General features: G+C 30.4%; 4 protein-coding genes across 15 annotated transcripts; 2 read left to right on the top strand and 2 right to left on the bottom strand.

The window, feature by feature from the left end:
* The first annotated feature begins 21976 nt into the window (after window positions 1-21976).
* Window positions 21977-25418, top strand: LOC137828556 (auxin response factor 18). Its single transcript, XM_068635176.2, has 2 exons — window positions 21977-23514; window positions 24272-25418. Exons 1-2 carry the CDS (start codon window positions 22441-22443, stop codon window positions 25022-25024), a joined length of 1827 nt encoding a protein of 608 aa, XP_068491277.1. The 5' UTR covers window positions 21977-22440; the 3' UTR covers window positions 25025-25418.
* Window positions 25419-36751: 11333 nt separating this feature from the next.
* On the top strand, window positions 36752-46182 carry LOC137829914 (phosphoglucosamine mutase family protein). 4 transcript variants are annotated; one of them, XR_016523599.1, is made up of 18 exons: window positions 36752-37106; window positions 37446-37685; window positions 37947-38019; window positions 39158-39341; window positions 39466-39518; window positions 41365-41453; window positions 42138-42374; window positions 42576-42640; window positions 43543-43603; window positions 43687-43804; window positions 43887-43968; window positions 44075-44147; window positions 44304-44365; window positions 44676-44771; window positions 44863-45283; window positions 45366-45462; window positions 45651-45728; window positions 45824-46182. XR_016523599.1 is itself a non-coding variant. In XM_068636937.1 (18 exons), exons 1-18 carry the CDS (start codon window positions 37100-37102, stop codon window positions 45932-45934), a joined length of 1881 nt encoding a protein of 626 aa, XP_068493038.1. In that variant the 5' UTR covers window positions 36768-37099; the 3' UTR covers window positions 45935-46182. The 4 variants fall into 4 exon arrangements, 2 of the variants coding, with proteins under 2 accessions (XP_068493038.1, XP_068493039.1); XM_068636937.1 differs by having other exon boundaries at window positions 36768-37106; window positions 45129-45283; XM_068636938.1 differs by lacking the exon at window positions 37446-37685 and having other exon boundaries at window positions 36768-37106; window positions 45129-45283.
* Window positions 46183-46438: 256 nt separating this feature from the next.
* LOC137829916 (GCN5-related N-acetyltransferase 4, chloroplastic) lies at window positions 46439-49294 on the bottom strand. 2 transcript variants are annotated; one of them, XM_068636939.1, is made up of 3 exons: window positions 48988-49294; window positions 47769-48165; window positions 46439-46976 (listed from the first exon to the last, which is right to left on the bottom strand). In XM_068636939.1, the coding sequence occupies exons 1-3, from the start codon at window positions 49133-49135 to the stop codon at window positions 46700-46702; spliced, it is 822 nt and encodes a 273-aa protein (XP_068493040.1). In that variant the 5' UTR covers window positions 49136-49294; the 3' UTR covers window positions 46439-46699. The 2 variants fall into 2 exon arrangements, with proteins under 2 accessions (XP_068493040.1, XP_068493042.1); XM_068636941.1 differs by having other exon boundaries at window positions 48709-49175.
* A 1405-nt stretch (window positions 49295-50699) lies between these two features.
* LOC137827720 (Zn-dependent exopeptidases superfamily protein) lies at window positions 50700-68154 on the bottom strand. 8 transcript variants are annotated; one of them, XR_016523117.1, is made up of 14 exons: window positions 68058-68123; window positions 67298-67669; window positions 66399-66637; window positions 63670-63826; window positions 62309-62386; window positions 60666-60740; window positions 60450-60569; window positions 59856-60020; window positions 59181-59680; window positions 58921-59077; window positions 57322-57431; window positions 56142-56254; window positions 52309-52666; window positions 50700-51293 (listed from the first exon to the last, which is right to left on the bottom strand). XR_016523117.1 is itself a non-coding variant. In XM_068634002.2 (14 exons), the coding sequence occupies exons 2-14, from the start codon at window positions 67631-67633 to the stop codon at window positions 50992-50994; spliced, it is 2733 nt and encodes a 910-aa protein (XP_068490103.2). In that variant the 5' UTR covers window positions 67634-67669; window positions 68058-68154; the 3' UTR covers window positions 50700-50991. The 8 variants fall into 8 exon arrangements, 6 of the variants coding, with proteins under 6 accessions (XP_068490103.2, XP_068490104.1, XP_090160716.1 ...); XM_068634002.2 differs by having other exon boundaries at window positions 59158-59680; window positions 68058-68154; XM_068634003.2 differs by lacking the exon at window positions 68058-68123 and adding an exon at window positions 66934-66999 and having other exon boundaries at window positions 59158-59680; window positions 67298-68043.
* Between the last annotated feature and the right edge of the window lie 3935 nt (window positions 68155-72089).

The raw sequence follows: 72089 nt of genomic DNA, 5'->3' as shown, positions 1-72089 counted from the left end.
AATGAGCTATTCTCTGGCACGCTGCTTCCGAAACTTCCGAAACGAACGCTGAAGCTGAATACTATGAAGCTGAATACTATGAAGTGTCTTTCACCCATGCAACTTTTTTTTTTTTTTAAGTTTGCGTGGGTATAACTCACGCTTTCTCACATTTTATTTGAATTTTGTAAATAGCGAAGGCTTATTTGACACTATTTAGTGTCGACCTAAGACCTTCACTTTTTTTTTGCAGCTAAATAAGCAATTTCTTGTAGTGATAATATTAAAATTTATAAAAAAATTATTTAAAAATTAATTTTATATAATAAATATAAATAATTAATTTAAATATATATCATAATTAGTTAAAAAAATTACTTATTTATATATAAAATCTATTTAAAAATATTCTTGATCAAATATTTCATTTTAAAAATATAAATTATCTAATTATAAAAAGTTATTAAAAACAAATTTTAATAAAAATAAAAAATATTTAAATATTGAAAATTATAAAATTGTATTTAAGTGCTCTCACTGACTTGATCGTCAGAGTGTAATTTACAGGTGAAGCGTCTTCCATTAGAGAACTTCAGAAGTTTAGAAGTCATAGTGACAACAAAGACAGGATAAGAAAGCATCCACCACCAGTTCCCGACCAAGTCAGCCGGATAGAACATATAATATTATTATTTTTATATTTATTTTTTATAGTTAATACTATTATATAAATTATCCTTTATTATAAATAATTATATTTTTATTATTATTTTATTAAAATTAATTATTATTATCAATATTATTAAATAATTTTATAACATCAAGGATAATATGGTTAATTAACATAATTTATGTAGGTCTAACCTGAAAGCTTTTATAAAAAAAAAACATAATACCTGAAAAAGACCTATATAATACTTAAAAATAAAAAATAATAGTAAACGGTGGATTTTTGGAATTTTGGTCGTCTCCAATCCCCTTTGGACATTGGCCACATGATTCGTTACCTCGTTTCGAGCAACTTTCAATTTTTACGCGTATCCATCCAACTTCTCTTTCAAAAGTTATGACTGTTTGAAGTTTTTCATGCTAACTTTTTGCAACTCCAAATCTATCACTATTCTCCTCAATGTCTTTACTCCTCCATCAAATATCCACTAAATGAAGTTCCCACAAACCCTAAACTATAAACTAATCAACACATACATTCAAATATTTATTAAAAATTTAAAACCCTAAACCCTAAAAATACTAACCTTCTGGAGCCAAGTCCGCGGTGGCAGCGTGTGGTGGAGGTGTTGGCAGTGTGCAGAAGATGTTTCTGGCGTGTAGAGGTGAAGGGTTGGTGCACGGAGGCGGAGGCAATTGTTTGCTTGTGCGCGCGGAGGAGAGAAGAAGACGCTTGGCGTGTTGGGGAGCTTCAATGGTTGGCGGCGCGGGGGTTTTCTACCGAGCAGTGTTGCGCGGTGGCTAGAAGAGCTAGAGGCTGGACAACGGTGGTGAGGTGTGGACGGCTAGACAAGGTGCCGCGAAGCGGCAAGGCTTGAGCTAGGAGACGACGCACAACTTTTAGTGTATTGGAGGAGATGACGAGAATGAGAGAAGAAGAGTGAATGAAGGAGGGGTCGACTCTTTGAGTGTATTGGAGAGTGTGAGGCGAGAATGGGAGAAGAAGAAAGAGTGGAGGAGGGCACAGAGCTTTGAGTGAATGAGAGGCACGAATGGGAGAAGATGAGTGAATGAGTGTGCGCGGGATGTGTTTATTTTTTGTTTTGTAATGACAGTTAAGTGTCATTTGTAACAACAGTTTATAAAAGAACCGTTGCAGTTTTCACGCAGGACCAATATTAATAATGGTTCATAAAGAAACCATTGTTATTTTTCAGTGAAATGTTGAGTTAATAACGGAAATGCTACAGCATTTTTTCCAACAACGGGTTTGACCAAATGTTATTATTCATAGTTGTTTTTAGGGTTTTTTTTGTACTAGTGACCAAAGATTCTCAAATTTTTTAAATATAATGTGTAGTCAAACCAACCTTTATATAGAGTTTTTTTTTTGTTCAAAACTCTAGTTGATAGCATATTAAAAAAAAACACAACAATACTTGCATTCTCTATCCACAACTTATTTGACAAATCATTTTGTCATCTCCATTATGCTTCTTTATTTTCTCTCACTTACACCATTTTTTGCAGAGTATGACACTATAAATTGGTGCTCAAGTTATCTTTTTCAAAAAATTCATCAAAAACTTCATTTGTATATTCTTTTCAATTGTCAAAACTTATTATTTGTAGCCTTTAATTATCCACAAATGCTTTATATTTCTAGAAATACCGGAAACTTCAATCTTGAACTTAAAAAGGTAAACTCAACAATATATGTTATAAACATCAAAAAAATTAATATAATATTTATTACCATTTAAAGACAATACTTTGTGAGATTTTCCATATGTATTAGTTGTAGCCTTTGAGTTGCTTTCTAAGTGGTTTGAGAAAATGATTTTTTGACTAGCTTACCAAATTAGCAAGTCATGCATTATGATAACTTTTCTTTAATTATGAGGACATCTTTAACTAAGGCATTTCTCTACATGTATAAGAGTCTTGTAAGATGAAAATGTCCAAGTCTTTTATGTCATAGATCAACATTGTTTTTGTGCATGAAAAAAACTATTTACTCCTCCTCATTAGATTTATAGTATAACTTTTAGATCTGATTTTCACTCTGAACATTTCTTTGTCTTTTGTCTCTTTGATCAATTATCATTTATCTTCACATGACTTTGAAGTCATTTTGCACAAGTTGTGCAACACTAACCAACTTTTGCTCAATGCATGTTATAGACACATATAAAACATCAGAGATATATTTCAAACATGTTAAGATTTCAATAACAATGGTCCATTTTCTTTTAGATGAGAAAAATCACCACCTCCAATTTTCACTTTAAAAATGATGTTTTTGTCAAATTCTCTCAAAGGATTCTCTTTGTTTGTCATAGTTATTAAGAAGTGAATTTTAAGCCTAACTCAACCCCATAAAACCGGCTCATAAGGTTGAGGTTTGCACCCACTTATGTACAATGAAATGACACTCGCTAAGATAGGATCAAAATGACTCTGATACCATATTAAGAAGTGGACTTTAAGCCTAACTCAACCCCATAAAACTAGCTCATAAAGTTGAGGTTTGCACCCACTTATGTACAATAAAATGTCATAATCTCTAGTCGATATGGAATCTCCAACAATAGTTGATCTGTTGTCTATCAAACATGAGCCATTAGAATTGTTGGTTGTAGCAAAATATATTATAACAAAAAATTGTTATTTTTTTATTCCTCCAAATTCTCATTTACCTCTTCGAATGTAGATTTGTAGATTTTTTTTTCTCTGTCTACCAAATCATTGCACTTTCAACAACTAAAAAATCCAAACAACTAAATATAAAAAAAAAATTAAAAATATCTATATTTTCGTTATTCTAGAGACAGTTCCACCAAAACTGATAAATAAAAAGTAATGGGGAAGTATTAACTAATATTTATTGAAAATACAAACAAAAAAGCGGAGTTATAATCAAATAAAAAGTGGACATCTCGTTAAATAAGACTTGAAACTTACAATTTTTCATGGTTTTCAATAAAATTTTATTGAAACTAATTCTTCAGATTTAAAGAGAACTATTCACAGGAACCTTTCAACAAATATAAAATAAACTTTCACCGCAAAGTTACTCATTAGTAATATTTTCCTTTGATTCTCCTTTTCTTTAGTTATATGAATTTACTATGCCAAAAGATTTTCACAACAAATTTAAACTTACAATACAAGTATACATTTGATTTAGCGTCAAGTTACCTATGATCTAGATTCAAAACTGAGTAAACCAAACATGCACCTAGCTAGTGAAAGAATGAAATGAATATTTTATGTCTGTAATTTTCAGAGTTTTTGGTGAAGCGTTTGATGTAATGTGAAGTACTGAGATTCTTTTGTGTCCACTAGAACACAACATAGGTGAGTCCTTGTAGTGAAGTGTCTTACTCTGACAAGACGGGTGAAGGGATGCTTGGCAAGAGAAAAGAAAGAATCCTCTCTACTCTCTACTCCTAGATTAGCTGCCACTCTTCCAAACACACACTTAATTTACTCCAAAAATTCAAATACAGATACAAAATAGATAGCCATATATGTTCCTAACATAGTGGTACTGCATGTGACAGCGCCAATGAGGAAGAAAGGAAGTGAAACATTTCCGGTTTTTTACTAGACCCCGACAACGAATTCATGGCACCACAGACAAATGTCGGTTGTTTCTCCAATGATGCCTTTCGTGAACTGGTTCGAACAACAACCAACCTCTCACAACACAACAATCTTTCAACACATGTCAGACATATGGACGTACCACTCTACTACTTTCTTCCTGCTTGCTTCCTTATTCTCTTCATCTTCATCTTCGCTTACTCAACTAGTAGTTCTCTGGTTTTTGCTTTTAACTTTACCAGCCATTAACTAACCTGCAAATTCATTTTTTAAACAACATTTCTATTTATTCAACTAATTCAACACTTAACTCTGTAATCAACAATTAAAACCCTATTAGAGATGATGTAATAGCTCAAAGTTCTTCCAGAAGAAAGTTAAAGTTTCTTGTTAAGACGACTGTTATGTTAGATGTGGTGTTTAAAGTGCGATATATGTACTTTAAGAGGGATGTTTGAACGCAAATCATGCTTCAAATTCTTATATAAGATATTATATATATAAAATAAGTGCTGTCTCCATCAGCTTTCGAACCTTTTGATGCGAGATTCTACCACTTCACTGCATACTGAGAATGATGAGAGGCTACATTCTCTGCTGGAACTCATTACTCCACCCTGAAAAATTATTAATTGTGTTTCCTTAAATTTGGTGTTTTCACTGTTCATCCACAGTAATGACTGAAGTGCATGCATGGATAGTAAGTGTTAAAAATATAGGTCAGATTTTTTTATGCTTTTTTTATTTCTATATCACAATATATATATATATATATATATATTAAAATTGAAAATGTCGTATTTGAAAATTTTAAATAAAGATAAATATAAATATTATAAAAAATCGTCAAATTAAAAATGACCAAAACGATTATTAAAGTAAATTAATTTATTAACTAACAAAAATTATAGCATGGAACATTGAAACGGAAAACGGACACAAATACAGAAATACGTACAATTTCTAAAATGTATAAAATGTAGGACATGGGAACACGGATTTATATATTATATAATAATGAATTATATAAATTGACAATAAAAATTTATGTGTCCTAAGTATGTTCCAGTTTTTTCAGTAGAAAAATGTTTTTTTATAGCTGGTTCAAAAGGATTTGTTCTTATTTTTATAATCATAATAAAAGTTTATACAATAAATTCGAGTTTTTAGAAAATTAATGTATTTCTCTTTTTTAAAATTGTGTTAGATTCATGCTAAAATTGTCAGAAATCCAACAAATATTTTTTGAATCGGACATTTCATCGATACATGTACTACGAGTGTTGTACAAATATCGGTGTCCGATACGTGTGTCCACATGAACACACTATTTGAAAGGAGTGTCCGACTCTTACACTTCCTCAGTGTTATCATTGTTTTAATTTTAATATTTATAGATATACCACTTAATAGACTAAATCACATTAACTTTTTATTCTTTTGTTAAATACATACAATATTTTAAAATAACGATACTGTTTTAAGAATTATTTCTTTGGAAAATAAAATGAAAAATCATACTTAAAATTAACAAAATTAAATAAAATTATCCGAAAATATAATAAGTAATTAAAAAATACAACTTAAAATAAAATTATATGAAACTGCTTTAAAATTAAATGTAAACTACTATAGTGATTAACTGGACTTCTTTTAATTTAGTCATGTAAACTTGCTGTTTGCATGTGATTACACATGTAGAAGCTGACTGGTATATAACTCATAAATTAAGTTTGGAACCTAACTTTAGGGGCTTATTACTTACATAATATTTCATAACAATTTTTTTCTGATAAAAAAATAAGAATTTGTTTAATATTTAAAATATTATTCATTTTAATTAATCTACACGTTTTTCTCTCTTTTTTATTGTAAAAAAATGCAGGTATACAATTTCCGTAAATTTAATGCACGACGACTATTTAGTGAAAAAAAAAAGTAACTAAACTTTTTAAAATTTATTATTTAATGACGTGATAAAGAAACAGTAAAAAAAGTTACTGTGTATTTTAGTCACAACTATTACGGAAGTCAATTTTTCCAATTAATTTAAAATACATAATTAAATAATCCACAAGTGTGTTTCATTCAAATTAGTTAAAAGGGAATAAATTTTTTGATGTGATAGTTTTGAAAAACCAACACATAATCATTTTTCAAATTTAATCAACTTCCTTTTTTTAATAAATGTATCATAATCACATAAAATTATCATTCCAATTAATTAGTGATGTTATATATCCAATCTATTAGTTATTCAATACTTTAGGAATGTCTTCACGAACACGTATAACTTTTTTATGTCTAATTTAGTTTCACATTTTATAAAAGTTGGGATTAAAAATAATTTATATACACATTTTTTTAAAATTATTTTTAAAAATAAAATCTTCAAATTCTAAAAGAGATAATATCTTAAATACTTTGATTGATATATTTTAAGTTCCAAACATATTAGAAAATTATTAAATAAAAATCAATTTTAAAAATAAAAAATAATTAATTAATATATTGACTAATTTAAATATTATTTTAAAAATTAAAAATATTATTAATATCTAAATTAATTTTTTTTATTGATAAATAATTTTTAAATTAATATCTAATTAGTTATCAATATTTTACTAAAAAAATCATTAAATAGAAATCAAATTTAGAAAAAAAAATAATTAGTTATTATATTAACTAAATTAGATATTAATTTAGAGATTAAAATTATTTTTCCTATCTAAAGTGGTTTCTATTATTAATAAAAATTTATAAAATGATTTTTAAATTGGTATCTAAATTAGTTACCTAAGTTTTCGCTACTAGTATTTTAGATTCTAAATTAATCTCTAAATGACTAATACAAATTAATTTAGAATATAGAATAGTAAGTAACTATAATCTTGATAGGGAATGAATAGAGATAATTTAAAAACTATATTATAAATTTTTATTAATAATAAAAACTAGTTTAGATACCAATAATTTTTTTAGTTTATAAAATGGTTTCTAATTTAGTCAAACAGTAATTAATTATTTTGATTTTTATAATTAATTTTTATTTAATAATTTTCTTGTAGTATTTTAGTTAAATTTAATTTTTATTTATGATTTATTTTAGTGGATATATCATTGTTAACACTACAAAATTGATTTGTTAAATAATTATGTGAAAGTGTGAACAGGATTATGTTGAATTATGGTGTTGAAGAAAAGAAACGTGGTTAAGAGTTATGGCTAAGATTTAATAAATGTAAGAGCTAAACAAGACTACAGAACAGATTGCCCACCAAGAACTGTTTGAAGGATATAAAAATTTACACAAAAACCTAAAAACAATATCATGTTCTTGGAGGACAAATATAGCATAGTGTGGCCCTTACCAATCTTTTAATGAAGACAATGAAAAGACTTAAAAAATTGTGCACCTCACCTATAAAAGTGACATTATTTAATGTGACTGATAACATTTTCAATCTTATTTTCATAATAAAAATAAAAATACATGTACTATTTTTTTTATCAACTCACTTTTCTTTAAAAAAAATTTGTATAGTTGCCAACTATAAAAAAGAAGAGAGAAAAGTGTGTAAAATTTTAAAATTTTAAATTTTTATTCACTTTTTGATATTGTAATTATATTATGTGGTAAAAATATATCAATTTTGATACTTTAAAATATATTAAAAAAATTAATATATCAAAATTTAGAATAAAAATACCAAAATATCAATAAAAAGTTTAAAATCAAAATTTTGTTACTTGTAAGTTTGTACTGTTGTCCAAAGAGTTGTTTGATTCGATCTATACTTAAAAAAATTATTAAATAAAAATTAATTTAAAAAAAATATTATTATATTAATTATATTAAATATTATTTTAAAAACTAAAATTTTTAATGATATTTATAAACTTGTCAGCTAATTAAATATTAATTTATAGATTTAATTAATAATAAAAATTATTTTAAATATTAATAAATTTTAGTTTTTTAAATATTGTCTAATTAGTCTAATATAGTGATTAATTTTTTTTTTAAATTATTTTTTATTTAATAATTTTCTTTTATTATTATTTTATAAATTTATTTATTTAACTTTTCTTTTATTTAACATATAATTCGATAGTATTAATTTATTTAGTAAGTTATTACATGACTTATAATAAAGAATTCAAGATTGTATATAATACATAATAAGTTAAAAATATCATAGTGACTCTTTTTTCATGAATTTTAAGTTCTTAAAATTTTATTATTATTGTAACTTATTCTTGTTTAATAATGATTATTTATAATGTTAATAGTGAGTTATTTTGTTTACAGGTCTTATATAATACCTATTTTTAATAAAACAGTATTATTTTATTTATTGTGTATCTCTTTATTTTTTTATTTTCTATTTGATATAACCAATTCATTTGGTCGGTTATCGATATCGATTAAAGTGGTTCATTCGGCTCCCACCAATACATTTATTAATTCTAATTTTTCATATAATATATAATAAAAAATTATAAAAAATTAATTTTAATATAAAAATAAATCTAATTTGATTATTTTTTATTTTTTAAGTGTGTTGGTGGACCACTCACGTGTTACAAGTTGAACCCGATTAGATCCAAAATTTTTATACATTATTAAGAGATTGTGTAATATAAAAGTAAATGTTGGTAAATGTTGGTGAATGTAGTTTTAGTGGTAATAGTAGTGGCAACATATATTTTATATTTTATATTTTATATTTTGAAATTTATAAATTTATCTTTTGAAAAACATATATTTATGTAATTTTTTAGTAAATATATATAATTATGTAAATATTAATATATTTTTACTTTTAGAATAGCAATAATGGAATCATCATTAAAATTAAGATTGGAGTAAATAAACTATTTAGACTCTTTTATTAGAGCAATTAGTAAGTATTACTTTGATTAACAACTTTTAAGATAATTTTGTTTTCATTTTAAGACTCACATAAACAAATTTTTGAATTCCTGGCTAGAGTATATTCAGAAACACTGAAAAATATGAGTGCAGCATAAAAAGTATTACGAGTGTTCAAAACATATTTCCTTATCCAAAGTCTAAAAACTGATGACATATATAAATGTTAAGATTCATTAAAAGTTGAAAAAAAAATCTTAAAATGTTTGTTTTCCATTATTTACTATAAAATAGACTAAAATATATTGTATAGTGATCTCTAAAAAAAGAAAGTATAATTTTTAAGAGGAGAATGAAAAGATGATATAAATATTAAATATCTTTTATGAAGAAAGTGAATTGTTATGAAGTGGGTGTATATTCATTTCATCACCACAAGTTTGATTGGTATTAATGATAGACAACTAAAGTTTGTTGTTCATGGAGTTGGTATGGTATCTATTTCATTACCACAAGTTTTATTGATATTTTTATTTTAGGTTCAGCCGTCAATTTCAGGTTGTTTTTCGCTGCAGTGGTTACAATTTAATATACACGTGAACATAAAAATCATAAAATAGATTTTATGGCCAATCAAATGCCATTAAATTAACGTGTGGTCTCATTATTTATTTCATTAATTTCTAAGACAGATATTATGACATGTTTCCAAAAGTGACTTAATTTACCAAATGGAGAGAAAAAAACTTCTATCCATAAATAGAGAACTTCGTGTAAGTACAACAACTTGCTCAATGATTTGTATTAAGATAGTTGATATATTAAAAAATGATTATTGTAGCTATCTTGTATTAAAGTAGTTCTATGCATTTACCTCATTTAGTTTATTTGAATTTTACAAAACCTTTCAAAACTTATTTTTTATTTAACTAACAATAGTTAATAATTTTAACACACCCATTGCAAAATGTATGCCACATAGGCATAAGGGTCAGAGTGGGAACAAGCATATATGTTAGTTTGTGAGCTTATAACTTGTGTTTTAGGGTAATTTTGAGTTCAACATTTGAATCGTGTCGAGTGATAGTTTGTTGAAAGAGAAATTGTTGAGTTGTAATATTTGTGATATAGTGAATTTCTCCATAGACATAGATTGAAGTAAGTTCATTAATATACTTCAGTCAAATTACATTAATCGTTGGCTTGTATGGTAAATCTATTGAGCTAATTCCTAGCAAACTAATGCGATGAGGTGTGGAGTTCAATCATCATGACATCTGCAAAGTACGACATTGCAAATCCATTAGTTTGAATGATTTTGGATTGTGGAGGTTGAAGATGCATGATCTTCTAGTTTAACAAGACCTCCTCGAAGCTTTGGAACGTGAATCCACACTTGATGCATCCGTGACAAAGAAGGATAAGAAAACATACTATAAGAAAATCATTAAATGGAAACTAATTTGAAAGACCAAAAATAATTAGTCACTATATTAATTAAATTATATACTATTTTAAAGACTAAAATAAATCATTGGTATCTAAATTAATTTCTATTATTAATAAATAGTTTTAAATTGATATCTAATTAACTACCAAGGTTACAAAAAAAAAACATTAAATAATAACCAATTTTAGAGACAAAAAATAATTAGTCACTACATTGATTAAATTAGATACTATTTTAGAGACTAAAAAATTACTGGTATTTAAAGTGAATTCTATTATTAATAAAAAATTATAAAATGGTTTCTAAATTGGTATCTAAATTAGTTACCAAAATTTTAGTTACTAATATTTTATATTATAAATTTGTCTCTAAAAGACCAATAGATACTAATTTAGAATGTAAAGTAGCAAGTAGCTAAAATCTTGGTATCTAATGGTTAGATACTGATTTAGAAACTATTCAATAAATTTTTATTAATAATAGAAACTACTTTAGATACCAATACTTTTTTTAGCTTATAAAATGGTCTCTGATTTAGTCAAATAGTAACTAATTATTTTGGTCTCTAAAATTAGTTTCTATTTAATAATTTTTTTTTGTATTTGGAGAAGGCTTACAATGTAATCATTTTTAGCCTCGGTGATAAGGTGTTGAGGCAAGTCTCAAAGCAAAAGAGCACAACAAAATTATGGATGAAGCTTGAGAACTTATACATGACTAAGTCCTTGGTGAATCGTTGTATCTGACACAAAAAGTTGTACTTATATAAGATAAGTAATGAAAATGAATTAGTGAACAACACAATGATATCAACAAACTAATCCTTAATCTAGAGAACATTAATGTGCATAATGATAATGAAGATTAGGCGTTGTTGTTTGTGTTTATTGCCTAAGACGCACAATCACTTCAAGAAAACCTTGTTATATGGAAGAGAAACTTTATCTCATGAGGAAGTTCAGGCTGCTTGGAGCTCTAAAGAGCTTAACGAGAAGTTTGATGTTCAAGCATCTAATGCTAGAGATGTCCTTGTAACAAGGGGTAGATTGTCTACAAATGATAACAGAGGAGGTATAAGGAGGTCAAAGTTGAGGACGAAGAATGGTGGAAATACATCTTCTATAAGAGGTTACCATTGCATGAAGGAATGATACACAAAAAGTTTTGTCTAGAGAGGTAGAATATCAATATTGACAAATTGTCTAGATCTGACAAATTGTCTAATTGTCTGTCTGTGTCTGGTGAAGCAACTATGGTGGAAGACGCTTATGAATCATCAATGGTCCTTATGGTGTCAACAAATGTTGATGATTGTGAGTGGATAATGGACTTTGGATATTCATTCTTCATCTATGATTTCAAAAGTTTACATAACTTGAAGGAGGTTTTATTCTTCTTGGTGACAATAATTCTTGTAAGATAACTAGAGTTAGAATCATCAGGTTTGTCTACATGATGGAATTGAGATAATGCTTGAGGAAGTTAGGTTTGTACATAACTTGAAGCGCAATCTAATATCCCTTGGTGAGCTGAAAAAGAAGGGGTATGTGTTTAAAGGTGAAAGAGGAGTGTTGAAGGTGTTGAGGGGGTCCATGGTACTTATGAAGGGTGTGAAGAAGAATGACTTGTATGCCTTGGAAGATATTGCATCGTCTAACTCGACATTTACTATTCAGCATATCATTTTATCCAAGAGTGAGATAAGACATAAAAGGTTAGGTCATGTAAGCAAAAAATGCTTATTGGAGTTGAAAAAGCAATGCTTGTTTGGTAGTGACAAAATTGAATTGTTGAGATTTTGTGAACATTGTGTCTAAGGAAAAGCTTATACAATTCATTTTAACACAGTACAATAAAGGACAAAGGAAACCATTGATTTGGTCCATGTTGACTTTTGAGGATCTTCTACAACTCCAGCACACTCTGGTGCTAAATACTTCTTGTCTGTAGTAAACAACTACTCAGGCAAGATATGGATCTATCTTTAAAAGTTGAAGGATGAAGCCTTTAAGAATGTCAAGAGATGGAAGCATCTAATGAAGGACCATAGTCAAGTGGTTCAAAATTGATAACGGTCTTGAATTCTATTTAGAGTTGCTCAACATCTTCTACAAGGAGAATGACATTGCAAGGAATAAGAAGGTAATAAAGACTCCTCAATATAATGGCCTAGCTAAGAGGTTCAATAAAACCATTATAGAAAGAGTGAGATGCATGTTGTTAAAAATAATATATAAAATAAAATCAAAATACAAATACAAATTCAAAATTAAATATATATTTTTTAATAAAATTAAATCATCCAGGTTTATATGTTAACAATATCTAAAATATTGTCATTCAATTATAAATTGTCTCATTAAAATATAAAAAAATTGTACTTTTGAAAAAGTATTACTTTAATAGAAAAATAAGGAAATAAATATAAAACATGTGATTAAATCAATTAATATTTTTTTTATATTTAAATATAATTTTAAGATAAGTATAATTATATTATGAAAAATACAACTATAAATATAAATAAAAAGAGTAAAAATATTATTTTATTAATAACACAAGGACATATTTAAAAAATTATATAAAAATATAAATTTCATTTAAGAAATTATAAGGAGGGATGAGATTAATTTTTAGAAAACTAAATTATTTCATTTTTATTTATAAAAAATTCATATTTGTTATATTTTTAAACTTTAATGTTTCATTAAATTTTAGTAAATATGTAGTTTTTTTTATATAAAAATGCTTTCTTGTTAGGCATCATTAAGCAACTTGACATCTCAGCTAGGCTGACACCTTAAGTAACAACAATCATTTGCCAATAATAGAAATTAATTTAGAAACAAAAAAAAGTTAGTCTAAAATGGTTTTTAATTTAGTCACTATAGCAACTAATTGTTTTTTTGTCTCTAAAATTGGTTTCTATTTCATGATTTTCTTGTAGTGTAATAACCAAAATAGCTCGAGAAACCTCAATCTTATTATGAAAACGGGCAAAATTCTTCATATGTCATATCATCCAAATAGAAAAAGTTATCACTACAAGCTTAATCAATTTAACCAAAGGACTACCATCACTCTTAATAAAAGAAAGAAGATCATCCTTATTAGAGAAATGAGAAGTAGGAAAAATCTCCCGAACCCAACTCCAAATACCCAAAGCATTAAAGCATTCAAAAAATAAATGCGGAATAGATTCCTCGTGTTTTTCACAAAGCGTACACATAGAACAAATATGCAAACCTTTATTCTGAATATGTTAATTCGTAGGAAGTCGTCCATGAAAAACTTTCCAAAGTATAAGAGATTTGGAAGGCGGAATAAATGAAGACCAAATTAATTTACCCCAACCACAGGAAATTCCTGGTTTCAAGAAGAAAGTCCTACCCGATTTAACAGTGAAACGACCAGACTCATCTAAAATCTAATTAGGAATATCATGTTTTGTCCTGACCATGATATGACTAGAAAGATGAAACATCTATTGTAAAGACAATGAAATATTCCAATCACAACCTGTCCAAAACTGAGAAACTGTATCCAGAATGTTAGAACCATCAGATATCCCTTCAATATGTGCTAAAGAAGTAGTAGAACACCATTTATCATTCCTTAAATTAATAAAAGAACTTGTACCAATAGTCCAAGAAGTATAATCAAGTATAGTAGAATAAAACTACTTAATTCCTGGCCAAAGAGATGAAGATCTATAAACCATTCTAAGCACGTATTTTGATTTAAGAACCCTGGTTTTCAAGAGCAAAAACCAAGGTCTATTGGTATAAGCAAAGTTCCAAGCAAGCTTAAGAAGATAAGCATTATTTTCATGGTGAAGGTTAATAATCTTCAAACCGTCCTTCTCAAAAGGATAACAAACCGTAGCCTAATTACCAGCAATTATGCCTTTTTTTTCAGAATATCTCCAGTTTAAATAAAATTTCTACATCATTGCTTAACTTGCTTAAGAAGAGAAACAAACCATTTATACAAATTAAAACTATAAGCTAGAAGTCCCGTAATCACCGTATTAACCAACTCAATCTGACTCATCATGCTAAGAGATTTACCTTTCCAAGAAGCTAGCTTCAGTTTGACTTTATCAGCCAAAGGTTGAAGAAACCGATCCTTTGGAGCACCAACAAAGATAAACACTCCTAAATAAGTGAAAGGCAAACAATCATGACTACAAGAAAGAATATGTTGAATTTTGGTGACAAATCTTGTAGAATTATTCACGGTGAAAAAACTACTCTTAGAATTATTAACATCTTGATCCGAAAAATCACCATATGTTTTAAGAAAAATACTCAAATTCTTAATAGACTTATTATCCTGCCAACAGAAGAAAAAAAATGTCATTCACATATAGAATATGAGAGGGAGTGAGAAAACCTGACAGGCTAGCCATATGTAGAATCTTCTTATCATTCACAAGTTTAAAGAGATATCTACTAAGAACTTCCTCTACAAGACAAAAAAATAGAGGAGACAAAGGATCACCTTGTCTGACACCTCTACTACAAGGAAAAAATCCCACCAAATTCCCATTTATTCTGATTGAAAGCATAGCTGAACGAAGAATAGTACTAATCCAACAGACAAATAAGGGTGAAAACCAAAAGCGTGACAAAACTAATAGTAAAAGCTTCCAACTCAAAGTGTCAAAGACGTTATGAATATCAACTTTGTAAGCCGCATTACCTCCCCGAACCTTTCTAGAAAGCATGTTAATAGCTTTAGAAGTATTAATACAATCCTGAATATGTCTGCCCTGGACAAACCCATACTAATTAGGATAAATTATTCTGACAGCCACAAGAGCCCACAAGAGCAAGCCGATCTACCAAAATCTTAGAAATAATCTTAAATTTAAAATTAGCAACCACAATTGACTGTAATCTTTAATGAATCCAGCATCCTGAATCTAAGGAATAAGAGATATTATATTACTGTTCATTATAGGAAGAACACAATTTTGTTTAAAAATCTGTTGGACAAACACAAAAGAGATGGGTATTTTTTTCAAAACTAAAGAAGTACGATTGTTATTTAATGAAAAAATTACAAAATGAATTTATTTTGAATTTAAAAAAGTTATACAAGATGAAGAGTGATAAAGGTTATTTATGTTTTGATTTTTATTCAACCTTTTTTTTTTAACTATTTTGATATTTCTTAGGAAAGAAGAGAGGAGTGACAGAAGCATGGCCTTGGGTGTGGAAGAAATTGTAGCATTAGATAGTATGAAGTGTCTTTTCTACTTTGTTTTGTGTTCAAAAGCAGGCCCACCTCAGTAACTCACCGTATATTTTGGCTTTTGCATGCAACTGTAGTTCCTGTCTTACAAACATTATTTGTACCTTAACAATACAAACATTAAAATTACTACTACACTCATTTAAATGCCTGCACTGCTTCATTTAAAGTTCTTTTCAAAAATCATAATCCACTATATTAATACTATTTTTTTCAGAATTCAATTTTAATTCTTCAATTAATTTTACACTCATTTACATTTACGTTTTCTGTCTGTACTTCCTCTCATTTTTACATCAATTTCATTTTATTACGGCTGTGACTTCTGAACATATAATATCCAACCATCAAACCTTTTCCTTATCTATATCGGATTTTTATTCTTCAACTGTTTGCAATACTTATAGTTTCTTATTTTATTCATTTACTAGCTATTAATAAATGTAAATTATTGGTTATGCATAGAGGTGGGGTTAGGAATGAGAGGATAACTTTAATTTTATTTATTTAATTGAAGAAGAAAACGAGAAAATTATTTTTAAAAATTAGTAAAAAAAATTAATAATCCAGTATGTAGTCTCACATTTATTAAAGATAATTTATATACATATTTCTTCTTTAACTACTCCATACACTAATTATAACAAAATTGTCTTAAAATTTTACAGTCCAAAACAAACAATATTTCAAATTGAAAATTATCGAAGATAATTTATATATATATTTTCCCTTAACTCCTCAAGACACCTTTCATAACAAAACTGTCATAAAACTTTATACTCCAAAGAAAACAATATCTCAAATTAGAAATCATCAAGGATAGTTTATATATATTTTTCTCCCTTAACTCCTCCAAACATGTTAAGAAGTGGGTTTTAAGCCTAACTCAACCTCATAAAACCGACTCAATGAGGTGAGGTTTGCACCCATTTATATACTATGAAAGGCTGGGGTTTGCATCCATTTATATACTATGAAAGGCTCTAATCTCTAGTCGATGTGGGATTTCCAACACACCCCCTCACGCCGAGGCTACCAACTCGTGCGTGGAGATATATGTTATGGGTGGTCCGATAACGGCCCAATGGCGGGTGGCCTGATAAACTCAACAAATGCTCTCTAGGATAGGCTCGAAAATGGCTCTGATACCATGTTAAGAAGTGGGTTTTAAGCCTAACTCAACCTCATAAAACCGGCTCAACGAGGTGAGGTTTGCACCCATTTATATACTATGAAAGGCTCTAATCTCTAGTCGATGTGGGATTTCCAACAAAACACCTTTCATAACAAAACTGTCATAAAACTTTATACTCCAAAGAAAACAATATCTCAAATTAGAAATCATCAAGGATAGTTTATATACATTTTTCTCCCTTAACTCCTCGAAACACCTTTTATAATAAAATTGTCATAGGACAATATTTCAAATTAAAAATCAAGAATAATTTATATACATATTTTTCTCTTAATTTTTCCACATATCCTTTAATAATAAAATTATGACAAAATTTTAAATTTTAAATAAATAATATCTTAAATGATCTTTCTCCTTTAAAGACTTAATTTTTTCTGAAAATATTTTCAAGTATAAAACCAACTCTAAAGGGAATAATACTTAGATGATTTTTTTTATGAAATAATTGATATTATCTGTTTCTTTATTCGATAAGGGGAAAATTTGACATTAAGCGGTGGCAGTGACAGTAGTTAATTTATTTGTTTGCCGCTCCTCATATTATGGGTCTGAGGAACCAAACCCCACTTTTATTATTGTTTAGGCCTTAGCCTTAGGGTAGGGCCGAAGAGTTAGACCCTCCCTTAATGCAACTCTATTTCTTTTCCTTATTTTCACCACTCACATAAAACTCATTTCAAATAATATCAACTAAAACAAAACTTAAACTATTAATTTACATATCTTCTGTTTTTTTTTTATCAATATTAAACTTTTTTTTCATTAGTCTTTCTACCTTATTTCTCCTTCACGGTACAAAGTTGTAAGCCATGTGAATTCTTAAAGACATGCTTCGCCCATTTTTGTTTACTATTTTACTATTCCGAAGAAAATTTGTCAAAATTTGAGTAGTTCATATACATAATTTTATGTTCAAGCATTGTCATGAAAATATGTAAGATAAAATGAAAATAAACATAAAACAAAAGGGCCATGACAAAAGGGAGATATTTTCAGGATTCAATAATTCAAAATCCTTTTAACCCATTAATTTTTTGGTTCGGTCATTTCATTAAGTAATAGTATATGAAGTATTTTTTAAAAGAAATTGAGTTAATAACGTACATTATCTTAATTTCAGATATATTGAGTTTCATTTTACTTAACATACTTTTCATAAACCTTATTTTTATTTATTTTTTAATCAACACCCAGTACAATCACTTGCCATGCTAATTTTAAAGGTTAGCACACAAATTCTTGGATGTTTCTTTTCTCTTATATTCGTTGAAATATATATATAATTTTTATTTTTATTTTTTTGATTGTGTTCTGTGAGCAGAGCTGGATTCCCTTTTGACCTCATTAATATTCATGATTTCACATTAAAAGCTTCCCTTTCTTATTATACGATCTGTTGCATGTGTTACATTTAAAGTTTGATGATTTGATAAGTATTGGCATTAAATAGAAGTGGTAGTATCAATATTCGCAACTTTAGGTCACGACTTTATTTGCATGTGCTTTATTTATTGCAGCATTTTATATTGCTAATTACTGCGGATTAGGAATTACAAATAAAAATATTGTAAATATCATATTAAATGTTAGTAATGTCTTTTATCACGGTTTTACTAAAAATATGTACTTCCAATGTTTCTAAATAATGTGTAGTGAATTATGTTAAGACTGGCTAAAAGGAAAACATTGTATTTTCAAAATATTAATATAAAAATTAAAGAAGATCGTAGTAAAAATAATCCAGCTCTAAATAATTTTAATTCGCGGCTTACACAGGTTAAAAGTTAAACCTAGCTAGTTGCTAAAGTATGCGGCAAGCAACCAAGGATCATAAAAACACTTAATTAAAGCTTAGGAACGGGGTTTGCGAATTAAATTAAATAAAATAACTTAAACGAAAAAGATTTAATTAGATAATTAAATATCTAATTTAAGAATTAAGAGAAAATTAATTACACTTAATAATGAAATTCAAAATGGATGATATTCTAATAGAATAAATATATTAATTGTATTGTAATATTATAACATACACGTCAACACGAAATATTTTAACATTTTAATCTATGTTAGAAATCACATTTAAAAAAATTTGATAATGATCAATTTTAATAGTTTTCTTATTATAAGTAAGCAGGAGTAGATTTAAAGTTAGGATTATGAACAAAAATTAATTTTGCGTGAAAGTATATGACAAAAAATATATTTAATCATATTTTAGTTCAATGGTTAAAAAATGAATTTGCATAAAATCTCAATTAAAATCAATAATTACAAAAAAAAAGCTTTGTGCATTTTATTAATGCAACTAATTAAAATTCAAAACTTCTATAATTTAATCAAAATAAATTTAATTTATATGTCATGTTATTGATCTTAATTTTCCAAATTTAACTCTTAAACCTTAACTAAATATTGATGACCAAATTTATTTTTAATCAAAATTAAAATAAATACGTTCAATTAAATTATTTTTAAATATTGATGTCATCTTATTTTTAAAAACTAATTTTAAAAATCAAAATAATTAATTATTATTTAATTAAATTAGAGATCATTTTATAAACTAAACAAATTATTGGTATCTAAAGTAATTTCTATTATTAATAAAAATTTATAAAATAGTTTTTAAATCAGTATCTAATCATTAACTATCAAAATTTTGACTACTTACTACTATATATTCTAAATTAGTCCTTTAGAGACTAATTTATAATTTAAAATATTAGTAGTTAAAACCTGGTAACTAATTTAGATATCAATTTAGAAATCATTTTATCATTTTTTATTAATAATAAAAATTATTTTAGATACCAATAATTTTTTAATTTCTAAAAAAATATATAATTTAATCAATATAATGATTAATTATTTTTATCTTTAAATTTAATTGTTATTTAATGATTTTTTTAGTGTCATAAAATTATATAAATTGAAAACTTTAATTTAAAATAAAAATTTCAATTCATTGCTTAAGATCTTAATTCTTTAATTAAATGAAAAAGTATTCTTCCATAAATAAAGGAGCACAAAAATATGTGCTCCCTAAATAGACTTTTTTTTTTAATTTTTCCATATTTTTATTAAATAAACAATCAAATTTCAAAAAATCTATAATGTGTAAAATTATCATAATTTTGAGTAAAAATATATCTTAACCAGTAAATTATATAAATTTCCTAATTTGGTCCTGTAATTTGACTTAAAATTTCATCTAGTTCGTTTTATTGTTTGAAAGTCAATTAAAACTCTAGAACTTAACTTTCATGTCACGAAAATAAGGAAAATTTACGTAAAGGGGGTAATTTAAGGTATATATATATATTATAATTTAAGATAAATATTTTTTACTATAAAAATAGATAAATTGTGTCAAATTAAAGTTATTTTAAAATGAAAATATTTTAATTAAATAAAAAAGAAGTTGTGATGTATTTTACTATTTGTGGTGTGAAAGAAATTTTCTTTCAGGGAAAGTGATATATTGACACAATAAGTAATAAATACATACACCTAATATGCTAAAATATTAATATTTTTATTTATTTTATTTTATTTTTTAATTTAAAATATGATTATAAAGAGTTGTGAATTGTGTGTGTTTTACTATTGTCCTTTAGTGTTATAGGTGATTCGCTTATGAAGTAGTTGTAGATTAGAACGATTTCTTGTAGGACAAATTCATTTATATTCTGTAGCTAGTTGGATCAAATTTTTAAAAAACTATTTGTAAAGTTTTTTAATTACTTTTTTTCTATTTAAAAAAATTATTATTATTTATTTTATTTCTCACATCCATATATTATTTCCCAAACGACCTATGATAGCTTACGACTCAAAAGCAAAAATGAAGACTATTTTTCGCAAAGATCTTATGGGATGATACCGTAATATTTGTCTGCGCCATTTAGATATTACAAAGGAGAAAACATAACTACTTAGTATTGTCTAACCGTTGACCTAATTATTTGGTGAACATTTAAAACAACTCTATTTATACTTTATCCCCAGTAGTTTAATTGTGTGTGCCTATATATATAAATTCACTATTTTTTAAAATTACTTTACTGAAACCCTTTTTATAAATACTACTTCAAATAAGAAAGATCAAATAATTAATTTAATATATATTAAAAAGAAATAATTAAAACTTCATTGCAAGGTGAAAACATCAGTTATTTTAGAACAATTTTATATGGTTAAAAGTGTAGTTATTTTAGAATAGTAATATGTAACATTTTTTTATTAATATAATTAAGTAAACTCAAAAATTTAATATAGTAAGAATAAAAAATATATACAACAGGCACAAATCTATTTATTTTAATGTTTAGAAAAAATGTCCAGATAACAGATACAAATCGAATTTAAAGTTTACGTAGAAAATTACAAATTTTAAAATACTTTATAAACAAAGCCTTATAATATTTTGAGAATAAAAATATATTTAATGTTTCAATAAGTGATAAATAGCCGATTAAAAAACAAGAATAAAAAAGGAAAAGAAGAAAAAGAGAAAAAATGTATTAAGAAAGAAAAGAAAAGAAAACATCAGAACTATAGTTGGTTATGGAGATTTCATAATTAATCATTATCACGTTTTTCAAATATTTTTAAATAAAAAAGTATATAATTAATAAATATATAATAAAAAGTTAAAAGTTTCACTTATATATATATATATATATATATATATTTCAATCAAAACTATTATTTTTCACTTATTTCCTTATTTTAGTTATTTTCTTTATTTTTGACTTATTTCCTTATTTTACTGAGTTCAATATTTTATTTATTTCTTTACTAAAGGAAAATAAGTAATATATTTATATATAATTTGATAGTGACATAAAAAAGGAAATTATTATATGGTTTTATCATTTATGAGTACGTGAGTTGTAAACTGTAATGTCGATTTTCAATTCATGTTTGTGTTATGGTCGGCAACTGAGAGAACCACATACGCGTGTGACAGTGAGAGAGAGAGAGCAGTGTGTGTCTTTATGTACTTCCAACATCCCACTCCCTCTCACTCCCACTCATCCTTTTTCTTCTCTTCTCTTCTCTTCTTCCACATCACATATTCTCTCTCTACTTTTTCTTCATCCACCAATCACCAACACGTCCACTTTTCTCTTTATTTACAACAATCTTCTTCTTCTTCTTCCATCATCAACCGTCACAATCTAACCACCTTCTCTTCTCTCTATCTCACTGATCATACCACATACTTCAAACAACCCTTTTCTCCTCTCTGCATCTCTGTCCTTTGTCCTTTATTTCCATACCTTCATCTGCTATTATTCTTCTCGGCCACAAAAAAAAACCCTCATTTCCTTCAAACCTTTTCTCTGGGTTGCCTTTTCTCGTGAAAAGCAAGGATATTTAATATTTTGCATTGAGATGTTTAAGGTTATGGAAAACATGGAGAGGAGTTCAGAAAGGTGCTTAGATTCTCAACTGTGGCATGCCTGTGCTGGTGCCATGGTTCAAATGCCACCTCTCAACACAAAAGTCTTCTACTTTCCCCAGGGCCACGCGGAACACGCTCATGGGAAAGTAGATTTTGGCCAAACCCGGGTTCCGCCACTCGTCCCTTGCAGACTCTCTGGAATGAAATACATGGCAGACCCTGACACAGACGAGGTGTATGTCAAAATGAGGCTGATCCCTTTGAGGGAACATGAATTGGATTTGGAGGATGATTGTTTCTTGGGGAACACTGGAGTGGAGGGTCAAGAGAAACCTCCTACCTCTTTTGCCAAGACACTCACACAATCTGATGCCAACAATGGTGGAGGGTTTTCTGTGCCTCGTTACTGTGCTGAAACCATCTTCCCGAGGTTGGACTATTCAGCTGAGCCTCCAGTTCAGACAATCATCGCCAAGGATATGCATGGACAGTGCTGGAAGTTTAGGCATATCTATAGAGGGACGCCTAGGAGGCATCTTTTGACCACTGGATGGAGCAATTTTGTGAACCAGAAGAGGCTTGTTGCTGGGGACTCCATTGTGTTTCTGAGGGCAGAAAACGGGGATCTTTGTGTTGGGATAAGGAGGGCTAAGAAAGGGATTGGTGGAGGGTCTGAGTTCTCTTCCGGATGGAACCCTCTCTTTGGTGGGGGTTCTGGATTCTTGTGTGGGAGTGAGAGCAGCTTGGTGGGTGGTGCAAAAGGTGGCGGTGACGAGATGGTGGGAAGAGTGGCTGCTGAATCTGTTGTTGAGGCTATATCTTGTGCTGTTAATGGTAGTCCCTTCGAGGTTGTGTACTATCCAAGAGCAAGTTCCCCTGAGTTTTGTGTTAAGGCTTCTGTTGTGAAGGCTGCAATGCAAATTCAGTGGTGTTCTGGGATGAGATTCAAAATGCCCTTTGAAACTGAGGATTCTTCTAGGATTAGCTGGTTCATGGGAACCATTTCTTCTGTTCAGGTTGCAGATCCCATTCGTTGGCCTGATTCTCCTTGGCGTCTTCTGCAGGTACTGTACACCCCATTATGGATTTCCTTTTACTATTGCGTTAACATGTTAACTTGTTCAGATCCCCTTCCTCAACTTGTCTTTGCTCAGAGCCTATACTTTATTCTCTCAGTGTGGTACTGATTTGACCACAGTGACACTGCTTCGTCAATGGTTAAACTATTCATTGGATTTCCAGTTAACTCCTTTTCACCCTCATTCTAAAACTGTTCAATGCTTAAAAAAGATGTAGCACAGTTTACACTTTGTCAGACAAGATGATTATTTCCTGATGCAATGTTTTTCTTTATCTTTCTTATTTATGTGTTGTGTTCCTTTCCTATTAAATAGTTGTTGGATTATACTCTGACTATAGCAAATTGTATGAGCTGTATTCAGCAGCATTTTAATTTACAATATAATTGTTTTCTATAAATGGATTTTCTTAATGTTCTAGGTCCATTTCAATTAAAGAATAACGGTCAATAGTAATAACTGTTGAACTACAGTAAAGTAGCAAATCATTTTAAGCGTGTCTGTTCAGTGCTGACAATTCTTTCTAGTAAGTACCATGGTTGCTTCAATTAGGCACTGCTCTCGATAGAGTGCCTTTGTTGATTGAACTTTACTTTTGGAAGTCCGAGTTACCTTACTTTTACCTTTTAACATTACTATGGCAGGATATTTGTCTTCATTTTTTTTTGTTGGTTGGTACTGTTTTGGCTTAAAGTATGCTTCAACATGAAAATAATCTAGAATTTGTGATGTCATGTTTCAGGTGGTGTGGGATGAACCAGATTTACTTCACAATGTCAAGTGTGTAAACCCTTGGCTGGTTGAACTAGTCTCTAACATGCCCACCTTCAATCTCTCTGCATACTCACCTCCTAGAAAGAAACAACGCTTCGTTCATGACCCATATTTTCAAGTCATCAACCAACTCCCAATGCCATCATTCTCTAGCAACCTTCTCAACTACACCAATTCTCTTTGTAACATTGAGAATAGTAGTTCTGCAGGCATACAGGGAGCCAGGCATGCTCAATTTGGACTATCTCCATCTGATTTTCCCTTCAACAAGCTCCCAGCAGAGATGCTTCTAGGAGGGTTCTCTAGGCTTGACCATGCAACAAAACCTATTAGGCCTCCTTGTGGAACCTATAAGAACAACACTTCTAATACTACTACTAAGACCAATGTTGACATATCTTGCCTGTTGACTGTGGGAAATCCTAACCAGAATTTCAAGGAATCCAATGCTACAAAAGCACCTCACATCTTGTTATTTGGAAAACTCATTCACACAGAGCAAAAGAGTTCAAACACTAGCTCTGCCAGTACAACTGGGAATAGTGTGTCCGAGGGGAATTCACTCAAGACATCTAATGCTTCTGATGGCTTAGGTTCTGCTTTGCACCAAAATAGCCCAATTGAGACGAATAATTCTGATGGAGGGTCTCCCTGGTACAAGGAACAGCACATGGCTGATCTTGGAACCGACAACGTTAACACGTTATGCATTGCTTTGTAACAAATGAACTTATTATTTTCAGTTGCTGCGCCAGTGAGTTCTTGAAGAAATCGTGCGGCTAACTATTTTTAACATATTTCAATAGCTTTAGTGCTTCCTTTTGTTGTATAGGTGTTGTTTTTCCTTCGGCATAATTCTCAGGCGCAAGTTAACAAAAATATTACCCATTTGATTCAGAAACATAATAGCTATTATGTGTTATTATTCCAACCAAGTAATCATGAACTAGAGGGGTAATATTTTTGTTAACTTGCACTCAGTTAAGTTTTCTCTCTTGCTACATTTCTTTAATGAGGGAAAATCCCTCTCCAATTATGCGATGATGTAAACTCATCATAGAGATTGTCTTTCTTCTTGGTTTAATATTCAAGTTTCCATAAACTTCTCATGGTCATCTTTATCCAAAAATACCAATCCCTCTCTGTTTCGACTCTTTAATCATTTCTGTAAAACCCGAATTCTCAATCAGAGTAGTTGTACTGCGTAACACTTGGGGATTGTAACGGTCTGCAAAAACATAAACAAATGAAACTTAATGCAAAACAAATCGCCTGTCCCCGTTTCTTAGGAGTGTTTCCTAAATTAAACCTTAACATGGGAGTTAGGGAAAAAAACCCATCTACAAGACTGTTATTTTTAACTACGTGCTGTTTTTTTTTAATTAGGAAAATCAAGACATAGGTTTTCTATCCAATTAAACACCACAATCTGCTGAAATAAAGATACTTGCCATATAAACAGTGATTAGTCTTCAAGACTTCACTTCCTTGATGTAGTGATTAGTGTTCCTAGAAAGCAAGATGGAGAAGTGGTGAATTAATTAGTTTCCTCTTTGTAGTTACTTTAGGGGACAATCAACTAATCAGCAACTGTAGTCCCAAATAAAACAAAAATCTTCTTTCTTATTTGAATTTCAGAGAGTTATGGCCCACGTATCGGTGGTGATCTCAGGATGAAGGATACACTCACTGCACACGAAGTTTTCTATGACATTGGAGCATTAAGACAAGGATATGAAGTCTGAATAAAGAATGGCAATACAGAGATGGGGTGAATAACATAATATGATATGAAGTTGAAGTTGGTAATCACAATGCAGGCAACATCAGCAAATTTTGTGCTTAAAGATATAGCAAGTAGCAGGGTCTCAAGTAGGGAACAGCACCTTGTTGTAGACTCCGTTTGCCGTTTTACCCCACAATTGGACAATAAACCGTGTGACTAACTTGGAAAAGTATCTACTTCAACAAGATTCTCCATAAGCCTCTCTCCCAAAAATAAAAAAACAAACACAGAAAATGATGATGTTACGTGGTAACAACTGCCAAATATTGCCATCATCAATCATGTTGGGAATAATTAAAAAACAAACACAGTTGTCTCACATCACCAAATATATTTATTTAAATGTACCTCAACAAGGTAAAGAAGTGAATGAATACAAAAAAATTACTATGTACATATTTTGTTGGTCTTTTTGGATAAATATCGTAGTGGTGATGCAATAGTTAATCCTTCTACTGTTATCATGTGAAGCAACCTGCATCTAATATCCCAACAATCGGTTAGTATATAAGATAAGGTTCATCGTCATGGGCTGGCCTTCATAAACTAACTCCGCAAGTTCTTATAATATTTTTTATTTACCAAACAAAGAAACTATTAAATGTTTTTTTTTATGTTTTAAAAAAATACGGTTAATTTTAATTTACTATTTTATATAATAACAAAAAGACATCAGAAAAAAATTTATAAGAAGATAAAATATTTCTCGATTCACAAATCATCATCACAGATCTTACGATTGAAACTTCTCAAAAGAAAGCAACTTTAATGAAATGCATATATTTAAGTGTATTGTAATTGAATTTCTCCTCGACGATGTATCTTCTCATTAACACTACAAAGAAAATCAATAAATAATTTTTTTTTAATTTTTTTATTATACTAATTAAATTATATATTATTTTATAAACTAAAAAATTATTGGTATTTAAATTAGTTTTTAAATTGGTATCTATAAACTACCAAAATTTTAACTACTAACTATTTTAAATTCTAAAATTAGTAGTTAAAATCTTAGTAACTAATTAGATATTAATTTAAAAATTAATTTATAATTTTTTATTAATAATAGAACTAGTTTAAATATTAATATTTTTTTTTTAATTTTATAAAATAATATATAATTTATATATATAATAATTAATTATTTTTTTAATAAAGTTAGTTTTTATTTAATAATTTTTTAGTAATGTAAATATATATTTCTTATAATGGTTGTTGTGATTGAAGGATCAATCTTTGATTATGTGCCTTGTTATTAGATTTTGATTTCTACAAAGGAATAATATATATACTACAAGGTTTCAGGTCGTTGAATGTAAAAGGGAAAATGGAAAAATTTCATTATATATATATATATATATATATATTGTGTGTTAGCTGGATGGTATACCTAAAAAGTCTACTGGAGAAGAAAGTGGTAGATGATAGTATAGTAGAATATGAAAGAAAAGACATTAATTTGGAGAGAAAAAATGCACGTGAGGGTCTTGTTTTGAGAATAAAAAAAAAAATGGAAATGTGACGTTGTTTAATTGTTAAGGTTGGACATGCTTTATAGAATTGAATGACCGCAAATAATTGGTAGTTTAGTATTTTTAAATGACTTCTGTATCACATTTGTATGCAACACTATATTAACTTCTTACCTAAATTCTTTCTACTACCTCATGTATATGTATGCCTCTTTTACTATAAATTTCTCTTAGGTGCTTTTATATATATATTGTTACATAAACCATGTATTTTCGAACTATAAAAAATAAATTTATTAATTTCGATGCATATGTAGGATATGTGAAATTTTGTAAGATTGTTAGGTCTATTTTCATATAACCCCTTTTTAAATAGATTGGGAAGTTAATCAAATTTCATAAAAAAAATTATTAAATAAAATTAATTTTATATATTAATTAAATTGAATCTTATTATTATTTTTTAAAAATATTGATATTTAAATAATTTTTATTATTAGTAAATAAATTATGAATTGATAGCTAATTTATGTTTTTAAATATTAATTTTATAATTTAAAATAATTCGTAATTAAAACTAGATAGCTAATTAGATATTAGTTTAAAAATTATTTTAGACGTTAATAATTTTTTTAGTTTTAAAATAGTATGTAAGTTAATTGATATAATAGTTCATTATTATTTATTTTTAAAATTAATTTCTATTTAATAAGTTTTTTTTTACTGAAACTTGTGATCTGCAATACATCTTTCCTTAAGAAAACACTTAGAATTAATTATGGTTTGGGGGATTTTAGGTGATATTGTTGGTTTCATTTTGACTAGAGCTTTACTTAATGAAATTTAAGTTGGCTTTTTCAATATTAAACTTTTCCATTAGAAAGTTCAGTTTAACATATAACTGTAAAAATGGTGAAGTCAGAGAAGATAAAGTTAAGTAATAAATAGTTGAATTTGGATATGGTTAATCTGCATATTATAAGTGACAGATAGCAATGACATTGACCAGTAATTATACTGCAAAAAGTTGCTCACATTTCATTCTGTTGTAAGTTGGTATAAACAATGGGAACAAATAAAGAAATGGCATGCAGAAGATAAGAATATAGAAAAAAGAAAAGCTACTGTTCCGCCTATGAAATGGCGAAACGAAATAGCTTAGTAATCCACATTCCGATCCCCAAGTATGGCGCAGTTACAGGAAAAAGAGTAAATGATCTCTTGGGATCCCAGTTATATCAATTTTTTTGCCCTCACATGAACTTCAGATTGTGACTTACTCAACTGTGTGTGGGTGCGTGTGTTGTTGTTACTATAATATATACTTTCTTTTTCCCAAGCAAACACAGATATAGAAAGGTCAAGAAACACAGCTCAATTCAACTATTTCATGCCCCCAACATCGGCACAATGTGTGTTTTTGTGTTGGACAAAGATTATGTATGCACACTTGTTTACTATTTTAATATAAGGTTGTAGGGTTTGCATGTGAATGTTAATGAAGGTTATTATAATGGCTACAAATAGTTGGCTAACCCTGGCATGTTAATTTTTTTGGATCAGTCACAGATCCCGAGAGGGTTCTTCGTAAGTCAACTAATGCATCAGATTTCCCACATGGGGATTGGCGATTGTCCATTGTCAACTTCATCTGGTTCCATGTCTTGTTCGACCATAAATTTTTGATCGCTTTTAAAACATAATATTGGCATGGAGAACATCGAAATTCAACAAGCTGTTTGTGTTTCTTGAGTCAGAAAGTTGGTATTCCAAAATTTAAAAAGTCAAAAGCACCATTTTCAAACATGGATGTGATTCTAGTTGTCATCTGTCTATTGAGTTGACTCTATATCTAAGCCATTACTTGAGTGATCAAATTCACAACATGATCACTCTAAGATATCAACTTCAATTATTGCAAAAACCTGCCCCCATGCAGTGACTAAAAGTAATAGTCATATTAAAAATTTACCAGCAATAAAATCTTATATTACAAAGAAATTTATAGATTTACGTACAGGTTATTACATACAAATTAATATATCGATTATTACACTCGAATTTATACTTGTATGTAAAGTAAAAGTTATATATAGATATTTATATACGGATTATTATATATAAATTTTTTTATATAAAAATAAAAAATTTACATACGAATATACGTAATTTTGGTGTCATCGATAAAAATCAAAAGTTTACGTACGAATAAAATCTGTATTTAACGTATTAAAATTTTATTATAAAAACAGAAACTCCTACATACCGATGAAAAAAATGGAAACCCTTAATATATATTTTTTTTCATGAATGGTATCATGTAAGAACAATTCGTATCAAAATCAAAGAAAATCCTTCAATCCGAGTCTTGGACTCTGATATTTTCTGGGATTTTGGACTAAATTGTTTTCATTTTTGGAAGATTGTACGTTACTGTCAAGCCAAGATAAAGATTCATTTTGAAATATTTTTTTATTTTGTAGTCGATCCACTTTGAAGTTCTACGTATAGTCTTAGAGTCCAGCAATTAATTATAGTTTTTTTCGGATTACATTGATTCTATAAATCTAAATCAAATTCAAACTGAATCAATTAAATTGTTTTAGATTATTTTGATTAATTGAATTATTTTATTTTGAATCAAATTCTAACTATAATGAGTTTGGTTCTTGAATTAATAGTTTTGAACTCAATATAAAAATATTTACAGTTATATACAATTTATATTCTAGTATTTTAAACTTTTCCGCCTTTTTGTTTTCTTTTTTCGTTTGTTTTTAATTTTTATCTAGTATTCCTAAATTTATTTGGTTATGTTTAGTATCTAAATTCTTTAAGACATTAAGTAAAATCAAATTTATAAAATCATAGCTGTATAAATGTTATTATTAATTGAAAATAATATTTAAAACTTGAAACTTATTTAGTTTTTGTTAGAAATTTTCAAAGAATACAAATCAGTTTACAGTAATATTAATTTTAAAATTTATATTGTAAGTAAAGCATAGAAACTTGAAAATATAATAATTTGTTTAGGCTAACCCAGTGACTTCAATTGAATCAATACAATTTTAATCAGATTAGTGCAATTTGAAGTATCTAATATTTATGTAGAGAAAAAATTGATGGAACGAATCTAATTAAATTTGATCAGTTTATATTTTATTATATGGTGGAACCAAACCAACGAAGTTGTGGTTTTTTGTGGTACGTTAACTAGTCTGGGCTGCTTCTTCCTGCACCTCCACACAAGCTAATCCCATAAGTTTTTTTATTCCAAAAATACCCTTCTTTTAATATTTTGGATTACATAATTTGAAAGACTTTTTCTAGATCCATAATTAGCTTCCTGATTATGTAATTCAGAAGTCTTGTGTGATTAACTTCTGGATTACATAATCCGGAAGTCAATCTCATATTTAGAAAAGATTTTCGGATTATGTAATCTGAAAGTCTTTTTTTTATATGTGTGATTATTTTTCAGACTACATAATTCATAGGTTTATTTCAAATCCAAAAAAGAGTTTCAAATTTTATAAATCTCAAGAACACTTCCGGATTTAAAAACATCTTCTAGATTATGTATGAGAGTGGAAAAAAAATGATAAAACAATATTTTTACATTTAGTATGGGGATGACAATGAAGGTGTAGGAAGAAAGAGTCACTAGTTCGAATGCGTTGTTTTCAGGTTAAGGTACATGATTGTGTGGGCTGGAGAAGAAGGATTCATGAGAAAAATGAATCCATAATTGCTGCCATTGTTGAGAATACCTTGGACTGGGCTTTTGCTGCCAAATGGATATTCCCTAAAGAAGAACACAACATGCTAAGGGCTTTTGCTTCCTGTAGTTCCATGGTTACTAACTGCAACTCCATGTTAACTACAAAAAGACTAATACCTTTCCTCACTTCAACATGTCGTTGTTGCTGCTACAACCATTGCTACCATTGTGTCTTTTTTTTTTTCTGGGTTGCACTCACATTGTCCTTGTACCTTTGTTGTTGAATATCATGATGATGACGACATTAATGGGGTGATGTCGGAGGCTTTTAGGAAATGTGGTGAGAAGAGAGAGAGCAAAACATTATATTTGTTAAGTTTCGTGGAGATTATAAAATATCATAATTTTTTTCTCTTCTGGATTGTTTAATACAGAAAATTTTCAGATTCTTCAATCTGTAATGTTTTTATATTGTTCAATTTGGAAAGGAAAGATTAATGTTTATGTAGAATTCGGGAAAGTTTGTTTTTAAAAGCTTATTCTATAAAGTTTGTTACAAAAAACATCTTTATGTTTCGGAAAGCTTTTTCTATAAACCTTGTTTTGGAAAGTTTGTTACGAAAATGTAAATCAAGAAATCTTGTTCTGAAAAACTTATTTTGAAATATTTACTAAAATAGGTAATCTATAAATCACCATTAAAATATGGTATGAAAGGTATAATGGCTATTTTTAAAATTATGGGAGTGCAAATAGTAATTATGAGAGTGCAGGAAGTGAAAACCCTTGCTAATTTACATTCCCCTTTTTCTTTCACACTACACTAACTCAAAAATTTTAAGGAAGAGAGCATCAAAGTGTTGTAAATTGTGAGTATTATAAAAGGTATATAGACTCCAGGTTGTTTAGATTACACATTTTTAAGGGGTTTATATATCAAAATATTTCTTACACTTTTAGTGTGGGTAGCAAAGGAGGTGAGTCTCGTGCACATGAAGTTGTAGGCCTCATTTGGGTGCACAGTTCAATTCAAATCCCGTTGATTCCTCTCTTGCGCGTGTGATTAGGAAGTCTAAGTTCTTTTTACCACTTGATTTATTCATTTATTTTCTTTTGTCTTTGGTTAATATATATTTTGAAGTTTTTAAAATTCCTTAGATTTTGGCTTGTGAATATTGGAGACTAGGGTTTACAGGATCCTTGACCTTCAAGTTTCATTCACATTAGTGTTACTTTCTCTGCAATGTGTTTTCTACAATATTCACCTTATTTTTCATAGTCTAACCGAGATCGTGGGATCTTGTGAATGTGTAGGTCAAGTCTTCACTCTGTATAAATAGATGTTCCAAAACATACAGACTCAATTTCCTCTTTTCTCCAACCTCATCTTATCTTGGGTTATTTTCTCTAAACAATTTGCTTGCTAGTTTTGTGATCATCGGCACCACCCAAGAAGTTCTTGTTGTACCTTATGGGACTTCACAATACATTGCAGATAAATCCTTAAGGGAAGTGTTCATCCACGCCTCGGGAAACCATATTTTTGTGTGTGTTTTCTATCAATCGCTACTACAATCTTAGAGACTTATGGTTGATGGCATGGGTATCGACACCAACTTTGCGCCAGAGAAGCCAAATGGTGTTATTTTGACACAAACCATCTTTATGAAACCGTTCCAAGACATTTCGAAGATTGAAGTTTAAAACTTCAATCATTGACATGAACGTTTGTCTATTGTGCTAGATATGTATGTAGTTATTTTTACTCTTACGACTTTCAAACCTGAATGTAGTACATCTACAAAACACATTAAAGACTAGATTTATGCGAATAAGGTATGTTGTCATATTTTTCTTAACTCATTATTTAGCGATTTGTTTGATGTGTATTATCCCTACAAGGAAGCCAAAGATATTTACAATTATCTTATTCTCAAATAAATTATTGAAGATGTTGTTAACAAAGGTTTCTATCGAAAAATACTATCGCTAGGAGATGATAAAAGATAAGGACATTAAGATACAAATCAATGAATACCATAAGCTACTTGAAGATATTAAAGCAGAAAACATAACCTTATCTGATGAATTCCTTACAAAATTGTTGATCGAAAAACTTTCGCATTCTTAGACTGACTACAAATAACAACTAAAACACAAACAAATTTCGTTGACAGATCTTATCACTCATCTTATAATTAAAAATACCAATAGAAATGAATGTGTTGTTGCAAAGGCCAAGGCATTATCTGCTAAGGAAAATATGGTAGAAGACAAACCAACTCAAAAAAGGTACGAAAAATAACATGATCACGAAAAGAAAAATAAATTTAATTTTTTCAATCCCAATGGATTTAAACCCACCTTCAAGAAGAAGGGAACTTGTGTTTGTCTATAGAAGGCTAGATCATCATGCACCTCAGTGTAGGCATATAATAAAGAACGAAAATCCTCCTAAGGTGAATATAGTCGAAGGGGAAGATATAATTGTTGCAATTGTTTCGCTAGTGAACATGGTAACCAATGTGAGCAAATGAGTGGTAGACTCTAGGGCTACCAACACATATATGCAAACATAAATGCATATTTCTCCTACACTAGTGTGGGGGATGGAGAAAAACAAGTTTATTTCAATGATTCTAGGACAACTTCGATCCTAGAAAAAGAAAAAGTTCTTTTAAAGCTCACATCTGAAAAGACTTTGGTTGTAAGCGATGTGCTACATGTGACATCTATTAAAATTAATTTAATCTACGTGACACTGTTGGTAAATGTTCGGGTTAAAGTGTCATTTGAATATGACAACATTGTTGTGATCAATGTATCTTTGTCCTTAATATTTCTAAAAATTGTTAATGATCATGAAACCCTTATGGAGAAATTTGATTTTAGAAACATCAAAGGGAATGAGACTCAAGCCACTTGCAAATAAACAAGTGATAAAAACTCAACCTTTGTAATTGAGATCCCATGAATAAGATTCATACGGGTAAAACCATGTCACTTATCAGTTCTAATAACACAAATTGATTTAGAATCAATTTTGTTCATTTCTATGGTGTGTACAATTTTGTATCATTGAGAGGATAAACTTTGTAGTTAAATTTTATGTGATATAAGGAATTTTAATGTTGAATAAAGTTTTTAATGATTTTCATATCTTGTACAGGTGGTGTATGATTTGTAACATGCACTTGATGAAATCACTTATAAGAGTATCAAGTGGAACCACTTGCATGAAATCTTGGTAATATCTCTAGAACACTCATTAATATTGGGCACACACATAACTTAATAAATGCAACACAACAATAACAACATGTGAAAGTATATTGTATTTGATTAACCGCTAACACATATTAAGATTTTTTTTATTCATATAACTTGATATACCGATGTGTTAAGTTTCTCAATTTAAGCTAGATTCATATAACTTCTTATATCAACTATGATGCATTACATCTTATATGAGATCCATGATTTTTGTCTTTCTTTCTCTTGTATTTTGCAATATTTGAAAAATTGTTATGAATTATGAGTATAATAAAAGACATCAGTCTCACATTGCATAGATTACACATTATCAAAAGATTTATATATCACCACACTCCTTACACTTTTAAAGTAAGTAGTAAAAAGGACAAGTCTTACACAATACACCATAATTAAATTCTTAATGGTAATGTTCATTCATATTTTGAAAAATCATCTTGATCTTATTTTCTATAGTCAATACTACACAAAGTATCCCAAACTTTTACCATATTAGAATTTTGTGTTTTATATACTACATATATTGACGTCGAATGAAATAACTAATATTTTTTTATTTTATTTGTTAGTTTGAATGGAATTAATATTTTATATGTTTTAGTTGAAATAAAAAGCGAAAATTATTTGTTAGAGGTAATTTTTTAATAGAGGTTAGTGGGTAGTTGTTTAATGTGTGTTTCACGTTTATAATTTTATTCATTATTTAAATAATGTAATTAATTTAGTGTTTGACTTTATGGCTGTGTTTGGATTGGGGAGGAGATTTGAGGGAGTAGATTTGGAGGGATTTGAGAGGAAAGTAAGGTTGTTTGGATTAGGGTATGTAAAAGTAGATTTGTGAGGAAAGTTTATTAAATTTTGAAAATGATGTGATGGTTGTGTGAATTTTTTTTATTTTTTTTAAAAGTATAAAATGTAAGTTTATAAATTTATCTTTATTTTTAAAAATATATAAATAATAAAAATAATGATAATTATTTTATATAATTATTTATTTTAATTAATTAATAATAATATTATTATTATATAAATAATTATATTTAATTTTAGTATTATTAATTATTATTATTATTATTTATTTTTATTATTAATATTATTATATATTTGATACAGATAAAATTAAGAATAATTTTGACTTTTTAATGTATTATATAAATTTTTAATAATTATAAATATATAATTAAGATAATATATATTTTGACTTGATAGATATAATAAATTATAAAATAATATATAATAGTTTATTTATTTATATTATTATAAATTAATTTTAACTAAATAAAAAATAATAATTTTATAATTAATTAATAATTTTAATTTTATTATTATTATTATTATTTAGTTATATTTATTCTTTATAATTATTTATTATAATTATTATTTCATAAGTTTATTATTTATTATAATTATTATTTTATATATTTATTAATATTTTATATTATTTTAATAATACTAATTATTTTTTATATTATATTATATAATTAATTGTATTTATTTTATTATAATAAAATATTAAAATAATATGAAAATATAAACTTATATAAAATAAAAAATATAATTCAAAATCTTATAAATATATATTTTATTACATATAATTAGTTTCTTCCGCAAATCCTTTCAAGTTTAGAAAAAAAAGTTATCAAAAGAAATTTGTTTCGTTTTCTGCTTTTAAATAATATTTTATTTATTGGAATTTGTGTATTTCGTGACAATCTGCGCTTCCAAGAATTCACGTGAGAAAGAAACAAAGTGTATGTTTTAAAATAAGTTTAATAATTAAATAACATAAATAAAATATGAGGCAGAATTATATTTGACAAATAAAAGAATTAGTATATCGACACAAATATAGAAACAATGAGGAAGAAACCAAATATAGAGAAAGAACAAAACCAGCTCTCTAAACCAGTTTTATTTTGAAACTTAGTGCTTCACATTCATGCTCCAAAGCAACTATTTGGATAAAATCTAACTAGTTTAATTTAATACATATTTATTTTATCTCATGGGTTTATAGTACAAGTTAAAGAACATTAAACACACTTTTTACATTTTTAATTACTCAGAAAATAAACATTAAATAATTTTTCATCTCAAATATAAGAAATATATTTTTGAATAAAATTTATATTCTTTATTTACTTAATATGAATAAGATAAATTACTTTTTCATCACAAATATACTGGGTCAGTGGATTAGGATGCTATGGTGCAGTTTATCTGACGATTGTGCAAGACAAACACCCAATGTTTGGCTCTGTTCCTGTTATAGACAAAACTTGAAAACCACAGGAATAGGAATAAGAATAAGAATAAAAATGGGAATAGGAAATTAGGAATAGTGAGATGGGTGCAAATGTATCACATGTGATGTCACGTGTGCAAGTTTTGTTTGTTGTAAAGCGAGTAGGTGGAACTGAAGTAAACTAAACTGGAAGAAGGATACAGAAAAATTGTAAACACAAACAGGTTCGCATTTGTCTCTCATTCTCCGTCAAGGCTCTTCAAGCACCGTCTCTGCAACTTCCATCACATCACATGGCAGGTCTCTTTCCGTTTCAACCCTTCACTTTTTCTTTCATTCTATTCATCCATTCAATTCAATTACAAACCATCGTTCTCAAATTGCTCATTGAATTTTGATAATAATAAGAACAATAATAGTTGAAATCGGAACAAATGTTGGGTGTTCGTATAATCCAAGTTTCATGAATTTTAGAGTGAACTAGAGCTAGAGAAATAATTCACTCCACATGATGACCAGAAAGATGTAATTGATGAAATTTTTTTGGTTAGGAAACGAGAGAGAGCGAGAGCGAGAGAGAGATTTTATGAACCTGGAAATCTGAATGAATCTGATAAGGGTGTGAATGTTTATATGCAGCAACAACATCAGGGAAGATTGTCCAAAATGTTTTTGTGTCACACAGCTTCCAACAGAATACACAGTTGTTCGCTTCACAGTCACAGGGTCGAAGGGACTATAATTTTGCCCCTTATCCCCGCAACTCAAACCTTCCCTCTCCGCTAGGGAAGTTGGCATGGACTGCCTCTTCCATGCAATTGCGCACTTTATACAAACCCAAGAATCATTTTAGTATCCAGAGAAATTTTCACTGCAATGGTCTGTTCTAGATTCTAATTATGCTGGTTGATATGGAGCGAAAATACTCATACATTTTAAACACATTTAAAATATTGTTCTCTTTTACCCTTCTTTTACAGGCTTCTTACATGTAACAATATTGTGTTAGTATCTGTATATAGGCATACATTTCACTTGTGTTTTTGACAGAATTTGCTTTACTCTTAACCTTTTGGTGGTTTTTAACTAGCGTGTTTTCTAATGGATGCTTGTTCCTTCCATTTCATTTGGACTTTGCAGCTTCTTCATCTGCATCTGCTACTGCTTTGCCGTATCTAGACAAGACAGATTTTCTAAAGCTTCAGAATGGCAGGTGAAGATCACTTCATTACAAGCAATCTAGCCAATAAGTTTATATTGCTACAAAATCTACTTCTTCAGCGGACTATCTGCCCCCTCCTTTTCCTCATCTTAATAGAAATTTTTCATGCCTTCGTTTTTTTTTCATACCTTATTTTAGTCAAAGGATGGTGCGTTCTGTTAATTATGTGGAGAGAGAGAGACACTAAGTGCTGGAAGAGATGAAAACATCAAAACAGGAAGCAAAGTACTCTGTAAAGGTTCTGAATGGTAAAAAGAGGAAACGAGATGAACATGGAATATAGTTGAATCCTTTTGCTCCTTTCCTTTCCATTACCTTGTTAATTTTCTGTACACAATCTATGTTGTGTATGTCAAGGCATTTAGACAAAATAGAAGAAAAAATAAAACTTAATAATAGCATTCTATTTAATTCTGAAGAGCTTATTTTGCCACTTCACGCAAAAATTAAAAGTTCCTCATTTCATAAAAAAAATATTTTGTAATGACTATATAATCTTTTCACATTCACTATAATAATGACTGTAAACTTCTATTTTAAAGAAAGCTTCTAGCTAAACAATCTCATCGTCCTTTTTATTAAGATAGCTAGGATTTATACAAGCAGATTAAACTTTTGAAGTTGAACTCTTGGGTGTTATTCAGGCTTTTGATATCCCTCTTCAAAAAGGTTGAGAGCTCTTTGGATAGAAATCGATTTTTTGCTTAACGTGAAAGCTTCTTCTTATAGTTCTTGAGTTCCTTGGAAGCTAAGGAACAGATAGAATAATGTTTTTGGAGTCTAGTAAGGATATACAATCTAGCTTTTCACACATTTTTTGGGAGGGAAATAGGAGTATGGATAGTTTAGCCGCTTATGCTTTTAGAATTTTAATTTTTACATGGTGAGATGGAGTGCTTCTATGTATTGTCTCTGAATTTTGTATACATTTCGGATTCCCTTAGTAGGTTTTGGTTTGGTCCCCCAATTTTGTATTTCTTTTTTCTATTAATTGTATTAAAAATGCTGCATATGATTGGTGGAGGTTGTGGTGCTAACCTGGTTTGGATTGTAACCTGTACAGTGATGCGATAACATTTATTGGGCTTACATCCTGCACACTGACTTTTAAATGATTTTAATTTAACAGTGACATACGTGGTGTGGCTATTGATGGTGTCGAGGGAGAGAAAGTTAACCTCACTGAACCTGTGGCAGAGGCAATAGGAACTGCTTTTGCTGCATGGTTAATTGAGAAAAAAAAAGCTGATCCTTCTCAGCATTTGAGAGTTTCTATTGGCTATGATACCCGAATATCTGCCCAATTATTACAGGTTTAGATTGTTCTGTATTACATTTGTTTTTTTTAACACCCACCTTTAAATATAAAGTGATTGTTTATTGTGTTAAAACTCTGATGGTTATGAAACTAAATGGTTGTCCATTGTCAAATTTCAGAATGCAATTTCTCGAGGTCTTGCTGGTGCTGGCCTAGAATTTGTCCACTACGGGTGGGTGATATTAATTTTTTCTTAAACAATATTTGCATTTTTTATTTGTATGGTAAAGTCTATTGGTTTTAAACCCCCAATTTCTGCAAATACCTGGTAAGCAAGAATAGATCTTTAGACTGATACTCTTTTTTCAAGATAATATAATTTGATTTTAGCATGGATATTCTGTGAATTTGATCAAAACTATGCAGAAAGTTTTGGTTTGAAGCTGGGAACTGTGAAGGTGAACGACAAACTCTTAGTACATTATAATTTGAGGATGGCAATAGTGATGGGTTTACTTGTTGAGAATTACTAAAATTAGTAGGAGACACGCTAGAGTTTATAGTGAGTTTGTACTAAAATTTGGGATGAAATTTGAAACAAGATACAACACATGCATTTTATAATTCTTATGTTTATAAAGTGGTTTTGAGTGTAAGGACTGGACTGGTAATGAACTTCTGGCATCGATGGTGTGATAACCACTAAAGATTTCTTTGCTTATGGTAAGGTATTGGGTAAGATAACAAGATGTTAGCACTAAAAACAAGAATGAGTTGTTTGGAAACTAGTAAGTATTTTGTTAACAATTTTATTATTGATCATCCAAAAATTCACAAGAATTATTTGTGGCTTCTTGTGCTATTTACTGAGGGATTACAAATCAAATTGCAAATTAAAGGCTAAGGAATTACTTAGTTTAGTGTACTTCTAGATTGTTGTTGAGCCTGGTTTTTACCTGACTATCTGGCTATTTTATTGTCTAATCACCTGTACAAAAACTAACTTGAGTGTATAAGCTGTAACTATTATGTGGCTATTATAATTTGCATATCATAAGTATTATTAAGAAATGGACTTTAAACTTAACTTAACCTTATAAAACCGGCTTACAAGGTGAAGTTTGCACTTACTTATATACTATGAAGTGTCCTAATCTCTAGTTAATGTGGGATCTCCAACACACCTCCCTCACGCTGAGAGTGACAGCTCGTGCATGAGACAATATATTTATGGGTGGTCCGATAGAGTCCGGATAGCGGGTGGCCTAATAAGCCCAACAAACTCATAGGTTCGAAATGACTCTGATACCATATTAAGAAGTGAACTTTAATCTTAACTCAACTTTATAAAACCAACTTATAAGGTTGAGTTAAGTTTAAAGTTCACTTCTTAATATGAAATGTCATAATCTCTAGTCGATGTGAACCTCAAAAAATAAGATTATTGATAGTGACTAGTTTATCTCCTTCATGGTTGTATCTTATATGCATAACCATTGGCTTAGCTCATTTTTTCTGATATGATACTATTTTCTTGTGTTCTGTTTTAGCATATTCTTTTGTTTGATAAATTTTACCTTGGATACTTGGTATTATAAACATAAATAGGCTTCTAGTCTCTGTAAAATTAATGATTTTGATTTTAATCCTTAAAAATTGTTGAAATCTTATTTCCAGTCCCTGCTGTTATGTGACACTGATTAATTACATATATTTAACAGAAATTAACCATCCCAAGTAATACTTGCTAGTGCTTGAAGTACAATGTCTACCTCTACATTTTTTCTAAACCCCTAAAATCAATGTTATTTATTATATACCTTGAAATGAACTTTAGAGACAAAAAGCGATTTTGGAGACAAAAATATTTAATAGAGATTAAAATCAAGACTTTTTTATTCTCTATAGGGACTAAAAACAATTATTTAAAATTTTAGGAGATAGTAAGCAAATAAAATATTACATAAGGACAAAAATCAAAACATGATTATTTTATATGAACTAAAAAGAAATTTCAGCCTAATATTATTATTACCCAACTGTTTTCATGGCCTAATGTACTTTCTATTAATTTCTAGATTAGCATCAACACCGGCCATGTTCAATAGCACACTCACAAAGGACGAAGCATTTTTGTGTCCTGCTGATGGATCTATTATGATAACAGGTACATTATAAAGTTCAATGGCATTGTTTTAACTTTTAAGATTTCTCCAACTTGCCCATTTTTGCAAAAGCCATTTTCGATGGATCTATAGAGACTATGGTATCAGATTTCATTTTAAAACCAATTGCCATTAAGTGAAGTTGTCTTAACAAATATATATGCTGCACTACATGAATTGAGGCAGAGACTTCCGTACACTCTTTTCCGTAGATATGTGCCAAACTAGGCGAGTCTATCAAAATAAGCAACTACCAAAATGAGTTATAGGCTCTAATACCATGTTAGATTTCATCTTAAAATTGATTGGAATAAAGTGAAGTTGTCTAGTAGATATATAAGCTGCACCTCAAAAATTGAGGTGGAAGATGTAAGACTTCCCCATGTGGGGACATAGCACAACCTCCTTTTGCTAAAAATTTAACGAATCATGTAGAATAGATGCACTTGAAAGCTGAGACACTATGTGAATACCAACAGCTTTGGTTTTCTCGTGTAACCATTTTATTTTGTACGGTATTTCACTTATTATTTTGCATTTCTTGTTTGTTAATGTCCATGCATTGTGAATGCTGTTTTCTTTATGTTTCAATTTGACTATGATAATTCATAAATTTATTTTTCGTGGATAAATGAATTTGGACATTGGTTTGTCTACTAATTATTAAATGTTCCGTCTGTGAACAGCAAGTCATCTGCCTTTTAACAGAAATGGATTCAAATTTTTCACTAATGCTGGTGGGCTTGGGAAAGCTGACATCAAAGATATCTTAGAGCGAGCTGCAGACATATACAATCAATTTACCCCAGAAAGTTTGAAGAATTCAGAGAAAAAAGCTTTATTATCTTTTAAGAAAGTTGATTACATGATTGCTTATACATCTGATCTGGTAAAAGCGGTTCGCAAAGCTTCTGGAAACATAGGCATGTTATTTATATAATAGTCAATATGTTTGGAGATATCATTAATGGATTGTTCTCTAAATGAAGAGGAGGAATAATGCAACTCTAATTGGGAGACATGTTTTTATCATTCAAGTTATTTGTGTAAAATTTATAGTTCTTCCTTTTGGTTTTTATTTCCTTATCTTGTTTGCTAAATTTTATTGCATTGTTTACACCCAGAGAAACCATTGGAGGGTTTCCATATAGTTGTTGATGCTGGCAATGGAGCAGGAGGATTTTTTGCAGTAAGTTATATTTAATCTCTTTAATTTTATTTTTCTGTTAATAATTTGCTAGTATTAATATCTATATAAAATATTGTGAACATTTTACTCTTCTAAAGTGAGAAATGTACTTTAGAGGGTAAACTAAAGGGCAAAGTTATAACCGCTGATAAAAAAAAATCAATGGTTAAGATTATGGTAAAATACATTCACATGTATAGCAAACTCTGATGTTCAAAACTACCCCAATATTTATTTCTATCCAATGGGTATATCCACAATTACACTTAAAAAACTTCTATTATGCTTTTTCTTCTTCTGACAAACTGTTTTGCTTAATAATTACATATAATTGTGTCTCAATGAGAAGTCTTCTATATGTTGTCTTCTTTTCTTTATATAATTTACCATTTGAAATCAGTGCTTTGTTGCCCTATTACAAGACAGTTGTAGTTAATATAATATAATTATATTTTGCTTTTGATTGTTCGTTAAAACAAGAGTTACAAACATATGCACACTATTTGAAACTGCTCTAGAAGTAGAACAGATAATTTACAGTGAAAATGTTTACAACTTTGATATTTTTACTGAGATCTGGAAGACTGGAACTGAGTATATGGTACTTTTATAGGATCTTAAAAATAAAATCAGCTAAGCAAATTATTGATGATGACCATTTTATATAATTATATTATGCATTATTTTAGTAAAATAATCGTTTTTCTGGATAGAGTTTTAGTATTTTTTCTAAAATTTCTCATTTGTTTACACTGGGAAAGACTAGTAATTCATAAATTAGTTAATGGATTAGATTATTGTGTATAATTTGAAATCATTCAGAATTTTAGAATGTTTTTATCTGGTTAAGGTTCTCGCTCTTGCATCAAACTTGATATTTGATATTACTTCTTGGTGAATAGGAAAAGGTTTTGAAACCTCTGGGAGCAAGAACTTCTGGTAGTCAATTTTTGGAGCCTGATGGTAATAACTTTATCTGGTGGAGTGATTTCAGCTGGGTATGGTACATGCACTGTTAGTAACAAATCGATTTTGTATTCATTCAGGTATGTTTCCGAATCACATCCCAAATCCTGAGGATAAGGCAGCAATGAAAGCTATAACCCAAGCAGTCCTGGACAACAAGGCTGATCTTGGAATTATCTTTGATACTGATGTGGACAGGTAAGATTCTTATTACTAAGCGATTTCACAAATGTGGCTACTGTTTTTAAATTTATTGAGCATCAACCACTTTCATCTGTAGATCTGCTGCTGTGGATTTCACTGGTCGTGAATTTAATCGGAATCGTTTGATTGCCTTAATGGCAGCTATTGTTCTTGAGGAAGTAAGGCTTTTAGCTTTGGCTTATTCCAGACTGGATTTTTAACCTCACATTTTTTTGTATCAATTATTTCTACTCATCATTCTTTTCCTTCTCTCATTTTCTGTAGCATCCTGGAACAACTATTGTCACAGACAGTGTGACTTCTGATGGGCTTACTACCTTTATCGAGAAGAAACTTGGTAGGAATCTAGAGTGCCATGAGCTTTTAGTTTACCCTTCTCACCATCTTTTAAGAGTTCATCATGAAATACAACACTTTTTTTTATTGAATTCCAATAGCAAACTACTTGGAACCAGATTAGTGTTAATAACTTGCTGGTGCTTATTTTTCTTAGGTGGCAGACACCATCGGTTCAAGAGAGGCTACAAAAATGTGATTGATGAAGCTATTCGTTTGGTATGACGAGAGCTTGCTTGCCTATAATTCATTAAATTATGCATCAGATTAGTTATGCCTGGTGATCTGTGTGCCTGTATTTTAAATTTGAAGCTTGCACATTTAGCTAAATTTATTCAAAATGGGTCCTAGTAGTAATACCTGTGTAAAATGTAAAACGGAAGCAGTTTAAGAAATAATTTGCCTTAAGATACTTAGATTCCATTGTGCATTTTTCATGTTGCTTCTTTTAATATATTTTTTTAATTTTACAATTTCATATTTTCATAAATATCAAATATTTGACTTCTGGTGCTAATATTGCTGACAGAATTCTATAGGAGAGGAGTCACATTTGGCAATTGAAACCAGTGGACATGGGGCTCTCAAGGAGAATCACTGGCTTGATGATGGTGCATACCTAATGGTATATTATTGTAGTCACATTGAGGAAACAAAATAATCACCCAATTACTTGCTCTTCATTAATCAATTATTATGATATTATACCTACTCAGGAGTAGAACCGTTCAACTATAAGATCAAGATGTTAGTAGAGGACCATAGACAAAGCATATGTACACCTCTTGAACCAAACTTCCCTTGACTTGACACTACGTTGTGTTAGAATGTCAATAGCACTGTGTTGTAGAATCAAGGAGTATATCAGATTGGGTTAAAGAGGCTCTGATAACATACTGCTCTACTAAGCTAAGCAGGGTCCAAGATTAGTTTTAATATTCAAAATTATTGCAAAGGCCTTCATATGACATTTATTGTGCAGGTTAAGATCTTAAATAAACTTGCTTCTGCAAGAGCTTCTGGAAAGGGTGGTGGAAGCAAGGTTTTGACTGATTTAATAGAAGGGCTTCAGGAACCAGCTTTTGCTATAGAACTGAGATTAAAGATAAACCAATTCCATCCAGATCTTAAAGAGGGGTAAGCAAGTGTATAAAGGTTCTCTGTTTGTGTGCATCCATCCAGTATTGTCATTGGTTCACTGACATGTCTGAGCTTTTAGATCTTTTCGGGAATATGGAGAAGATGTGCTGAAACAATTGGAGAAGTCAATTGGCTCTGATCCAAGTCTGCACAAGGCTCCCGTGAACCATGAAGGGGTATGTTTTCCCTGCTTATTGCTAAATTTGTAAGCCTGTTTGGTTAAGCATTCAGGGACAAATTATGGAGACAGTTAGGACTAACATGTTCCAAAATTGGAAATTGCATTCAACTCTGCATTGATTGGTTTGCTGACTTTCTGTTTCCAATATAAATTCATTGCTTCTCTGATCTAATCCTCAACCAGATCCGAGTTTCTGGCTTTGGTGGATGGTTCCTTCTTCGATTATCACTCCATGATCCTGTACTTCCCCTTAACATTGAGGTAAATGTCCTCACAGCTCGTATTGGTATTCGGGAGTTTATATGAAACTTTTAAGCAATGCAAGTAAATCAGAATTAACATAATTGTCACTGTAGGCGCCTAGTAATGACGATGCTGTGAAGCTCGGACATGCTGTGCTTGCAGCTGTAAAGGACTTTGGAGGTTTAGACACATCAGCCTTGAAAAAGTTTGTTGGAGCATCATAATGCAATGCTTCGTACAAAAAATGAGTTGGCTGATGGAAACGCTTTCGCTTCTATTTCTGCATTGTACAAAGAGGTTCTCTATACATGCATCAGCGGCAACAGAGGGTGAATTAAATTATTGTCACGAGAATGGTGTGTTGTCTTGTGAATTAGTAATATAGAGATCTCCATAAAAAAGAAATTTTAATGACATCAAGATCTATGGTGTAATGTGCTTTGCATTTAATATTATTGACATTTTTCTGACATACTTTTGGACCATTAACCAGACAGGATGCGGGCCTTTCCATTTTGCTGAAGGAATCATCTATTGGCTATCAACTTCTCTTGACAAGAAAAAAAAGTGAAAAATGAGAAAACATGAAAAAAAAAATGAATGGACAGTCCCTCCGACTATTTAAGTTTAATCCATAAACAAAAACCCTAAAAACCTTGAAGACGTGTTCTTTATGTAAAATTTAGGGGAAGGTGTTAATTATATGCCAGTAGTGTCGGGTTGGACAATTTTAACTCCAATTCTGCCCGTTGTTGTTTGTGTGAATGCATTTAGATACAAAAGAATGCCAAGTACTATACAAATTCTTGCTACTGGAGCAATCTAAAAGCTTCTCAAGTGATTTTTCCTCTAATTCTTTGGTTATTTTCATGAATACAGTTCAACAACAGACTGTTTTATCCGTGTGCCTTTTTTTTCTTCTTAAAAACATTATCTTTCAGAACATAAATACTGCCTACACCGCAGTATCTATTTGTTTTAGAAGCAGCTTAGTTGTTGAGAAGCTTCATCATGAAGTTGAACTTCATATCTGGTGAGGTCTTTGGCTGAGGCCAGTTAGCTCCTGCTGGAACCTTGATAGACCTGAAACCTTGGCCTTGGTATAACTTTGTGGCAGCAGGATTTCTGAAATCACAGTGTAATGCAATAGCACGACAGCCCCAACTTCTGGCTTTTGATTCTGCCTTCGCTACCAAGTGTTTAGCTATTCCCTTCCGCCTAAATTTTTCCCGGACTGCCACATTTGATATGTATGCAATTCCAGTCCTAGCATTATTTAAAAAAAATAATTACAATCATCAGCAGAAATTCAGGGATAAAGTGATGTGTCAACCAAGAATATCATGATCCGCAGGACCATGTACACAATTAGAAAAATCAGAAGCTAACCAATTTGAAGGGTAAAGGTGGATACAAGTTTTCAAATAGTACCAGAGAAAAATGCTAGTAACACATTATCCAATATGTTTTTAACACTTTTTCATTGAAATTTATTGAAAATCGTAAAATTTTATAGATATTCTCATCTAATTTAATGAACCTCTAATGATTTTGTAATTTTCAATAAGTTTTAACCAAATGATAGAATGCAGTAGAAAGTGTGTTGTGTTTGTACTCCTTGTTACAAGATTTCATAAAAGAAGAAGATTTTGGGCACATTCAGTTGGAAGGTTACATTTTAACCAATAAAGAAACTCTGGATGTGAGGAAAAAGAGCATGTAATCAATTAATACAATTACTAGTTTATGAGGAAACAACAATGAGACATGAACCAATCCCATATGAGGGATTGGGACTATGACACCATCTCCAATCCAAAACATTAATATAATGAGTTTGTGGGTATTCTTTGCTCATCTTTCTCATTTCTACTTAATATATGATTCAAACTCCCACTTGGATTCCTACCAGAGTATTCATTAAAAGCAACAAGATGGTGAAGCATGAACTATGAAAGATACTCACAAGTCAAAGGTTGACAAGATTATATCGGCCACATACATGATGCAAATAAAAAAATACACAAACCTAAGTTTGAGAAGCAAGCTTGGACTCACCTTTTCTGCCGCAATGGCCCCTTCCTAGGTAGAAAGTCAGCAACGGTATCTACTGTTAATATACCAACCACATATCCCTTGTTGAGGCTGAATTTCCCATCAAAACCACCAACCTTTAAATCATCACTTCCAAATACGATAGTTTCACCAAATGAGTTGCCAATAACAGCAACCAAACAGGTTCTCTTGCAACCGTTTGGTAAAGTAAATCCTGCCAACATGGCCACCAATCTGTCCATCCTCAGCACAAAATCTAATGGGAAAGAATATTCAGGGAAGAAGGAGCTGCAGTGAGTCTCTGCCACTTCCCAACAGTCCTCCAACCTGGCCTCACGCACAATAATTTCAGGAGACACAGTTGGGAACAAATCAGCTACTTGACTTGCTCTACATAATCCTACATCCAAACATCACACCCTTACTTCCTAATTCCTGTCCAACTTTAACATCACAGAATATAACAAGTATGAAGGATCTAAATCCTCTAACAGTACAATGTATATGTACCCTTGATTCAAAGAGCACTAAATTTGTGAGACACATACAAATCAAGAGTGAATACACCCTTTAGACAAACTAGATCCAATGAATAGGAAATATTTCACTACTCTTTGACTACTATCCCTTACTCACTGTTGGCTTACATAAATAAACTAAACCAAAACAAGTATAGTTCTGTATAAGGTGAAATCAAAATCCATAGTACTGAAAATGGAAATAAGAGTTTAACCTTGCTTATATACGATGCTCCTCATTGATGATCAAGGTATAATTTCGGATTATGCGAACTAAATGATGTGTGATTCCAAATAACTTTGGACAATGGCATTACCTCTTTCTTGTTCTTAAAATGACATTAAGTATTATTTTAAAAACTTTTTTTACTATCATATCTCCCCAGCTTACTCAAAATCATATAGCTTAATCCTACTCCGATCACCTGTCTTCATTTTCTTCACAAATTTCCCTAGTCATCTTCCTAAGACAAGTTGTCTCCCCGCTTTCAAAATTCTCAGACATCATCAGCTTCCAAAAATTGGATAAAATTAAAAGGCCCATTAATCCACTTGATATAATAAAATTTAGGGTTTGTCACAGACGTGCTAATACATCAAATTCAACAACCCATCCACTGAATTCCTTAAAAAAGAAAGAAAAATAAAGCATGCATAATCCAGCAGTGAAACAGAGTTTTGAAAAAGAACAACAAATTAGGCACCTGATTGGGAGAGAGAGAATTCATGAGGAGGAGTTGAACCCCAAGATGGAAAAGTTGTTGGTTTCTTAAAATTAATATTGAAAGATGATATTTTTGAGGTGTTTAGAGGAGTTGGAGATAGTGAGGTTCCCAGAGGAAATGACCGCATTTCTTGGAGGGGTGTCTTGCTCACTCAAAGAATCCAAAGATTCTCTGTGAGATTGAATCATCACATAACATGAAAGGGTGAGTGAACAGAGAACAACTTGGTTAAGCAAAGCTGTGCTTACAAGAATTTCCAAACTTGTGGGGGCCACCTGATAATGACAACCAGACTCACAAAGATTAGAGTTAAATATTTGTCTTCTATTTCCATCCATGTCTTTCAGATTTTTTTTTCCTGCATCTGATAGTACAAAGGTTTAGGTAGTGTTTTTAGATAAACTTCATTTTTTATTCTGTAATACTTTTTCTCCAAAATAATCTTTGGATAAGCGAACCATTTCTATGAAATAATATCATCATCTTTATTGTTTTTGCTTTAAATAAAAAAGGTAAAAAAAAACACGAGATGGAGTGGTTGGTTTTCTTGCCAAACATGTTTTTGTTTTGTTTTTGACAAAGGTAATTTGAAATTGAAATAAGACATGTTGCGTGGAAGTAGAAACACCTTCCATTTCTCACTTTACTGAATGGTAGCTAAAAAAGAAACTGCATAATTATGAGTGCAAGACTTACAGATATGTTGATTCTAGTATTCTAACGTTGTGTGCTAACTAAAACAGTGTACAAGATTAACCAATCATCCATCGCTATAAGTTAAGTGAAGATTATTTAATTCTATATAGGCGAAATTTTGGACTTCATTATTAGAAATTCTAAATTTTTTATTTTCATTCAAAATGGGTCCATAATACAATTTTTTTTTTATAAAAGATAACACTTCACTCTTTAATATACTTTTTTTTATACATTCTCTATTACTAATTAAAATTTATGAAAGAACTTGTTACATGAAAAGTGAAACTCAAAATTTTTATAATTTCTAATAAATTTTAATTTATAATAGAAGGTGTGTTTAAAATATTATGTTATTAAAATACTTTTTCAAATTTCTCTTGGTTTTGAGTGTGTCAAAATTATTTGTTGACAGGAGGAATAACATCGTGTCTAAGGCTTAGTTTTTTTTAATCAAAAGTTAAAAACTAATTAATCGATGAATAGAAAGATTAGATATAATTCTTCTGATTAAAACCTGGACTTAGTTATATTCATTTAAAGGGAAATTCTTCTTGCATCATATCAATTTACATCGATTTTTTAACTAAAATATTTATATGAATGAAGAAAATGGCCTTAAATAAAAACTGTGTGTGGATAAAAAAAATCTTTTATTTTTTTTTTTCATAATAATTTTTAAATTTAGATTCATTTCTCATACAAATCATTTTCAGAATACATTTTAGATTTTGTATTCTAAATTTTTTTTTCAAAATATATTGACACACACATATATATATATAGTAATGGTCTCAAATAAAGTTTATTCTTAAAATCACAATTCAATTACTTAATCACAATGAAACATGGCCTGAATTTTTTTTTGTCGTCGGTTCCTGTTAGTAACATTTCCAGGGAATAAGGGAAATATCAAGAACACGTTAAGAAAAATATATTTAGCTATTGAGCAAAATTGTGAGAGACAATAAATAAAAATAAGATCACTCACATTATTTCATAAATTCTACATTAGTTTTCCATAATGCTAACATGAAGTTTTATAAAAAAGATAAATTTTTTACATTAGTTTAATCAAACAGTAGAGTATGGGCAGCAAGTAGTGCAGTGCAATAAAATTTAATTGCTGACTCCCCATAATTAAAGTCGTTAAAAACATCATTGTAAAAAAAAACTATATAAATGTTTTCACAGAAAATAAAACAAAATTGACACCAAGAATTAGTGCTCCTACCATATGAAGATTTTAAGACCTATTCTATAAATGAAGGTCACAGTTTGAAGTACCTAAAAATTAAGATGCAGATTTCTCAAGAAAGCAAAGGTATGAGGAGAAGTAGACTTTCCAAACAAAGAACACCAACGAGGAAGCTTCTTAAGGACTCGTTCGGTTATTGGTGTTACTCTATCCACATCAGTTCTAAGCTTCAGAATAGGAGCATCAGAGTTATGAGTTGAACCTGACCTCCAATAAAGAGTCAGATCAAACAACTTTGGTGCCTTTTTTCCTCCAGAAAACTGAATAATGTGCCAACCATCCACACCATTCTTTTTTCCAACTGAAATCAATTCTTCAGAATCCCTTGCATCTGAGGTTGAGTGAGAAAAATGACACCACTTTAGACAAGGAAATATCATAATATCAACACTAGGAAACAAGTATCAAGAAAGATCATTTTAATCAACGCATGCATCCATCTCCACTGCGCAAGTTTGTCATAGAATGTGTAAAATATGATTTTTTTACTCATGCCACTTTGTTTAACGTAAATGCAATTTTAAATTATATAAACAAGTTGTTAAAACTCAAGGCTCATACATAGACCCTAATAAAAGTAATTATATTTTCTAGTCAACCTGTGAAGGCAAGAGGTTTTTACTACCCGGAATAATTTCATTTCCATGCTTTATATACCTTAATTTTCACTCATTTCTAGATACTCTACAACCCCAATATTTACCTTCTGGTAAACAAACAGATTAGTCATGTGAAGCATGCTTAAAAAAAATGAAAAAGAAAGAAAGAGCATTACATCACATGCCAAACTACCAGAGTAGGTTGTTTTCACAAGAGACGACAAGCTTAACACTAGTTTTAAGACAGAAAATTCAAAGCACATGAATAGGCAATGCGGGTGAGAAAGATCCCAGCAGGGATCACATTGCCAATATACATTAACTTCAAATCATCATGTAAAAGATTTGAAAGACAAGAAAACAGTTTCTATTTCATGGGCATGGCCAAGAGCCACTTGATACCAATGTAATGTACTTCTATTCCTGCATTAAAGGTCAAAGGGAATGTTTAGTACTTTAGCTAGCTCGCATTTATTCTTCTGGTGAATCCTTAACAATTCATCAACAGAGCATTTACCATGTCCAACAAAAGTAAGATCTTTGTTGGTGATGATGATGATGATGTTTACTATAGATGTTGGTACAAAACCATTTACCTAGAGCTTAGGCCTTCTCAGGATAATTGGCTTATGCTGATAGACACACACACATATATATATAGTATTAAGAATTTGACTAAGCATGGGTTAGCCTAGTTTTGGAAACTCATGTTCAAACTGATGATTATTTAGAAACACAAGTCAGTACCTTTAAGCTCAAAATCTTCTATTTCTTCTGTATTGATTGCAAGAACCCAACGGATAGAACCCTTTGTATCGATTGAAACTTCTGTTATTCTTCCATTTCCTTTAGCATCACTAAGGACATGCATTGTAGGAATATCCATCTCAGACCAGCCATTAATGGTATCATTATAGGTCCAACAACCATATTTGACTAAGAAAGTCACAAAATCAACTGTTTTGTCTCTACCACATACAAAACTCTCGTTAATCTGTTCGACCTCCTTGTTCAAATTTCCAGGAGTAGTAGAAAATAAAGATAAATATGATTTAGGATTTTGTCCTTCATCGGGTTTTCCTGTGGCATCAACAACATGTACAACCTGAAATAAAGAGAAATTCTTAATTGTTATACTAGCTTTACTTGGTAATGTCAAATTAAAAGGATATGATAGGGAAGGAGAAAGACAAATAAATAAAATAATAGGATTGATGACATTATATTCAATATCGTGTGTAATAATGTGTTGCAATATTACAGACTTTTATTAAAAGTTAGGTCAAATATAGTAGTATCGCTAGTACAAGCCCAATCCCTATGGTAAGAAAATTCAGACCAAGAGAAAAAAAAATCATCACTACTAGAAAATCATTAAATAAAAAAAGATTAAAAATAATTAGTTATTATATTAATTATTAGATACTATTTTAGAAACTAAAAAAATTATTGATTTTTAAATTAGTTACTATTATTAATAAATAGTTTCTAAATTAGCTACCAAAGTTTTAACTACCAATTATTTAGATTCTAAATTTGGTAGCTAATTATATACCACTAATTTAGAAACTATTTATCAATAATAGAAACTAATTTAAAAACCAATAATTTTTTTAGTCTCTAAAATAGTATCTAATCTAGTCAATATAACAATTAATTATTATTTTTTTAAAATTAATTTATATTTAGTGATTTTTTTTTTGTAGTGAATAAACATTATGAATAGGAAACAACTCATAATATTACTTCCTCAATTAGATGACTAGTTGATTCTAAACCCACACAACATATTCTATAAAGTTTTTAGGACATTTCATAAGATGATATATATACTGACAGTAAACTTAAGATTATCATGAACACCATTCTCCATAGTAAGTACAAAGACCAATGTTCAATGATAATTATAATTATGGGTAATGATCACCAAGGCAATGAATAGGTAAAGAATCATCTTTGTTGCCACTTTCAGATGAAATATCTTGCAGACTTCAATATTTCTTGGGGATAGAGGTGGGACAATCCAAGAACGGTATGGTGATCTCCCAAAGAAAATATGTGATGGTCATCCAAAAGGATACATGATTGATGGGTGCTTAACCTAATGATTCTCCTATCCTATGAATCCTAATGCCAAACTTTTATCAAGATAAGCGAGTTATTTTTACACCCATAAAAGTACAAAAGACTGGTTGGAAAATCGAACTATTTGATTGTCATATGTCAAGGTATCTCCTTTGCATTCAATGTAGCAAGTAAATTTCTTAGCTCTCCATGTGAAGGACCCAGAGGTATCTCCTTTGCATTCAATGTACCAAGTCTCTTACCCTAGCTTGGCACTCAATCTTCTAACCCTAACCCTAACTTGTCACCCAAGTTAGGGTTTACTTGACCTACTTGGCACTTCAATTCTCTGTGGGGTCAGGTTATGTAACCTAATCTAAGTTTAGCCCAAATATAGGGACCAAAATGAATTTACATGCTACTTCACCCAAAATACAAGGTCCAATATAATTTATATACTACTCGGTACAATTATTTACAATTGACCCAAAATACAAGGTCCAATATAATTTATATACTACTCGGTACAATAAAAAGTAAGACTCTTCAAATATGGGTTCCATCTTCTTCAGTTCTCAGCTCAAGATGTGGTGGTTGGATGGTCCTCCATCACTAAATGTCAAAGTGAATTAAGGAAAAAGGAGATGAATGACGTTGTGAGAATTACTGGGAAAAAAACTATGATTGTGTTTTTCCTAATTGACATAACTTACAAGACAAACTTGGAATAATCATTAGGAAATCTATGTAAAGCCAATAACATAAAAACTTTGACTATTGCTTCAGTTCTTGAGAAGGAGAGAAGGCAGGAAGCAATAAGTCATTGAAGTAGTAAAGAAGAACATGAACTTTAACCAGATATACAACCATTGTACCTTCCGGGAGAAAAAATATTGAGGAGATTTTGACACACATCATAAAGACATTGAGTAACAATAATTTAGTCTGTTCCCAAACTTCTAAACATATCTAATAAGCACGAAATATTTTGTTTTAAATGAGTGAATAGTAGACTTGAGACAATGCATGATTGAGAATAATTTTAAACTAACGTGAACCTCATTTTCAGCAATAATGGCCACACTATGATTAAGATGTTAACATAACCTTGACTTGACTGTTAAGTCATTGTTTAAGTTTGATGCCAAGTATCATAATTAATTCCATCCAGTTTGTCTGAATGAATAGATGTATATTGATATAATTAGTATAGATGGACGGATCAGGCTTAGTGAGCAAAAGTGGTCACATATGAAGAGGAGAGAGAAAAATCCTAGAGAAAGAAAAACTCTAAAACATAAACAAACTCCGGTCAAAATGACATGGGCAAATAAAAAACGATAACGACAAGACAATATAGATGTTGGTGATCACTGTCGGAAACAGGGTTAGACGCACCGCCATGCATGGTGGAAAGCGGTGGCGGTGCTGAGGCTTGGAGAGGCGCGTGAGGGCACGTCGAAGCTTTGATTGTTGCGATCTTTGCGGCGCGGTGGTTGCTTGGTCGGGACAATCTGAAAGAAGGTGTCGCCGGGCCAAACGACGATGGTGGCGAAACAACAACAGTGGCATTAAAAGGTCACGGTGAACAATGGGTTCACCAGGAAGGCAAGAATTTTAAGTTGGCTCTGATATCATGTGAAAATAAAGTATGGGTTAAGCGTTACATCTAACAACACTAATGTGATAATCAAACACCTTACATGTTGCCTTAAATATAGAGATAAATTTCCATTTATTAAAGGAAATATTATCCGAAGACATCACCACTAGCTTTGTCAATTCAAATGAGCAAGGAGAGTTGTTAAAAATATGTAATTATTAGTCAAGTTATGCTTTCTTTATCTTGGAAGTCATCTCAAATTACACAAGATATTCATAGTTCTTTTTCTAACTGCATTATTAGTCAAGCTTTGTCCCCTTTAGATTTAGTCTTTGGGGTCGAAAACCATATTTCATCTACAATTGAGTCAAGATATTGTTACTTTTATAGATGAATTTTACTACTATACTTGTTTATATTTAATGAAAAATATTGGTCAAAATTATCTTCTACTTTTCAACTCTTTTTCATGAAATCAATTTGATGTCCCTATTTGTACTTTACAAAGTAATAATGCACGTGAGTATCTATCTACTTAATTATAGAACTTTATAGCATCCTTGTAATAATGAGTTGCAAAAAATATTTTGTCCTCATACCCCCAACAAATCAGTGTGGTTGAATGAGAAAACAAACATCTTTAGGAATCATCAACTACACGCCCTCCTCCATCATGAAAGGTAAATCCCTCACCAAGTTCTATATCCTCACCACTCTCTTTAGGAATCAATTTAGACATCTCCGATGAAATACAACAATATAAACTATACTACTAGTAGATAAACATTAAATCAAAAACCATATAAACCAGGGAAGTTCTATGTGTATTCATATTATGAGGTAGAATAAGTGCTTCTATTCACTATTAAGTGACAAAAAAGACCATAAGATATATATGCAAATAAAAACTTACATTAACAGCTCTAGCAGTGTCTTCAGAAAATGGAGGAATGATACCCGATAATACAATTGTAAGTGATGAAGTAAATAGCATTAGGGTAGCTAGGATGATTGCCTTTTTTGCACCTGGACATCAAATTTCAAATACAAGAAAGAACATCGTGGAATGTTAAATTTCAAAATGCTTAAAAAGCATTCCTTTATATTTTACAAAATGTATCATTTAATTATACTTCAAACTTATGGTCAACAATTCCTTAATAACCAACAATAATGTGTAAAGAACGGACCTTTGGATTATAGACTCAAATACCTAAAAGTTTTGGTCCTTGATGTTTGTTTTTAAAGGTATAAACATGATCAAGCCAAACATGTTGAAATTGATAGACATTTCACAAGGAGTAGATCAACATTGGCCTAATTTGCATGCCTTTTGTTCCTACTTCACAACAAGTTTGACATTCTTACTAAAGGATTGTTTAGGCCCAACTTTGAGTTTCTTGTAAACAAGTGGGGTATGTTGGACATATATGCAGCAACTTGACATGGAATGTTGACAATTGTATGTCTATATCGAAATTAATTAGACATGTTTTATTTTCTAGAAGATTAAATAATTTAATTAGATTATTCTTATTTGATCTGATTTAAAATAATTAGGGTCAGAATCAAATTATTCTAATTTGATTTGATTTTATTATTATTGGGTCAAAATAAAATCTCTCTAATTTGATTTGATCCCTTTTTATTTACTTTCCTTTCTACATTTACTATGTAATAGGCAGCCAAGCCTATTTACGTAAATCTTTTATTCCTAAATAATACAGACAAATTATTCACCCCACTTGAATATTGTGGTTCATGTCCCTCTATTTCTTTCTCATTTTGTATGGACCTATATACTTAAATTGTGAGACTTTTGCCAAAATATGCTCTTAAAACCTCTAACCAAGGGTAATTGTGCCTCTAACTAAATTTATATTTCATATAACTCCCACTTAAACGAAAAAGAAGTTTAAGGAAAAAAGAAAAAATACATGTCGAAATTTTGAGTTCAAATCAAGCAGACAATATGTCAGGTGACAAGAAATTCTTTGGAAATTGGCATCCATTTATTGAAACAAGTAGCATCCCCAGTATCATAAATAATAAGACTGAAGCATTGCTTGCAAAAGAACATACAGTAAACAAACCTGAAAGATGGACATATGAAAGAAGGTACACCAAGGACAAAGATAGAAGAGAAGCAATAAAAGCAGCAATCACAAAACCTCCCAGCCATTCAGGAGTACCACCAGGATTCCTGCAGGGTAAAGAAATGTAAATTAGATGTTAACTGTAAAACTGAAAATTGACATGTGAAAAAGATGGATGGTGAAAATAGTGGTAGTGAGTCTAAAGACAATGTCATTGGCAACAAGGGACAAGTGAAGGTGAATGCAACTGACTGAAGGAGGCAATCTGATAGCAAGCCAGTGATTAAGTGTATATTAAAAGGAAGTAATTGGGCCACGGCTAAATGGGCCCCGTTTAGGGGTAGTTTTATGTTATAAATTAGTGGGATACTACTAGACGACTCTTCAGAATTAGAAAGTTGTGAGAAGTGGACCAGACCTCTAAAAAAATCTGGAGTGTGTAAGATTTCATAAGGAGATATTTCTTATTTATCAATAAGATTTACTTTTTCTTCTTATTTCTGTCAAGAGTTCTATCACAATCGTAGTGGATGCAAGGTATAGATAGAAAAAATGGAAATGGTGATAGTGACTATGGAAGCAGAACGGCATAAGCTGATGTAACAGGAAGTTTATGGAAAACAATACTGGATGACAATCTCGTAGGTCCTTATTCCTTGAGCTTGAAAAAAAGGCAAGTCCCTAATCCAGGCATGGAAGCAATTGGAGAAATCCAGGAGAACAAAAGGGAAACAACGGTATGGTTATCATGATTAATGATGTATGGAAATATGAATATAGCTGCCAGAGAGATGAAATTAAAGCCAACTGAAAACACAATAATGCAATAGAAAGAAGCTTCTTGCATGAGATGATGACAAAGTTCAAAGGCAAAGGTCGTGATATATGATACAACACCGATGCCATGTTGAGTTTTTAGGGATTCAGTTCAGTGAAACAAAGGAAAGAGATTACTTCATTTGACTATTTGATACAAATAGTCAGTGATGTGTGATGTCACACATGACATTGGCCTTGTATCCCTTTTTATACTAATAATCTACGTCAGGTACAATTATAGTTGAACACCAGAACTGCTACAAACCCAGCCCAATAACACTTAATCATGACTCCTATCCTAACACATCAATGATCAATAAATAATTTAACAATTCTTATTGGACTTCCTTTTCATGAAAGATTTCTTATTTCCTTTTTATAATTTAATTTTCTTTATCAACAAATTTTATTTTATAACAATAAACGCTAGTAAGTTTGCATAAGAATGGCCTCCAACATAATTAAAAGATGACTAAAACTAGAAATTCCATTCTAAAGTTTGGTTTCAGCATTGGCTATAGCCCACTAAAAGGTAAAACATTTTCAGATCCTTCTTGATCCTTTTATCTCTTTTCATAGTATGCCTTTTATGTTTCTATTCTTACGCTGAAATTGGCTGCAGCAGACCATTGTAGAATAAAAATATGTAAAACCAAAACAGGCAGGAGGAGCACTCACACGACACCGAAAAAAGACATCATTATCAAAGCACTAAGAAATACTTTAGCTTATTTACAGACCAGTCCACGTATACTGATTAGGGGGAAAAGGATTTACCTATCAAATCGAACCATACCCCCTATGAGTGTGGCACCAAGCCGAATAAATATGCCTGCAGAGAATAAAATCGGTGTGGCTAACCCCAGAAGTAGTGTTATCAGCTTGAGTGGCTTTGGTAACCTTCCTGAGGTTAATGTTGCTTCGAAAAAACCATCTGGATAATTCAACCAAAATTTAGTAGCAGGAGAAAAAAGGTTGTTCTAACAAAGGAAAATATAAGGTTGTGATAGTTACATGCAAATGCCGGAGAAACTAACCAAACAAGAGCCAAGTAAGAAGAGCCAATTTTAAAATAGTTTCCCAAAATGAGAAGTATAAGCCATTGAAAGGATCCAGCTTTAAAGAGCCATCTTTCAGCCTCCATCTTGACAACAGCAGCTTTAATAATGGGGGACAATTGCCTTCTCTTTGAGTGTGCATTCAAAAGATATTTTTGAAGTAGAAGAAAACCCAAATGTTGACCAATCAATGCTCCGAGAAAAGCTGGTGCACCAAATAATCCAACCACCAACAATGGGCTTGAAACATATGGTACTGGTGATGAAGATATCAAAGGAAGGAGAAATGCAACAAGGAAGGAGAAACTTAAGGCAAAGATCCACATGAGGAGAACACCGAAAAACGACAAAGCCAATGAAACTGCAGCTGGTATACCACCCATACTTAATGATGTAAACCATATTAGAAGTGACTGCATTATCACTGAATTATGGAGCATATTAGCAAACTTTTGTCGGTATACAACCATATACATTCCCTGAAAAAATACAACATTGACAATGTATCAGAGCCTATTAGTATGACAGTAGAATACCAAGCTACAACCACCCTGCTATGTGGAAAATAGTACGTGATTGTACACACTAAAGCATAGAATTGGAGCATGATTCGCAAACGAGAAAGACCAAATATTTTTTCCGGTAATAACTTACTAAAATGTCAAAATATATGGCACTGTTCTTGATTATATCCTCCTCTGCTTCAGTTGAATTGCCTTCTGGAATATGAGAAGATGCCCCAATATGAAGCAAGAAAGCAAGCATATTTTCCCCCAGATGTTGAAGAGATCCAGTCTTCAAAAGCTCTAATTTATCATTCTGCACAAGGAAAAACATAACATTATTATTGTCATTGGATATGAAAATATTTTAATAAACCCTTTATTTCCCCAATGATATCTTTTCATTTCCACCGCTCATGATGTCATTCAATATTGTAGAACACAATCAATACATTGTAGGCTATAAAACCATTATTTGTCATAAGAATTTGGAATTGGACCCAACTCATCCTTGCAAAACTAGCATGTGAGATGAGAGTTGCTTCCTACATATACACTCTTTTGTCCTTATCATTAGTTGACTTGAGTTTTTTACCATATTAACTAGAGATATAGAGCCAATACACAAATGAGGAACAAGCATCATCTTACACGAGTTAAACAAAAAGTCAAATTCTAAGAAATTGTTATTGTAAAACAAAAAGCAGTCCAAGTATTTCATAAAAAATTAAGGACAGAAGGAAACCTTGGTATGATATACAGCAGTGTTGTCTACATATGCAAAATCAAGCCCAGAAAGGCCAGCAACCTCTTTATACACTTGAAAATCAGTTGCAGATTTTATGGCCCCAGAAGCAAACACATCCTGGAGGACAAATATTGGTAGATTTGAGTGATTATTCAAAAATATAATGATATAAATCAGTAAAGGTCAAACGTACAATCAAAGAAACCTACAAACCTGTGCAATAACTTGACCAGATGGGTATTTTGCTGCTAAAGCATAGTTCTCAATAGCCCAAGGATGAGGTCCAGCCTACTAAATGCAAAGCCATTAAAAAGATACATGAACTTGTTACAAGAATTAATAAACTGCAGAAAGAACAAGATTTAGATACTAAATAACAGGATACTATTTATATTTTAAAAGTCTCGAGGCAAGATTGAATAATAGTTTTTAAGGTTGAAAATTGAACATAATACACGAGAAACCACCAAAAAATAATGACTTGTCAATGGAAGAATGGAAATTATTTTTCACTTGATCGTGTTATTAAAATCACGAGGAAATAAGCATTTTTTGACAACTCAAGTCTATGGATGGATGTACAGAAAAGGAAAACAACAAGACCATTAAAAGTTCTAATTAAAATGAACACATCAAAGAATGAAGAATCTAGGAAATTTGGGAAAAGACAGTACAGGAAACAATGAAGTCTCTAAGTTTTTCTAAAACAACCTTTTTTGTATGAATAATTTTGCAATTCATTTTCAATATATTTGTTTTAATAGAAAAACATTATTTTTCAAAACAGTAAACATGTGGCAATGACAGGTAGAAACAATTATTTTGATGAAATAAGGCATCTAAATAGAAGTAACAAGGACCTGGAGAATAAAAGATAATCAAGCTGTGCAACTTCTGCTGCTACTGTCAAATTTTATTTTAAGCCTTAAATGGTTGAAAATTTTGATTTGATATGAAATACTTACAGGGTGTCGATAAACGATTCTCCTAAAAGTTACATAGTTCTGTGTGAATGCACAGATTGATTTTATTCCTAACTCACCCCCTCACATGAGAGCCCTTTGGTCTTGTAGCACAGCCAATACTCAAGCCAACTCAACATTGTTTTGGAATTCAAATTTATTTGGAGGGAGGGCAATGAGATTGAACTTAGGATCATTTGGTCATAGTTTTACCTACAAAGGCAAAAGATTACAATTACTAGGACCAGGTACAATCAAAACAGACTGAGATAAACAATGTTCATACCAACGAAGGTAGAAGATTGGTTTTATTCCTAACACAGGGAAGATTTTATATTCATTATTGTCCAACTGAAACAACTATGACAGCATTAAGATGTGTTATCTATTCCATCTTTTTCACTAACCAAAGACACAGAAAAAATATGCCAACAAACAAAATGAAGGGCCTGTTTGATTTGAGAAAATGTTATGTTTCATTTTCTGTAATTCGCTTATTGTCATTGTCACCCTATTTTCATTTTGTTTCTCATTAATAGAAAAACAGAGAGTGGATGTAAACTAAGAAAAAGTATTTCTTAGAAGTTACTTACAAAAAGAAAGGATACAACTATTTATAGAAGATAGTTATCCTCAAAAGGAAACATAAACAAAATTAACTCCTGTAACAAACATACGGGCTATCTTCAAAACAAAATAGCTCTCTGTTAACTAACTATATTTGTACCAAAAGAATTCAGTACTCTAATAGTAATACCCATAAAAATCTTTGAAAATAGAAAACAAGATGAAAACAACGTAGCATTTTGGTGAATTAAAGTGAAAACATGGATACATTTTCTCAAAGTACACACTACAATTTCATAAAAAAATAATAGTTATCAATAAACACACCTGGAAAATGCTAGACTTCCCTCCAATGCCCATGGCCTCCAAATCAATAGCCATTCGAACAGTTTTGCTCCAAGGATGCTGCATCAAAAATTTCGTTTATTGGTAACAAGGATTTCTATACAACAAGTGTATTTTAGATACCGATAAAAAATCATTCCTACATTTTGTAACAGCTTGAGAGAACTTCTAATGCTAACATATTGTGAAAAAAAGAAGAAGGAAATAATGCATTTCAGGCGTCACTAAGCAGGGAGTACAAGATTTTTCAAGCATCTATGCTTTAATGCCGTAAGTTCAAAATCCACAAAGGAGAACAAAGTACAGCAACAACTACAGCCAAAAAATGAGGAAAATCCAAAGGTGGAGAAGACACAATATCAAAGACTTGTGGGAAAACTCATTTATCTATCACACACTAGGCCAGACATAGCTTATGCAGTTAGTGTGGTTAGTCAATTCATGCATGATCCAAGAGAAAGACACTTGCAAACGGTAAATAGAATTATTCAGTACTTAAAAGCTTCTCCAGGGAAAGGATTGCTATTAAAAAAAGGCGAAAACTTATTCATGAAAATATATATTGATGCTGATTATGCAGGATCAATTGTTGATAGGAGATCCACCACAATCTAATGCATGTTCCTCGTGGAAATTTGGTGACATGGAGGAGCAAGAAACAAAATGTAGTTGCAAGATCAAGTACAGAAGTAGAATTTAGAGCCATGGCTCAAGGTGTTTGTGAACTATTATGGATGAAGATCATACTCGATGATCTCAAAATAAAATATGAAGCTCCTATGGGTTTGGTGTGTGATAATAAGTCCGCCATCAGTATTGCACACAATCCAGTTCAACATGACCGAACAAAGCACGTAGAGATAAACCGACATTTCATTAAGGAAAAGCTGGATAATGGTCCTATAGCCACCGAGTATATCCCTTCGAAACTCCAATTGGCAGATATGTTTACTAAGGGACTTCCCACAAAACAATTCAAAGATCTTACTTGCAAGTTGGGAATGATAGATATACATTCACCAACTTGAGGGGAGTGTTGCATAATCAGGAGAATTATTTTATAATTAAATGCAGATTTCATTCTCTATTTATTAGGACAGATTTGTTATCCCACATCGACTAGGAATAAGGACATTTCATTGTATATAAGTGGAATGGCTCAATTGAAAAATGAAATATAGTCCAATAGATTTAACCCATAAATCTTTGTAATTTAGATTTCTTCTAATCCCAACATCATTCTTATAATCTGTAAATTTAAAAATCATATTTTCAAAACAGATGAGAAACAAGAAAACTACTTAATATAAGGATGCATTAACAAACGGCAAACAATTCTATACCTGAGTTATGAAGCTATGAGCACCATTAAGACCCTCCTCCTCACCTGTGTTAAATAAGAATATAACAGCTCTCTTCAATCCATGAGCCCATTGAGAAACACCACGAGCAAGTTCCAGCATAACACCAACACATGAACTGCAATCTCCAGCTCCTGCTCTGTTAAATCAATGCTATATTTTTAGCAGCAAATAATGGAGTGCATTTAACTGATTCAAAATTTTCAAATACTCAAATGAAAAGAAAAAAATTTAGAGCTGTAACTTTGCATGCTTGCTAGGAATTGCAGAAACATAGCACCGGACTATAGCATAAGAGAGTCTAATGAAATTTTTTAATAAATTTATGTTTATTAAAAAAGTTTGATTGCAAATATTTTTCAATGTGATGTAGAATTCTTATCGATGTCCCCTTTACAATTTCCAATTAGTAGAAAAATGTCACTCCTCAAATGTCCTTCCAGGACCAATAAACTCCTACTTTCATAATGTTATTGCTTAATGAGTTTAATTTTGATCCACAATCAGTGTTATAAACTTCTTTGCAGTTCCATCCAACCACGCGTTGCCAAATTTACTAAAATTTTGGCCTCTAATGCAGCACCACATGCTTGGACATATGCGAGTTTAATTTTGACAAACGATAATGAACAAAATCTATTTAAACAGTATTCCATTACATATGATGTACAACATATGTAAAATGTCACTTAACTTTAACTAGCACAAAACAATAAAATCAGCATATCAAAGTAAGAATTGAAAAACATTACTCTGTAACCAGTTTCTTTTAATTTTTAACCAAAGATGTGATCATTTTTTTGTTATGGATCCCTAGCTTGTATTCAAAAGCCACTTTGGACCTTGACTAATTTGAGACCAATTAAGAGGGCCCATGTAGAGGTACAAAGATCTTATACATAAGATAACATAAATCTGAGATGCTGGTTAAGGGGAACCAAGCTCCCTGCCTCACATCCACAAACATTGGTAAGTTGCAATGTAATGACCAGAACAACAATAATAAATAAATGCAATGACAACAATAACAAACAGCGACAATAATATGCAAAAACATTCATATTATAGCATATAAGATTGGTTCAATGTTCAATTATATCATATCATCCGCCATACTTAAATGTCAGCATATTATAATTTCAATTTATTAGTCCATGATCATGTACAAAAAGTATGCCTTCTGTTGTTTCATGGAGAAAAAAGAAAGTTTTCTTTGAGTATAATATTTATCCTTTGACCTATAGATGTAAGTCATAATCGCATCAAACTAAAAGGAGCTGCACCTTGAGCCATCTTAATGCAGCCTGTCAAGTTGCACCATCAGCTGTATCAGCCCTAGGCTACCAGCTGAGTTGTTAGCTATGTTAGTGGTATCTTAACTATATCAGTTGGAATCACCAACTGCAGTAACCTATAACTCTCTATATAAGAACTTGACACTCACTTCATAAATTGGCATCAGTGATTCTTTTATTGCTAATTTTACTGCACTAGTCTAGTTTCCTATATGTATGAGAAAGAGCATTAAATAATTATTTCTTTTTGTTAGGATCTCACATCAATTAGAGTTATGGTCAAATTATACTATATAAATGAATGTAAATCTTACTTAACTAGTTGGTTTTATGAGATTGAGTTAGACTTAGTACACTTACAAAGATGCTAGAGACCATCCTAGTAAAGTTGATTGGGTTTATATTGTCACTCGCTATCAGGACCCCTCCATTCTCACACTCGAGATGTTCAGTCCTCGATGTGAAAGGGTATGCTGAAGATCCACATCGGTTAGAGATATGGACGAATTATCAGTGGATAAGGGGGATGGGGTAGCCTCGCCCCCCAACCCGTCGTTAGATCCACCTTTCCAAAGTTTTTTCTTCAAGAGTCTGTGTTGTTGGTGATTAAAGAGGGTGCAATTGTTCTATATCATTTGTTCACATTAAAGGTAATGATGGTGCAGTACGCGTATAGGAGGAAGAAAAACTCGCTCATACTACCTTGCGACCAGTAGAGAATGGACTCTACTAACTTTGCATAGAGATTAGTTTGAGTATATTATTTTGACTCCCCAAATTACTGGTCAAGATCCGTCATTACAAATTAATATATATATATATAGGTATAAATCTCATCTTACAAATTAATTTTATGAGATTGAATTAGGTTTAAAATTTACCTTCTAATACTACTAAACCCAAAATTTTAAATTTGCAGTACCACATCCAGTAGTGATGCAAGTTACTCATTCATTGCTGACTAATTAAACAATGAAAGGAGATTTCTCAATAGGAATATTTTAAAATTCACGACAGTTGTGAGGATCTCATTAATAATTAGAAGAAGATAGTGTTTTTCTCCAGCCAACTCTGTGGTATCTGTATAATTAGTATCCTGCTCTTACTGAGCAAAGAACTTAATGTTCCTTTATTTAGAACTAATGCGAGGATACTTAAAACCAGCCAAGTACTCCCCACAATGAAATCACCCACCCCGCTCCCCTCTCCAGCAGCACACCAAGCAGAGTCCTATATTAGTGGTCCCTCATATACCATACATCGACAAAATTACATACACACACAAACCCCCTTGTACAACACATTTATGTTAGGATATCAGGCCACAATGATAAGCGCTTCCCAGTAATAAAAATGGACAAAAACAATGATTGATTAAAATAGAAGTGTGAAAGCAAATAGATGAAGAGAACATACGTTGAAAAAACAGTATCAATATGAGAGGAAACCAGAATAGATTGCTCTCTTGCTTCAGATACATATTTCGGCAAGATTCTTACTACAACGTGGTTTAGATCTGAATAAACAAGTGTTCTCCCTGAAAGTAAGCCACTGGCTAGATTATTTGCACCAGACTTTGCGTGAAAAATATCCACTTCAACATCTACCTCCCAGAGAGCTGTTTTCTTAATATTTTGACATGCTGTCAAAACGTACTGCAGTAGGAAGCTTATCAGGGTAAACATATAATAAACAGAAAACAGACTAATAAATTACCACAATCAGTCGTATAGGTTGTTTTTACTCCTGCTGTTCATTATAAAGTACAATGAATATTAATAAAAAAACCACACATATAATAACCTATCATTAAGAACTTGAAAGTTTACAAAAAGGATGTTTACATCCAGAACATAAGCATGTTTGAGACAATGTAATTATATCGCAACAGACTCAGCAAGGAACAAAGGATGGCCGAGATACCCATATCTGTGGCATCATCACAGATTACCTGTAACAGGGAGGAGGATGGATACCCAATGGGTGGTGGGTATTATAACGCCCACCGTATGGATACCTGTTTATTTACAGAATTTATATTTATTAAATATCATATATAGATATGATTTTTCTACCACTTGGGATGAGATAAAAAAAAGTTATCATTCCATAATTTTTTTTTTCAGAGATTAAGCACATAACGACATTATATGATGTTAATACAACATTCAATTCACAAATACTCCCGGGTCTCATAGATGCTCGCTACCCTATTGGATACCTGCTAACATAAATGGGGACGAATAGAGGGAAAATAAAATTCAAGCAAGAACAACAATAATTAAGGAAAAGATTAACAAAGTTGAAGAGTTGACCTGCAAAGCAATATCCAGAGCTTCAGAACCAACTGGATGAGGCCCCACCTCAGTTAAGGCCTTCACATGCTTGAATGCTTCGATCTCCGAAAATCCCCTCTTGCCAGCCTCTTCTGCTGTAAGAGGCACTGGCATGCTCTGAAACTGATAATGGTAAATGGATGAACAGGAATAAATGATAATCAGCAACAAGGTCAGCCACACAAATGAAGACCTCCTTGGGTTTCCAATACGAACAGCCGTGCGAATTTCAGCACCATCACTGGACATTTCACTTGCTTCTCCACTGATTGACCCTTCAGATGCATCTGAAGCAGTTTCACGCCTCTGCCTCATCTCAAACAAACTTATGCTTCAATTACCCCCTCAAGCCTGTGAAAAAGCAACTACCAAATCATAAATACAAAGTAACAGCACAACAGCTACCCATAAAAAAATAGGATGGCAAATACTTGTTCATTGATCAATGCAACAACTACTAAAAAGATAGACTTAGATGGATTCTCAAATTAAGCCTAATTAAACAAGAACCCAAAATGCAATTTTAACGCAAATAAGATTATCAAATTGCTCAAAAACAAAATAGCTGCAGCCAAATTTCACAGGAAAAAAAATAAATAAACTTTATCACGTGTATATGTTTATTTCTAAATCAAACATATATCATTATCAGGCAACAAATTGAGAGTCAGAGAAAAAAAAAACATGATATATAACATCTAAAGTGACAAAGAAAAAAATGAAGTGATGTGAGAAGAACCTGTGTTGGTGAAAAAAAAAAACGGCGGAGAAATCAATTATGTGGAGTTGTTAGAAATGACGGCAGTAGAGAGAAAAGAAAACAAAAAGAAGAAATTAATGAAAAGAAGGGTTATTTGATTAAAAAGGTGAAAAAAAATATTTATTATTGATATTTTTATTCACTAATTCTAATATTATATTTTAATCATTTATTATTATTAGAAAAAGAGAGCAAAATATATTTTTAATGAATTATGAGTATCAAAAATATATTTAAATTGAAATTTTCAATACTGTTATTGATTATATACTCATTAAATTATTCTTCGTCTAACTCTCTGAACCCATAAGAGAATGCAACCAATAAGTTAAAAGTCAAATTGTAAAATCAGAAACAAAAAGAAGATTCATAAGACAGAATTTTTTCAGTTTCAATTTTATCTCATTGTTTCTTTATCTTTGAATTTTTCTCTCAAATAAACTATATATTTCATATCTTACTGTTTATATATTAAAATATTATATCTCATCTTTTTTCTTTAAAATATTTTTTATCATTTAAATTTAAATCAAATTTATCCTTATATAGGATTAAAACTAACCTTACTAATAAAAATATCAAAGAATTATTTTATAATAAAAAATTTCGCATGAAATTTTTTATTTTTTTATAAGGAAATTTTTAATGTTAATATTTTTTAATATTATTATAATATTTAAATTTTGTTATTATTTAATCATTGGGCGTACATAAACCTATCCAAACTAATAAATGCATATACGTTAATATCTCTTTCCATTCCTATTACCATTAAAATAAGTTGTGGTAATTGAATTATTTTTAAATATCTGAAATCTAAAGTTCATTTTGATTCTAAATAAATGTATAAGTTTAATTAAAATTTAATATAAAATAATATACTAATTTTCTCGACATTTATTTACATTTATTTCCTTATTTTATAGTGTAAGGTTACTCACGTATTACACAAACACTTGACACCCTCTCCCCCAACTATATACAATTTTAATTAAAAAAAATCCTCATGTGTATTATTTTACCCAGAAACAAGCTGCATGAACTATTTTCAGGTGCACACATTAGATAATATATAAACATATTTATATATAAGTAATAGATATAATAATTTCATTATTCTTTTATTGAAATAGTGAATTAAAGAACGATTTTACTTTAATTTTTAAAAATTAAAGAAATCCTAACGTTGTGTTATGAAATACGAATAAATCTTTAACCTTTTTTTAAAATATAGAAACGGTACTTAGAAACAAAGTTATTTCATAATTGTGTTTTCAAGTACTTACCTGTTGTGTTAACTTTCTTTAAACTTATACATATTTTTATAAATAAAAGGGAAAAAATTATAGTCCAAAATATAAAAAAATGCTGCTCAGGACAAAAAGAAATTAAAAGAAAAAGAAGGAAGTGGGAGTGGATGAAAAATAATTGAGAAAAAAAAACAATTGCTTAAAAATATTATTTAGATATAAAAAATTGTCATTCAATTAATACTTGTTGTCACCTCTTTGCTACTTGCACTTCCACAGTTTAAGTAAAAAGTAAAAAATGTTCTTAATGGGCTTTTTAAATTAACTTAAATTTCCTTATCATAAATTTTTATTTAAAGTGGAAAATAAAATTGTGTTTTTAAAAAAGAAATGGATGCACAGTAAGATTATATATTTTGGAAAATTCAAAATCACGAGTACGGTTTAAAACAACGTAAATAAGCTAAATAAAGTCCCGGCTAAATTCTCTTTTGTCAATTTTAGTGCCGGAATGTTATTTTCAGAATAAAATTATAATTTAATTTTATATTTAACGTTTTAAAAATAATGATGCAATGTAATTCTCGACTCAAAATTAAAATATCAAAATATTTTTGAAAACATATGTTTTAAATTTTTGTGTATTATATATTTCAATTATAATAAATATATAGATATGTTTATTATGAACTATACTCATAATTATGTTGAAATAAATGTTTATTTTTTTAGGAATATTTTAGTAAGATTGAGGATAAAAAACAACAGAATGATAATAATTTATTACAGATAGTTTATTGGGCCTCCTATGTGTATAGAGTGTATGGGCTTTCCAACTGTAATACACGGACGGCCTTTATTTAGACATGTGTTCCCACAAAGCCTAATTCTCCCTGCACCACCAATTACTATGACCTACACCCAAAATTATAAAGAAAATGTTTGTTTTACCCTTATTTTTCTGGATATTTATATACACAACACAAATAAGTCAGTTTATACAAATCCGAAATTGAGATGTATCTTCTGGATATAACAATCCGCAGCACAGTAATGTCTTTCGGATGCTAAAATCCAAAAGTTTTTTTTCATTCCAAATATGAAAATCTGGAAAAAGATGACAAGGACAATTTGGAGTTTAAAAAGAAATGATGGGTGCTTGATCTAGTGCAGGGAGAATTAGCCTCCCACAAAAAAAACTACTAATTTATGAATCCCAATATAAGGCTTTTTCACTTTTTAATTTGGTGTTTAACTCTCCCAATATATATGTGTCTATATACAAAATAATAAATTATGTTGTTCATGTTAGATATCGTTTTAAGAAAAAACACCTTTCAGAAATAGTAAAGAATTTCTGATTACAAACAAAAGAAGTAATAAAGGATTTCTGATTACAAACAAAAGAAATAATAAAGGATTTCTGATTCACTTAATTTACTCTTTAATTTATCTCAATCTTCTAGGAAAAAGAAAAAACTTATCTCCCCTTTTCTCTCTTTCCCCTACTTCCCTTGACTCCTCAAGATTTTCTCCTGAAAATTAGTTGAGAGTATTTTAGCTTTTCGAATTTATAGATTTGAATTAAAAATAATTAAATTAAATGAAATATTATGCTCACTCAATTCTCGTGATTCTATCATACACACTAGCATGTTTATATCATAAGTTGAAGATTACATGTGTCAAATATAAAAAAAAAAAACTTAATTTTATCATTATTCATTTGATCTACATAGGCAATATCAAATTAGAAACTAACACTAATATCATATTTTGAGTTTCTTAGAAGCATACTCCAGATATAATAAACGAATGATTAGATACGCGGTTGAATTGTTTGAATTTCAAATCCAGTACCAACTAAGGGAGACAATCAAGTTTCAAACCCTAACTTACAAAAACACTATCATCTCGTTAGTAGTTAGAAGCGACTCCCAAAGTCGAGCTGACATGCTTTCAAGGTTAACTAATACCAAAAAGAAAGGGCTCCACCATTAGGTAATTTATATAGTTCTAAAAAACCCTAGCACGGACAAGTGCATGACCATTATTGAGGAAGAGACATGGATGACACTTATCTGACACTTCTTAGAAAGTGGTGAGTGTGGAGCAAAAGAAGAGAAAGCAATAGATAATTGTTAAAATGTGTGGATCATTCGGTTCTTATTGGCCTTGATCTTTATCGTCGAGGGTACACTCGGCTGTTGTTAAAATGTGTCTCAACTAATCAAGCCAACTACGCCATGCGTGAAATACATGAATGTGTATGTGGTAGCCACTCGAGAGCAAGAACTATGGCTGCTAAAGTACTTAGGGAAGGATATTATTACTCAACCGTTCAGGGTGACTGCATCGAGTTTGTACACAAATCCTTAAGGTGACAAGAGTATGGCATCCTATCTCACTAAAAGCCACTGGTGCAGAAAGGCAAAACAAATACGACTATTTTACATTTATAAGGACGACTATATAGCCGCATTTGATGAGCACGCATTCTTAAATCGAAGAGATAAGAAGGTGGCTATATAACTGCATTTGTAAATCCAATTTATAAATGCGGCTATTTTTGGTAGCCGCACTTGTATATGCTTTTGAATGTTTAAAGGATAATGCATTTACAAGTGCGGTTATTACCATAGCTGCATTCATAAATGCGATTTACAAGGGCGGTTATTTACCATAGTCGCATTTATAAATCTTGCGATGTATTTACAAGTGTGGCTATTAACATAGTCGCATTCACAAAAGCAATTCACAA

The sequence above is a fragment of the Phaseolus vulgaris genome, chromosome 7 (assembly GCF_051622355.1).
Source record: "Phaseolus vulgaris cultivar YP4 chromosome 7, ASM5162235v1, whole genome shotgun sequence".
NCBI classification, from domain to species: domain Eukaryota; kingdom Viridiplantae; phylum Streptophyta; class Magnoliopsida; order Fabales; family Fabaceae; genus Phaseolus; species Phaseolus vulgaris.
The sequence above is the reverse complement of the archived record's forward strand: the minus strand, read 5'-3'. Positions and strand labels throughout refer to the sequence as shown.

Excerpts from the sequence above, each read along its gene's own strand:
- LOC137828556 (XM_068635176.2), top strand. The coding sequence starts at position 22,441 with ATGTTTAAGGTTATGGAAAACATGGAGAGGAGTTCAGAAAGGTGCTTA. Across the intron at positions 23,515-24,271 it reads CTCCTTGGCGTCTTCTGCAG|GTGGTGTGGGATGAACCAGA; the intron begins GTACTGTACACC and ends GTCATGTTTCAG.
- LOC137829914 (XM_068636937.1), top strand. Across the intron at positions 41,454-42,137 it reads TGGATCTATTATGATAACAG|CAAGTCATCTGCCTTTTAAC; the intron begins GTACATTATAAA and ends GTCTGTGAACAG. Across the intron at positions 45,463-45,650 it reads CTCCCGTGAACCATGAAGGG|ATCCGAGTTTCTGGCTTTGG; the intron begins GTATGTTTTCCC and ends ATCCTCAACCAG.
- LOC137829916 (XM_068636939.1), bottom strand. The coding sequence starts at position 49,135 with ATGCGGTCATTTCCTCTGGGAACCTCACTATCTCCAACTCCTCTAAAC. Across the intron at positions 48,166-48,987 it reads ATTCTCTCTCTCCCAATCAG|GATTATGTAGAGCAAGTCAA; the intron begins GTGCCTAATTTG and ends GTTTGGATGTAG. Across the intron at positions 46,977-47,768 it reads GGGCCATTGCGGCAGAAAAG|GACTGGAATTGCATACATAT; the intron begins GTGAGTCCAAGC and ends AAATAATGCTAG.
- LOC137827720 (XM_068634002.2), bottom strand. The coding sequence starts at position 67,633 with ATGAGGCAGAGGCGTGAAACTGCTTCAGATGCATCTGAAGGGTCAATC. Across the intron at positions 66,638-67,297 it reads CTCTGGATATTGCTTTGCAG|TACGTTTTGACAGCATGTCA; the intron begins GTCAACTCTTCA and ends TTCCTACTGCAG. Across the intron at positions 51,294-52,308 it reads AGAAGATTTTGAGCTTAAAG|ATGCAAGGGATTCTGAAGAA; the intron begins GTACTGACTTGT and ends ACTCAACCTCAG.